Source organism: Mytilus galloprovincialis, chromosome 10 (assembly GCF_965363235.1).
Source record: "Mytilus galloprovincialis chromosome 10, xbMytGall1.hap1.1, whole genome shotgun sequence".
Lineage (NCBI taxonomy): Eukaryota > Metazoa > Mollusca > Bivalvia > Mytilida > Mytilidae > Mytilus > Mytilus galloprovincialis.
Genome location: NC_134847.1, coordinates 75,370,438 through 75,442,526, shown reverse-complemented (window position 1 = coordinate 75,442,526; position 72,089 = coordinate 75,370,438). Strand labels below are relative to the sequence as shown.

At 34.8% G+C, this 72,089-nt stretch overlaps 2 protein-coding genes across 4 annotated transcripts in view; both read left to right on the top strand.

Moving 5' to 3' along the window:
• The window catches only part of LOC143048395 (uncharacterized), a 9,643-nt gene extending 6,436 nt beyond the window's left edge, over positions 1 to 3,207 (top strand). Inside the window, exon 4 of the mRNA XM_076222074.1 lies at positions 1 to 3,207. This exon is cut by the window's left edge and continues 1,608 nt beyond it. Coding sequence (XP_076078189.1) covers positions 1 to 2,600 — 2,600 coding nt within the window. The 3' untranslated portion in view covers positions 2,601 to 3,207.
• A 20,540-nt stretch (positions 3,208 to 23,747) lies between these two features.
• LOC143048394 (low-density lipoprotein receptor-related protein 6-like) lies at positions 23,748 to 40,703 on the top strand. 3 transcript variants are annotated; one of them, XM_076222071.1, is made up of 11 exons: positions 23,752 to 23,907; positions 29,427 to 29,598; positions 31,580 to 31,798; positions 32,904 to 33,019; positions 34,713 to 35,000; positions 35,437 to 35,568; positions 36,130 to 36,301; positions 36,905 to 37,138; positions 38,024 to 38,142; positions 39,089 to 39,370; positions 40,519 to 40,703. In XM_076222071.1, the coding sequence occupies exons 1-11, from the start codon at positions 23,826 to 23,828 to the stop codon at positions 40,686 to 40,688; spliced, it is 1,986 nt and encodes a 661-aa protein (XP_076078186.1). In that variant the 5' UTR covers positions 23,752 to 23,825; the 3' UTR covers positions 40,689 to 40,703. The 3 variants fall into 3 exon arrangements, with proteins under 3 accessions (XP_076078188.1, XP_076078187.1, XP_076078186.1); XM_076222072.1 differs by lacking the exon at positions 35,437 to 35,568 and having other exon boundaries at positions 23,750 to 23,907; XM_076222073.1 differs by lacking the exons at positions 38,024 to 38,142; positions 40,519 to 40,703 and having other exon boundaries at positions 23,748 to 23,907; positions 39,089 to 39,250.
• The last annotated feature ends 31,386 nt before the right edge of the window (positions 40,704 to 72,089 follow it).

Genomic DNA, 72,089 nt, shown 5'->3' with positions numbered 1-72,089 from the left:
GCAACGAAACTGCACGAGGTTCTTTGTGTATCTGGGGTAAGTTAGCTGCCAATGCTAATACATTGAAAGGACATTTACTACAGTTTGTGAAAAACGACGAATCTAAACAGAATATTTGCCTTAATGACCAAATGTTAAAAATATTACAGACAACAGCTGTATATCATAGTATAAATCAACGACAAGCGTTAGCACTTGCTGATCAAGAACAAATGGTTCAAATAATTCCCACATTGCAAGTTCATACCAAGTACTACCATGAGCTTACAAGCATTACAATTCCTTTATTACAGAAAGATCGAGAGACAATTCTTGAGTGTCTGGCGTCTGTTATACCCAACGACAGTAAAGATATGGGTGCTACTACACTTGTAATCCCTTACAATTCAGAATCTTTAAGAGAGATGGGAAATAAAGCGTATAAGGAGCAAAGATATCATGATGCTATCCAGTGTTATTCTGAGGGAATAAGGTCTTGTCCTATAGATAATATTGACAGCAGATTTTACTCCAATAGAAGCTTAGCATACATCAAAATATGTGACTACGAACATGCGTTGAACGACGCCGGTAGTTGTATTCAAATTGCATCTGATAAGTGCAAGGGATACTACTTAAAAGCCTATTCTGTTTCTAAATTGATAGAGACTGGATCACTTTCATCGAATATGGAAGCTTTCGGTTACGCAGCTGCTTCCATTGCAGCATACAAAGATGAACGATGTCTTCGAGAATATGGGATAGCAGTATGTTATCCAAGACTAAGTTACAAAATGATTGAGGTGCCAGAACTTTTACGTCAGGAAATTATGCTGTTAACAGATAGATCATTTACAACACTCATGTTGCGGAAAGGGTGTTATATTATTCGAGAACCACTAGTCACAACCAAAAGCATTCAAGTCGTTGGCATTGAAGAAGGGGTCGAAATCGATACAGGACCAATATTTCAAGTTTGTGTAGCACATAAAGTTCACACTATAGAAGATACTCAACCCGGAAATTCTATTCATGCGCATTTTGAAAATATTAATTTTCTGAAAGGAGGATGTCAAATCTCAGTAACAAATAATTCTGTGGCAACATTTTACAAGTGTAAATTTTCAAACGGACTGATTGGTTGCGAGTATTTTCCCAAGTGCAAAGGGGACGAGGGATGTATCAATCCATTGAAATGCAAGGTTAATCATCACACTAGTCTTTCAAAGTCATTTGGTAATAAAAGTATAGGTGAAGTTGGGTTTGCAGGGGTTTGTGTATCTAATGGAGGAACTGCATACGTGGATTCGTGTCAGTTTGACAGATGTGGTGGCGGTGGTGTTCTGTCAATTGGAAACGGTTCCTTAATTGAAATCAGAAATTGCACAATATCCAATATGAGACAAATGGGAGTTGAAGCAAGAGAAGGAGGTGCTATTAAAGCTATTAATAATACAATTAACAGAAATCAATCTCATGGTGTTAATATTGGACCGAATGGATATGGGTATATAAGTGGTAATATCATCGAGGAAAACGGCGCAGAAGGAGTGTGGTGTGGAGGAAATGTAGATCTCCTCGGAAATAATGACATAGTCGAGGGAGGTGCTTCAAGAGCTGTTCTAATTGATAACATAATCAGACAAAATGGTTTATCCGGCATTTCATTTGATGGAGGTTTCTATGAAGTGAAAGGAAATCTTATACATTCTAATTGGCTCTGGGGTATAATGGTTAAGTCGAGATCTTACACCTACATTCAAAATAACGAGATTTGTGAAAACAAATGCGGTGGGATAAGAATTGGACACAACTATACAGCAGCAGTTTTTATTGATGGGAACACTATCAGAGACCATACCGGTCCACGCATTTACACAGTAAATTCTATACACAATTTATTTAGAAAAGATCAAAAGAAGAAAACACTAATGGGAAAAATTAAAAAGATCCCAATTGCAGATGGGGAGCTGCTTGAAGAGTCAAGAACACCTTTTATATCTAGTTTAAATGTGTTCCACAACAACGAACGAAGCATTCAGCATCCAACAGATATATTTCGTTCTATTGTAGCATGTTGCTTTTGTCATCAAATATCACAGCAAGCAAAGTCTTGCTCTAAATGTATGAAGGCTAAATATTGTTCCAAAGATTGCCAAACTAAGCATTGGTTGAAACATAAACACATGTGCAAGCTTTTGACTGAGTCATATGTAGTTGAAATTCAGATGTGTGATACAGAACCAAATAGCTTTGGACAACCTCCAGAAAGCCGAGAAGCATTTATTTTAAACCTAAGATCGTTTCATCCAAAATTGGTTGGAATACGACAAGGAACACCTCCGGACAAAAGCAGCTCTAAAAAGTTTATAGTAAAAATTCAAACCGGCAGAGAATATGGATATTATGATCCATTCAAAAAGCTTTCAGTGTATGATCAAACTGTAACGTTTGATATACAATTTTCAAATCCTAAACTGTACCACCTTTGCAACGAGTGTGGAGTTCTAGCTGGGCAGAAATTAACTGTAAAGAAAATATTTTGCTGGGCATCGTTCAAAAATAATGGAAAAACAATTTGTTTTCATACAGAAAATCTTCCTGCTTTTCAAAAATGGTAAAACTATACCACAAAAAAATACCAGACTTATAATTTTGGACGCCAGACGAAAGATTTCGTCTACAAATGACTCATTAGTGATGCTCAGCTCGAAAGTCAAAAATGTAAGATCAAGTAAGAGGTTTTGGAACAGTGAAAAAACAACATAAGAATGGTTTTACCAAATACAGCGTAAGTTGTATATTTCTGGAGTAGAAACTCCTCGGAATATCGAACAATTCAAAGTGTTTTTAACAGTTAATTTATAAAGGATAACATCAATTCCGAAACAAATGAAGATGTCGTTGAAGTGTGTTAGAGATCGCCAGTTCATTGTACCTGGGTTACCGCAGAATTTTAGATTACGTTCAATTAGTGCTTGGCAATTTTGTGATCCTCATCTGAGTAGGTTTTTGTTGATATTTATTAATGTCTTTTTTAACTCATATTCTAAGCTGCACAAAAATAAATTTGATATGTAAGGTAATATACCAAATACACTCAACATCACATAATAAACAGAAACGTGTCGTATGTGTCAATACGACGCCAACAAAACGACAGTACTTACTACCAAAAGACAATAAGAGGGATGCATATAGTCTCAAATTATAAAAACATACAATATGCTTATCTCTGTATCTTCCCATAGTCTTAAAGTTGTACATACAATGTATTTGATTTGATTTGATTTGATTTTAAACATATTTTATTCATTAAGATATGAAAAGGATTGAGCAACAGGCACAGCCTATAAAAGCTCTCTCCATATTACATGTTCTAGGTATAATTCAATTATAACAACTGTATTAAAATAATGCAATATACATGTAGTGGAACATGCATGCTACTTATGAGCACACACGAGCAAATATATGTTTACAGTGTTACTTACTAAATGCAAAGTATATTTAAGTATATAGGCAATTACTCATCATGTATTTAAGAACCTTGAAACATGTAAATATCCTTTATAAGTCATTAGAAATATATATATATATATATGGCTTGAAAGAGACACTAAGCTTGCTTAGTGGATTAAATGAATTAATGTTTAAGTGGAGGAAAAAAAAATAAAAAATGAAACTAAATGAAACAAAAAATAAGTTAGTTTCAAACAAAACGTTGAGTGTCACTGATATATTTATGAACAGATTTAAAAATAGCAATATTCATATCATATGAAAATAATCTGTTTCCAAAAAGTAATAATTCAATATTTATATCAACATTATCAGCAATGGAGTTAATGGAATCAAGAAGGATCTGTCTTACATCATTGTACTTAGGGCAAATGAAAAAGAAATGTTTGTTATCCTCAACAGGGTGATTACAGTTTGCACAAAAAGTGTTCTCGGATAAGAATTGATTAAACAGATGAGATTTTAGGTTGCTAGCATTATTTCTGAGTTGACAATGACTTATATTAAGTTTCCTTATCCCATAGTTGAAGGGTTTAAATATATCATCAGTCCTATAAAATTGTTCCAGTCCACTTCTAAATATACCCAAACTTGGGGATTTTTGTAAACTCAAAGGAAGACTGTTCCAAAGTCTTATAGTGGAAGGAATGAAACTATTGAAATAAGAGCTAGTTCTAGCAAGAGGCGGATGAAAAGTGTTATTTTCATTCCTCAAAGTATAAGGGGTTTGTCTGGGAAGATATGGCTGGACTAACTCATATAAGTATGCAGGTGTCATCCCATTTAATATTTTATAGAATAGTACAAGCTTATGTTTATTACGTCTATTCTCCAGAGTTTCTAAACCTAATTCAATATAAAGTTTTTGTCTGGAGGAATTACGTCGTAAACCTGTAATTATTCTAGCGGCTTCTATCTGAATATTTTCAAGAAGCTCAGACTCGTGCTGGGAGCAATTGCCCCATACAACATCCCCATACTCTAATATAGGTCTAACAAAAGCATAATAAATACGTATAAGTGAACTCCTATCTAATAAATGCTTAACTTGACGAAGCACGGATAGACGAGAGCATGCTTTTTTATAAATAATATCAATATGTGAGTTCCATGAAGCTGATGACTGAAATGTTATCCCAAGATGACAGTGAAAATTTATTTTCTCTACCTCTTCCCCATTTATCCCAAAAAATACAGGTGGGTGTTCCCTTTCCCTTCTTGTAAATACAATATTTTTGGTTTTCTTAGAGTTAAATTGAACAGCCCATGATTTTGCCCAATTTGAGATAACATCCAAGTCATCAGTCAAAGAAGCAGCCGCTACAGCAGGATCATCATCTACTATAACAAATAAAGAGGTGTCATCTGCAAAAAGTCTAATATCATTAGAAATGTCATTTACTATATCATTTATATAAATAAGAAACAGAAAGGGTCCTAAAACTGATCCCTGGGGGACACCTGCATGTATACTTTTTAGAGTTGACGAAAAACCTTCTGAAACGACCTTTTGTTGACGATCTGAAAGATAGCTTTCTATCCAAGATAAGAGCTGATCATTTATGCCAGATTGTTTAAGTTTAAATAAAAGTCCTTTATGCCAAACTTTATCGAAAGCTCTAGATACATCACAAAATACAAACCTTACATCCCTCCCACTATCCATATTACTTATAATTTTATGATATATTTCAATTAACTGATTAACAGTAGAGTCACCTGGCTGGAATCCAGATTGAAACTTTGACAAAAGGTTGTTACTTCTCATATAATTATATAAATGTTTAAATAGAACTTTTTCCATAATCTTACAAACAATACTAGTAACAGATATTGGAAGATAGTTTAGAGCTGAATGTGGACTACCTTTTCCTTTAAAAATAGGATTAACATGTGCAATTTTCCATAACAGTGGAACCTGTTTGACTGATAGAGACATATTAAATAACTTAGTTAATGGTTTAGAAATAAAGCTAGCAACCTCTTTTAAAATTCTAGGACTGATACCGTCAGGTCCAGCTGGTTTGTTAACATTCAAGATTTTTAACTGATCTAAAATTTCTTTCTCAGTGATGACAAATTTATTTAAATGACATGGAGGAGGCTCGTTATTATCCAGAATTTCTGGTTCTGTATCAATATTAGCTATATTAGCAAAATGATTGTTCAGGATCTCTGATTTGTCCAATGGATGAATAAAAATTTGGCCATCATGTTCCAAAAAAGGGGGGGGACTCTCTATTTTTAGTAAAATTTGATACAGACTTGGCAATGCGCCACCATTTACCAGGAGGAATATTTTTGTCAATAAGTTGAGATGTCAGTTTGCACTTATAATCTTCTTTTGCCTTTCTAACTAAGCTGATAATTTCATTACGAATTTCTCTAAATTTTTTCCAGTGATCTGGATTATTTGAAGTTTTAGCTTTGTGGTGAATTCTATTACGATGTCTTATCTTGTTTCTTATTAAGTTGTTCATAAAAGGTTTATCATTTGGTCTTACTGTAATAGTTTTAGTAGGTATATATCTATTTACAGTACTTTCTAATGTTCTGACAAAGTTCATATAAACATCATTTATATTATTTGAATTAAAAACAACATCATCCCAGTCAGTATCATTCAACTGGTTTTTAAGACCTTCATAATCTGCACGCTTAAAATCACGAATTTGTCTTTTAAACGAGTGTTGTTTAAAAGTTTTAAATGAAATTTCGACTGAAACAGGAGAATGAGAACTGCATATCGGTGTAAGAACAGTTACTGATTTAATTAAGTTCTTGCGATTAGTCACACATAAATCAATACAAGTTCCAGTTTGGGTTGTAAAGTTGGTAGGCTCCCAAACAACATTTTCTAAGTTTAAACGGTTAAGTAACTTTTTAAAAGAGTTACTTGTGTTTGACATCATATCACAATTGAAATCACCACAAATGAAAATTGGCAAATTACAATCAAGTGCTTTATCTACTGACTCATTAAATAAGTCCCATATATTAGAATTAGAGTTAGGAGGCCGGTATAAAACACCAACTAAAAATTTTTCATTACTATAATTCCTCACTTCAACCCAAAGCAACTCAAGATTGCTTACAGATATGTCATTCTGTATAATAAAATGTAGACTATTTTTCACATAAATGGTCACACCTCCACCATGTCTATTTCTATCTAACCTAATAGGCTTATGAAACCCATTTAATTTAATTTGGTCATCGGTAATTGACTTGTCAAGATGAGATTCTGATATACAAATAATGTCATACTCATGTAGTTCATTGTTAATGAGATCTAACTTAGGAAGTAAGCTACACACATTATTGTGTACTATTTTCAAATTCTTTTTGTTACTCTGATCTGGACCTGGATTTTGCTCAATTCCAGCAACCAGTAACAAAAACTGTATAATATTACTGAGGAAAAAAACATTTTTTTTATGATTATAGGGAGGATTATTTTGTGATTAATATTATAGTTTACAAATTTACAGATTAATGTTAAAAACATTGATCAGTCAAAACTATCAAAACTTATAATGAATATGTAGTGAAACATAAGCACATGATGTACACTTTGGACAGACCTTCGAAACCAAAAGCTGGCATATGCATTGATTAACAGGACACTCAAAACTAGACGAGATAAAGTACAACACAAAACATACATGTACATAACATATATACAATAGGAAAACATTGATAAATAACAAATGTTAACGATATCAATTATCACTTATATTGTGATACTGTTGATTTTTTTTAGCAAGGTCTGTGTTCATGCAATAATCTTTGTTTTACAGTTACAAAGATGTGGGCAGTAATTGTAAATTGTGAGACTGTGAAATGTAGAAAACAAAACAAAACAAAACAAAAATAAATAAGTAAAAGTAGGATACTATTTAGCTTGCATTTCAGACAAAAAATGAATAATGCGCAGTGATATTGACTAGACTAATCTATAGAATATGCTAGACAGAAATTTGTAAACTCGACTTAAATTTCAATTTACGAGTGTAGAAGTGAGAAACATATTTATATTCTCTATGTTTTAGATTCTGGTAATACTATAGTTATGATAATAAATGTATGGGACACCCTTTACTATTGCAACCATTTGTCAGTTGTTTTTGTGTAAATCTCATGTGTAAAACTAGTTACCTATGGATATAAATAATAAAAATTTTATGTTTACAAATCTGCAAGCAAACCGGAAATATGAGTTTTCAAAAATTAAACCAAATACGTAGGAAACGTATATTTTCCGGAAAATAAGTATGAAATAAAAATACTTTTGAGTGGTATGAGAGACAGAGACAGAATGTCAACCCAAGGTTCACATTTGTGATATAAACAAAAAATAATGATAAATGAACAGGAATTATATAAAAACACATATTTGAAACAAATATTGAAAGCATGTTATTGATCAAAGTGATTTACACACATTTTATTTTTTCAGTTTTTTGGCTATGTCGTCAAATATTTCGAACCGATGTCTAGTTCCGTCCTCGTCTATTCCATATACATGACCATTAAAATACCACGAGCTTATAATATTTTCATGTTGGTACAGTCTATTTAGGAGACCCTGGTTGAGTTTTGTAATATCATCACCAATTCTAACTTTGAGTGCTTCGTTTATACTCTTTTTTTTACGCAGAAGTGTAATTTTGGTATCCATTCTAAGAAATTTTATGAGAATTGGTCTTGGACTCCCTTCTTTCCCTGGTATTCTGTGCATTGCAACTATTTCTGACGGGTTGATATCTAATTTGACTTTGTTCTTTAGTTCGTTAAGAAGAGAATGTGGTAGGTCTTCATTTCGATTTTCTGGCAATTGGTATATTTTCACATTTTTCTTACGTGAGTATTGTTCGTTCCAGTTACCAAGCCGAACACTTTCAGTTGCTTTCCTGTTGTTTTCATCAACGACATCCCTCATTTTTCTAAGATCTGAATGCAGACTAGCATTTTTTTCCAGCAGATTCCCATTTTCAAACTCAATAGTGTTTAATTTGTCATGTAGATGAGATATTTTGGAATCGTAATTGGTTTTCAATTTATCGACTTCTGACTTGACTTCCGTCATTATCTCTTTTTTAATTTGTTTTTTCAGGTTTTCGGACAAATGTTTAAATATCTCTGTGACAATCTCTGTCAGGTCAGATTTTTTTCGGGACATTTTTCAGGGACTGCTTGATTTCATCAAGTTCGTTTTCTATACAAATGCTATGGTCCAAGGAACTGGAGAGGCAAGAGTGGAGACGCTTGGCTGGATTTGTGATATTATGTTTATCTCCTGTTTTCTCTAAAAATGCTGATTCCTCGGCATTATTGGTGTTTTTGGCTGACAGTTTATCAACTTTAACAGTAGAAATGAAACTGGTTATTTGTTGTTGTTGTTGAGACATATTTCATTAGGTGATTTAAACGTTTGAAAGTTCACTTATGTGTACATCAATATGTAAACATTGGCTAATTACTACTCACTCGGTCGTCAATTTTATAACTCGTAATTTAAACTGCAATCTTTATAATTATAGTTGTGTTTTGTTGAATACATTAATTCCAATCAATTAGTAGTAACATCGATGTAACAGAAAAGACGTAAAGAATATCTCTTAATGCATAAAAACACAAAACTCTGTGCAACAAATTCACATCAAACCTTCATGGGCGCCATCTTTACTTGCCTACATACAATGTACATTTCAATATCAACAGTGAGTCGACAGTTATTTCCCTAATTAACGAGATACGGCATACAGCCACTAGTGACGCGGGTCCGATCTTGGAACATGAACAGGAACATCAATTTGTGATGGAATAAGTTGTTTTTTTAAGATCTCAATTGCTATTGGATTAGCAATATCTAGTCAGTATGTTTTTACCAGGTTTCGCGTGATGCCAGTGATATATAGATTGGAATGAAGAATAGAAACAGGGAATATGATAGGAAATACCATCCCCACCAAAGGACAGAAACCGGTATAAGGCCACCAACGGGTCTTCAACACAGGGATAAAAACGACAGCTGGTCTTTTTTGGGGGATAGGCGCAAATATGCAGTGGGGTTAAACACCTTCGTTTGTAGAGATCTCAACTCTCCACCTAACATCTAGCCACCGTTGAATAAAACAACACAGCACTACGCAATTGAACTCATTTGTAAACGAAGTCTTTGTTCGGCGTTAGATAAGGTAACAGACGAAGCATATCAAATAAACTCATCATGGATACCAGGACTAAATTTTGTATATACGCCAGACGCGCGTTTCGTCTACAAAAGACTCATCAGTGACGCTCGAATCCAAAAGAGTTAAAAAAAAAAAAAAAAAAAAAAAAAAAAAAAAAAAAAAAGCCAAATAAAGTATGAAGTTGAAGAGCATTTAGGACCAAAATTCCTAAAAGTTTTGCCAAATCCAGCTAACGTTATCTATGCCTGAGGTAAAAAAGCCTTAGTATTTCAAAAGTTCTAAATTTGTCAACAGTTAATTTATAAATATAACCATATCAATGATAATTCATGTCAGAATGACAATACTGTACATAAATTAGAAAAGGACTACTGCAGTTACTGACATGCCAGCTCCAGACTTCAATTAAACTGATACATGTACATATACCTTAAAGTAAGAAAAGTATTTGATTCACCAAAAATTCATCCGATAATTTTCAATCCCCTGTATTAGAACCACAAGTTATGTTTTAACAAACAACATTATACTGTTGGGCATTCATTGTTTACAAACAAAACTATAACGCTTTCGCCATCACTTGGTGACCGTCGGCTATCGTCTCCGTTATATTTTACAAAAATGTTCTAACTGTTGGGTCATTTGGAATTAAACTTGGAACAGTCAGTATTATTATTTCTACCTTTAAAATGTGTCCACTGATTGAATCTTGTAAGACGGAAAAGTGACAATGACAGTGAAACGAAATGGGGGTCCCTTGAAATGGAACTTGTTTTCCCTAAAACTATGTGATGATGTTGTTAAAACCTTACCGTAAATTTACTGTTCCTATTATATATTTATTGTACAACTTTGTGTAAACATTGTTAACTTTTTATTATTCTTTCCTTTGTTTTTACAATCGGAACAGCTGTGAATTGTTTACTTCAAATGAAGTACACCAATGACGTCATAAAAGAGGGACGAAAGATACCAAAGGGACAGTCAAACTCATAAATCTAAAACAAACTGACAACGCCATGGCTAAAAATAAAAAAGACAAACAGAAAAACAATAGTACACACGACACAACATAGAAAACTAAAGAATAAACAACACGAACCCAACAAAAACTAGGGGTGATCTCAGGTGCTCCGGAAGGGTAAGCAGATCCTGCTCCACATGTGGCACCCGTCGTGTTGCTTAAGTGATTACAAATCCGGTAAATAGTCTAATTCGGTAGGTCATATTCATGAAAGGGAAGGGGATTGTAGTTACGACGTAAGGAACATATCCGATATCATTTGTGAAACGGTTATTCCATAACGGTCAACCAACTCGTGATGGCGTCCGTAAAATTTACGAAGGGATGATTTCAACTTCACCATTTGGAACTCTTGGTTTAATAGCTTCCTTGTGAGCAGCAAACCTCTATCAAGAAAATCATGATAGGAAATGCAAGCACGGGAATATCGTATCAATTGGGAGATATATACCCCGTATGCAGGTGCTGCTGGAATATTGCTACTTAGAAATGGAAAGTTCACAATTGGAAAGCTGAAATCATCTCTTTTGTCGTAAAGTTTTGTTTTCAACCGACCCTCATTGTCAATTTCTAGATGTAAGTCAAGATATGAAGCCGACTTAACTGTATCTGTAGTATCCTTTATCTCTAGTTCGATTGGATAGATGCGTTCCACATAGCCACCAAATTTTGAATTGTTTAGTGAAAGAACATCATCTATATAGCGGAAAGTAGAGTTAAAGGATATTGCTAACTTCTTATCTTTCTTCCTAAGAAGTTCCTGCATGAAGTCAGCCTCATAATAATAAAGAAACAAGTCGGCGAGTAGAGGGGCACAGTTTGTTCCCATTGGAATGCCGACAGTCTGTTGAAAAACACGTCCTCCGAACGTAACAAATATGTTGTCAATCAAGAAATCAAGCATCTTGATAATATCAGTTTCAGAGAATTTTTTGTTTGAATCAGAGTGATTCTTTACAAAGTAGGATTTATCCCTCCCTAAGACAAGATACTTGTATCTACGTTGGCCATTCTTTTTTATGAAGCAAAGTAAGACCTATTTTTGTTATGACGTAGATGTTATCACCCATACACATTCTAAATAGCGAAAAAGATCAGCAAAGCAAGTTCAACAAATCAGTCACTAGGGTTGAAATCGTCAAGATGTGCAAAATTATCATCATGGATGAAATTGTCGATTATCTCAGTATGAGTTTACAGCCCTATAATGACGATAATTACCTTGGGATAAAGCTATAGCATATAGTGAGAAACTGTACACAGAGAACATGATCAGTTTAACAAAAATAGGTATGTCACGAAGTATGTTCTAGTTATCTATGAAAAGCATGTCCAGTTTTGAACAGATGCATATACCTTAATGAGCGGCAAAAGCTTAAACAAATCTATTGCTTCAATTTGCCCTTTAAAGATCCTTTCGATCTGCGTTTGTCTCTTAGTGTGAAAATCGTTATACATGTTAATATATAGAAACTTTTAAAAATGCAAAATAACCACAAAGAAAAGATTTAACATACGTTAGCAAATATCAACTTGTAAGTTGCATTTGTATCGAGGGTTATATATTATCTTGAAAAGACGATTTATTAGGCAAAGCAATAGTAGATCGGGATCGTTTACAGAAAAAATAGCAATGAACAAGATCATAAAAAGCAATGTTATTCTAGCTTTTAATGTTTTCGAATCTATTGTTGAAGATGCACATATACATAAGTGGGCGACACAGGAAATATTGTGTTTTTGGATTTAATGTGATGTGTTCAAAATGTTTACAAAACATATTGCTTTAAGAACATTTTTGGCGTATCTGTAGGTCGACAAACATATACGTGATTTAAAAATAAATTGATAAACCTTTTAACAAAAAGGATGAGGCATGCTTTGCAAATGAGACAACTATCCACTAGAGACCAAATAATGTAATAGTCTGTATAGGTCACAGTAGGTCTTCACCAATGAGCAAATGCATCAAGTAAAGAAAGCTAAAGTAGGCCCCGAAATGACAAATATTAAGCAACGTAAACCTGAAAAATTACTATCATATTTCTATATTAAACAGTAAACTAAAAAAATCATGATATCCACCAAGTGATTTAAAGGCTCTCTTCTTGTGACAAGCACATACATAATGTAGTAGTTATTGCGTGACCTGAAACAAGATATTTGTATCAACGATCCCCTGTTCGCCGAAAAATCACTGATTTATAAGATGTTTGCAATTAAGCATGAAGAAAAGTCCACTTTATATGCATTTTATTTTTGAAAGTTTTCAGCAGCTGACATACGAGGAATCTTAAATCAATGGATTCCAAAATTATCAAATGCATTGTCTTGTCATGGTTAAAGATACACGTTGACAATTGAGACTAATTATCTATTGTTTTTTGTTAAGATTCGTTTCTTTGCAAACCAAACTAATAGCAATAATACGGATAAATCGATCTTTTAAGAAATATTGATAACACAATGAAAGGTTTTCCTTCCAAGGCATGCTGCTATAGGTTTAGTTGGCAACTGTTTTCATTAGAACATTTTTTTTTCTTTTATACTGTAGAACAACTTTTTTATAGACATATATTGTGACTATATTTAGATTTTTATGATAGCATTATTTTCACTGCAAGTTCAAGACGGTCCCTACCACCGACTTAAGTGAAATTGGTTACTTCATCAAAAATTGAAAACAACACTTCATAATTGTCATGCGCCAACGAGTTTTATTTTATTCAATTTAACCTTTAATGGCATATAAGAAAGGACTAGTTCCCGGAACTTCGGATGTACCAAACAGGTACTTCAGATCTGACAAACAGACAAAATGTACCCTCTTTTTAAAATTTAGTGCAATTTTTTTTATATTTAAAATTAAAAGTCCAAAAGTGTTCTACAATGATCACCAGTCCTTCAGCTTTCAATTGATGTCAAAAATACCTAAATATCCTACATATTTTGAAAGTAACACTCATGTGTAGGAACTATTTTGCGTTAAATATGTACTACTTTCTGATATGTGCTTTCTGGCCGGGTCCGAATTGGTTGTGTTACACCTGTATCTTTGCATTGCACAAAATGTCATGTTTGTCTTTGACTGTTTATGACATCTTTACAATAAATCCATTAAATTTTGGATGTGTACTGATTGATAATTTAGACTTAGATGCATAATGTTTTTTATTAGTTGTTAGTGGCTTTATAATTGCTGTCAGTAATTTTAAGTACTTTGAGATCAATATTTGGTGTCTTTTTGTTGTTGGGACATACAAGTACCCGTCCCCTCTATATTTATGTTTGTGTCAATCTAATGAGTTAAGCATTTTTCATCTGATTTTTGTAGTTTATTCTTATGTTGTACTGTACCAGGTTAAGGGACGGTAGGGATCCCGCTAACATGTTTAGCCCCGCCACATTTTGTATGTATGTGCCTGTCCTAAGTCAGGAGTCTGTAATTCAGTTGCTGTCGATGTGAAACATATTTGTTTTTCGCTATTTTTTTGTACATTAATTAAGCCGTTAGTTTTCTCGTTTAAGGTGTTTAACATTTGTCATTTCGGGGCCTTACCTGGCAATTTGGTATTGGATTTGCTCATTGTTGAGGGCCGTATGGTGACCTATAGTTGTTAATTTCTGTGTCATTTGGTCTCATGTGGAGAGTTGTCTCGTTGGCAATAACACCAAATATTCTTTTTTATATTAAATTCCAAATTGAAGATTCCATATCGAAATCGAATAAGGCCCATGTCTTCCAATATGATACAGTCATGTTAATTTTGTACAGAAAACTCTGAAAGCAAACGACAAGGAATGATACAAATGTTCATCTTTGACAAACAAAAAGTTACTAAACTATTAGTGATTAGAACATAACGTCAAACACAATTAGAAAAGTAAAAACTAGGAAAGATAAACAAGCGAAAACGGAATTTGTCGTATTGTAAATACTTTTCTAAAAGAAAAGTGAAAATCAGTCGAGCGATAACCAGCTGATAACAACTATAACAAGAACTATCTTTAAAAAAGATATCCGACGTATTTAAATTTGAGTATATGTTTAAAACTATCATTTCGATAACCTTCAGAAGCACAATGACTTAATGATGCAGGACCTATTTGATGAAATCTCCATCTGATTGTAACTACAAGACACAATTTGTCCTTGGTGGCAACGCCCGTTCACTACCTTCATCTTGTGAACATCAATGCTTTAACTATCTAAAAATCAATGAATTACCAACAAAAGAACGTTACAAATTGTTTTGTGAATATTCCGATTATATTTAAATAAGTGATTTACCATTTAAATAAAGTTTTCTCTGTTTGTGTTCAGTATTCTCGGTCCTCGTATCTTTCTGTTTACATTCACCAAAACCCCGCGGAAATCTCACATGCGTAGGTGCGTTCTAAAAGTCATGTACAGTACGTTTGTACAACAAAGTTTTCATTAAAAATTATATAATTGTCCCGAATAAACAGCTGTCATGGATGCAAAGAGCTATTGGAAAAACAATTATTTTAATAGAAATATAAATCTTTGTAAGATCTAGTTCAAATATTTATAGTTTTTCACTTGCTTTCCATCACGATATAATTAACGAGACGGTTTTTCAAACACAACTAAATCACCAACCATGACAGCATTTTGTCCAATCACAGAAAGGATTTTCAAGCATGCGTATTCTGTTGCCATAGTTAAGCGTCCTTATGTTCAAAGGGCACAAACCGAAACTATACCGACTACGTCGGAAAAAAATACAATTAAGCAAGTATAGTACCCTAAGTCAAAAAGGAACTCCGGTCGAAATTAAATGCAAGCAAGTCGCTCTCATTCACGGTTTTTTTTTTATACTAGGAATCATCGAACTTCTCTAAGGATTTGATAACCGTAAATATATGTTAAAATCAACAGGTTCGATTACTATCCTCAATAATCTGGAATGTCCTATCATTGTCTGAACGCAGTCGTTTACGTTAACGGATTTCTACGGATTGGAAATTGTCCGGAGAGATCAACCAAGCATCCCAAACAGTTTGACGCGTCCGTAACATTCGGGGAAACACAGACGATTGTGTCTATTAGGATTACAATCTTAGTATGACAGATTCTGCTGTATCGGTTTATAATACTTATATAAAAGAGGGACGAAAGATACTAGTCCGAGATTACTCTGACGTCCAACGGCTGTTTTGCCAGACAAGCTGGGGCCGTGGGACGTCAGAGCTCGTCCCATATCAAAAAGTGGATATTTGCCCACCCAAAATAGATGCGCTGCTTCGTCGCTTCTGATGCCGACTGACGGCCTTGGAATTATATAAATCGGGCACCAATCTGTTCATTTTTCATTTATCTCTTCATTTATGTAAGTTTCACCTACCTGCCAACCTTTATTTTTCCATATTTTAACAGTTTTCACAGTGACCCATCGATTTCGGCATTTTGACTTTGACTTTCAAATGGACGTCAAGATACGAGAGAGTTCGTGGTCTCGAGACTCAAAATAGTCACCAAATTTTGAATTGTTTAGTGAAAGAACGTCATCTATATAGCGGAAAGTAGAGTTACAGGATATTGCTAACTTCTTATCTTTCTTCCTAAGAAGTTCGTACATGAAGTCAGCCTCATAATAATAAAGAAACAAGTCGGCAAGTAGAGGGGCACAGTTTGTTCCCATTGGGATGCCGACAGTCTGTTGAAAAACACGTCCTCCGAACGTTACAAATATGTTGTCAATCAAGAAATCAAGCATCTTGATAATATCGGTTTCAGAGAATTTTTTGTTTGAATCAGAGTGATTGTTTACAAAGTATGATTTATCCCTCCCTAAGACAAGATACTTGTATCTACGTTGACCATTCTTTTTTATATAAAAGAGAACTTGTATTTTTGTCCATCTGATGAGTTAAGCCTTTTTCAACTGATTTTGATAGTTCGTTCTTATGTTGTACTGTCCCAGGTTAAGGGGAGGGTTGGGATCCTGCTCACATGTTTAGCCCCGCCACATTATTTATGTATGTGCCTGTCCCAAGTCAGGAGCCTGTATTTCAGTGGTTATCGTTTGTTTATGTGTTACATATTTGTTTTTCGTTCATTTTTTTTTTATATATAAATAAGGCCGTTAGTTTTCTCGTTTGAATTGTTTTACATTGTCATATCGGAGCCTTTTATAGCTGACCATGCGGTATGGGTTTTTCTCATTGTTGAAGGCCGTACGGTGACCTATAGTTGTTAATGTCTGTGTCATTTTGGTCTCTTTTGGACAGTTGTCTCATTGGCAATCATGCCACATCTTCTTTTTTATATCATAATTAATTTAACAAAACAACAGCTTGTGTTTATCTTTTAAAACAATGCATTTCTGTCGGCAGGAAAAATATGTCCACAAATCCAAATTTTGAGCAAATATCTGAAATCTCAAAAAGAAGCACATGAAGGTATATTTTTTATTACATATTTGATTTACGCAGGTAAAAAATAGCCTATATATCTTAAATGTTAAATTCTCACCGTCAAAATGAACTGTTGGATATGCCCTTAATACAAAATTCTGCATTACCAACCAAGTCTGAGTCCCAAACATAACAGAACACGATACGATGGAGTCTAAACAAAGCTGTGTGCAATGCAGTACAGCATACTGTAATAGGATTGCGTTCCGGTTGTATCTGATCATCCCGAATATGGCGATTTTTTTTTTGGACGGGACTATTACATGAAACAGTTTTCTAACGGATATCTTCCGTCATTGTCGGTTTACTGTCTGGCCAGCAGAAGCGTCTAGCACAATCGGGACGCTGTCGGGACATTTTTTTCCATGCGAAAGATACAAATTGAATAAGAATGTATAATTGGGACAAATTTTGTCGCGATAAGATATGAAATGTTTTTACAAATTTAAAAACAATAAAAGCATTTCCTAGAACAAAAATAATACGAGGTCCCCCGTCCTCCGCCTAGATCATCATTTCCGATTTGTTTGATAACATACTCAAAGAATTTAGTAAAAGTGCACCTCTATTCAAAATTGAAGAAAACGCAATAAAGAATAAAAAAACAGACGTCAGGTGAAGTGACACTTCATCCTTGAATAATAATATTTACACGTATGTTTCATTATAATACATTATTCTGATTGGCTACACTGTAATCTCGCGTTATTCCTTAATCAACTTCATTACTCAATAAAAATTATCATTCATGATGACACGAGGTCCCACAATAAAGTGCACAGGTAAATTATTAAATAAAAACTTGATCTTCTCTAAGGATTTGATAACCGTAAATATATGTTAAAATCAACAGGTTCGATTACTATCCTCAATAATCTGGAATGTCCTATCATTGTCTGAACGCAGTCGTTTACGTTAACGGATTTCTACGGATTGGAAATTGTCCGGAGAGATCAACCAAGCATCCCAAACAGTTTGACGCGTCCGTAACATTCGGGGAAACACAGACGATTGTGTCTATTAGGATTACAATCTTAGTATGACAGATTCTGCTGTATCGGTTTATAATACTTATATAAAAGAGGGACGAAAGATACTAGTCCGAGATTACTCTGACGTCCAACGGCTGTTTTGCCAGACAAGCTGGGGCCGTGGGACGTCAGAGCTCGTCCCATATCAAAAAGTGGATATTTGCCCACCCAAAATAGATGCGCTGCTTCGTCGCTTCTGATGCCGACTGACGGCCTTGGAATTATATAAATCGGGCACCAATCTGTTCATTTTTCATTTATCTCTTCATTTATGTAAGTTTCACCTACCTGCCAACCTTTATTTTTCCATATTTTAACAGTTTTCACAGTGACCCATCGATTTCGGCATTTTGACTTTGACTTTCAAATGGACGTCAAGTTACGAGAGAGTTCGTGGTCTCGAGACTCAAAATAGTCACCAAATTTTGAATTGTTTAGTGAAAGAACGTCATCTATATAGCGGAAAGTAGAGTTACAGGATATTGCTAACTTCTTATCTTTCTTCCTAAGAAGTTCGTACATGAAGTCAGCCTCATAATAATAAAGAAACAAGTCGGCAAGTAGAGGGGCACAGTTTGTTCCCATTGGGATGCCGACAGTCTGTTGAAAAACACGTCCTCCGAACGTTACAAATATGTTGTCAATCAAGAAATCAAGCATCTTGATAATATCGGTTTCAGAGAATTTTTTGTTTGAATCAGAGTGATTGTTTACAAAGTATGATTTATCCCTCCCTAAGACAAGATACTTGTATCTACGTTGACCATTCTTTTTTATATAAAAGAGAACTTGTATTTTTGTCCATCTGATGAGTTAAGCCTTTTTCAACTGATTTTGATAGTTCGTTCTTATGTTGTACTGTCCCAGGTTAAGGGGAGGGTTGGGATCCTGCTCACATGTTTAACCCCGCCACATTATTTATGTATGTGCCTGTCCCAAGTCAGGAGCCTGTATTTCAGTGGTTATCGTTTGTTTATGTGTTACATATTTGTTTTTCGTTCATTTTTTTTTTATATATAAATAAGGCCGTTAGTTTTCTCGTTTGAATTGTTTTACATTGTCATATCGGAGCCTTTTATAGCTGACCATGCGGTATGGGTTTTTCTCATTGTTGAAGGCCGTACGGTGACCTATAGTTGTTAATGTCTGTGTCATTTTGGTCTCTTTTGGACAGTTGTCTCATTGGCAATCATGCCACATCTTCTTTTTTATATCATAATTAATTTAACAAAACAACAGCTTGTGTTTATCTTTTAAAACAATGCATTTCTGTCGGCAGGAAAAATATGTCCACAAATCCAAATTTTGAGCAAATATCTGAAATCTCAAAAAGAAGCACATGAAGGTATATTTTTTATTACATATTTGATTTACGCAGGTAAAAAATAGCCTATATATCTTAAATGTTAAATTCTCACCGTCAAAATGAACTGTTGGATATGCCCTTAATACAAAATTCTGCATTACCAACCAAGTCTGAGTCCCAAACATAACAGAACACGATACGATGGAGTCTAAACAAAGCTGTGTGCAATGCAGTACAGCAGACTGTAATAGGATTGCGTTCCGGTTGTATCTGATCATCCCGAATATGGCGATTTTTTTTTTGGACGGGACTATTACATGAAACAGTTTTCTAACGGATATCTTCCGTCATTGTCGGTTTACTGTCTGGCCAGCAGAAGCGTCTAGCACAATCGGGACGCTGTCGGGACATTTTTTTCCATGCGAAAGATACAAATTGAATAAGAATGTATAATTGGGACAAATTTTGTCGCGATAAGATATGAAATGTTTTTACAAATTTAAAAACAATAAAAGCATTTCCTAGAACAAAAATAATACGAGGTCCCCCGTCCTCCGCCTAGATCATCATTTCCGATTTGTTTGATAACATACTCAAAGAATTTAGTAAAAGTGCACCTCTATTCAAAATTGAAGAAAACGCAATAAAGAATAAAAAAACAGACGTCAGGTGAAGTGACACTTCATCCTTGAATAATAATATTTACACGTATGTTTCATTATAATACATTATTCTGATTGGCTACACTGTAATCTCGCGTTATTCCTTAATCAACTTCATTACTCAATAAAAATTATCATTCATGATGACACGAGGTCCCACAATAAAGTGCACAGGTAAATTATTAAATAAAAACTTGATGAAAATGGTGTTTTCATGATCCTAGCTAAAAAAAATGTAATTATAAGTATTGAATGTTTCTTTTTGTAACTTCATAGGGTTGTAAAAGCGTTGACCGTGCGCACATTTTTAGAATGAAGCGTACAAAATGTACTTCGGTCAACGCTTTTACATCCCAATGAAGTTACAAAAAGAAGCATTCAGTTATCCTCCATTTAATATTTACGAGAGGTATAGAGAAATTCCTTAGCACATTGGTAATTCGGATACATGTACATGCATATTTATACATAGATTAAATTCCTTGTTCTATGCAAGGTAATAATGGGTTCAATTTCAAAAAAAGATAAGATGCATTAGTACACACATATTGTCATTCTGATAATTTCTTTGACATTTTGACATAACACAGTAATATTATTTGGTAGATCGCTCGAAGCGATTTAGTCATTAAAATGATCATTTCTTTTCCATGTGCCCATTTCCCGTTCTTGGAGTATGGGAGATAACTTGCGTAATTAACAACGCACGTTTTGTATCTCAAATTCCGCTAGAGCGTGTAATTACGTATAATTCGCCTTAAAAGAGTTATTGTACGTGAAATGGTTCAATTTAAGGTTAATTATTTATTATTCCAACTTGGTAGATGATAAAGCAATAGGGTCTCTTGCTTTTGTAGATGAAACGCGTGTCTGGCGTAATTACAAAATTTAATCCTGGTATCTATGATGAGTTTATTTGCAAGCTGTTGGTTACGAAAAATATCAACCTAAAACCGGAAAAAGGTATTTTTGCACTTATTTCCTGGAAAAGTACATAGACAAGACAAGACAAATACTTTATTAAAGTCTCACCACTTGTTACATATAAAATATACAGCTTTTTAAAACACAAATTAACAACAAGAGCCACTCTATAAAGAGTTATGAGAGACTATAAAACATTTTTTTTTAAATTATAATACAAATACAACTTAAGTCAACTATGACAACTATTACATAGCAACTAAATATTTTTTTTAAAATGCACACATCACCTATCATGTGAGACTGGAAGTGAATGTCATGCAACCGGAAGAATCAAATATCTCCCATGTTATAGGCAAAAGTATATAGAAACCATATAATTTTTGGAATCAGTGTAAATAAAACTATCATATGAGACCGAAAATTACATTTTCTAATCGGAAGTTGACAATTATCTTCCATATACAGGCAAAACTATAGAGAAAAATTTATTTATTGAATCAGTACGAAGAAACCTACCATTGGACGTCAAAAGTTACTTTGAGTAAACCGAAAGTAGCTTCTCATCAATAAGAATTAAAAGTGTGGAAAGACCTTCAATTGTTCTCTGACCAATTGTTTTTTCTATTATAAATTTATATCTTTTCAATGAATCTATTTAAATTGCATCGTGGGAACCTGTTTTAAGTAAATATGTCATTTCAGAATATATAACTAGAGGTTCTAAAGAGCCTGTGTCGCTCAACTTGGTCTATGTGCATATTAAACTAACAACACTCAGATGGATTCATGACAAAATTGTGTTTTGGTGTTGGTAATGTGTTTGTAGATCTTACTTTACTGAACAATCGTGCTTCTTAAAATTATTTCTATCTATAATGAACTTGGCCTAGAAGTGACTGGAAAATATTTTGTAAAAATTTACAAACATTTACAAAATTTATGAAAATTGTTAAAAATTGACTATAAAGGGAAATAACTCCTTAAGGGGTCAATTGACCACTTTGGTCATGTTGACTTATTTGTAGCTCTTACTTTGCTGTACATTATTGCTTTGACATTTTATCTCTATCTATTATAATAATCAAGATAATAACCAAAAGCTGTAAAATTTTCTTAAAATTACCAATTCAGAAGCATCAACCCAACAACAACTTGAACGATTGGTCTGAAAATTTCAGGGCATATAGATCTTGACTTATTGAACAATTTTAATCACAGCAGATTTACTCTAAATGCTGTGGTTTCAGAGATATGAGCCAAAAACTGCATTTTACCCTGTGTTCTATTTTGAGCCATGTCGGCCATCTTGTTTCGCAGGCAGGGTCATCGGACACATTTTTTAAACTAGATACCGTTATGATAACTATGGACAAGTTTCGTTAAATTTCTTTATTAGAAGTTTTAGAGGAGAAGATTTTTATAAGATTACAAAAATTTACAAAAAAATGTTAAAAATTGACTATAAAGGGCAATAACTCCTTAAGGGGTCAAATAACCATTTTAGTCTTGTTGACTTATTTGTAGCTCTTACTTTGCTGTACACTATTGCTGTTCTATATCTATAATAATATTCAAGATAATAACCAAAAACGACAAAATTTCCTTAAAATTACAAATTCTGGGGAAGCAACCTAACAAATGGTTGTCCGATTTATCTGAAAATTTCAGAGCAGATAGATCTTGACCTTATTTACAATTTTATTCCGGTCAGATTTACTGTAAATGCTTTAGTTTAGAGTTATAAGCCAAAATCTACATTTTTACCATATGTTCTATGTTTAGCCATGGCGGCCATCTTGGATGATTGGCCGGATCGCCGGACACATTTTTCACACTCGATACCCTAATAATGACTGTGGCCAAGTGTGGTCAAATTTGGCCCATTAGTTTCAGAGAAGATTTTTGTAAAAGTTTACGGACGACGGACGCCGGACGACGGACGCAGAACTACGGACGATGGACGCCAAGTGATGAAAAAAGCTCACTTGGCCTTTTGGGCCAGGTGAGCTAAAAATATGTACTTTTGTGCATGTTTAATTGAAAAATAAACCTTCTTTCGACATTTAATACGTGCAACTGTCTCTTATTTCCCGTTTATTCTAGTTATCATCGAAATTTTCCAACGAAATGATAAGAGCAAATGTTTGTTGAAAACGGCACATAATTGGACCAATAATTGAAAGCGGTTACTACATTTGTAGCAACAAGAACAATAAGAGTGTCCTTTCTTTATACTGATCACCTTGCATGTAGCTTTTAATGATAATCTAACTACCTAAAGAATGAAGGAAGAGTACACAACTATTTAAAATTGAAGAAACCGAAATGAAAAATGAAAAATGAAAAATAAACAAATGTCAGATGAAATGAAAAGTGTGAAAAAGTACAGTATCTACGCCGCTTCATCTTTGTATACAGCCATCCTCTATTAGGTATTTACGAGACGTATATTGAAACTACTTATCACATTGGTAATGCGGATACATGTTAATGCATATTTACATAGATTAACTTCCTGTTCGATGCAAGGTAACAATGGGTTAAATCTTAAATAAAGATAAGATGTAAAAGTACACACATACTGTTATAATATTTTTGTTATTCTTTTTTCGTCTTAGACTTATTTAAAAGTTTACAAATGATATTCTTTTATTTCATGTCATGAAGTTCAATTAGCTAAACGAATGCAATCTGCTTAACTCCTTTGGGAAAATTTGTATATTTAATTTGAATAAAATGGCGAACGAATTTAAACATTATGTGCATGCATTTATAGTTCTCGAATTCATGATTAATGTGTGGATAACTAAAGCTGAAGGTAAGAGTGATAAATATATAATATATTTTATAAATATTAAAGACCAATTTGGTTCATATTTTTTTTATTCATCTTACGTATTTTGAAATAGTCGGAAAAAAATTGAAAAAATTGAAAAATTTATAACGGGACTGTTCATTTTATATAGCCGAAGACAAATAACAATCTTATGAACTATCAAAATTGTATTTCGATCCAAAATGACACATTGTATGATACAAAAATATCGACCTTTTTTTCTATATAATTCTTTTATGAAATATAAGTTTGGCGTATTGTACAGCATGCTATTGAATACGTTCTGCTAGCGGTTAAAAAAATAAGAGACGTCTCATCCTCTACTCAATATACAAATGTTATTATATAGCCTAACACAAACTTTTCATATCTCATCATTTTACTGTAACTTATAATGCGTTCCTAGAGACCCTAATCTATAAAATTATTTGATATTTCTTTTTTATGCCCCACCTACGATAGTAGAGGGGCATTATGTTTTCTGGTCTGTGCGTCCGTCCGTCTGTTCGTTCGTTCGTCCGTTCGTCCGTCTGTACCGCTTCAGGTTAAAGTTTTTGGTCAAGGTAGTTTTTGATGAAGTTGAAGTCCAATCGACTTCAAACTTAGTATACATGTTCCCTATGATATGATCTTTCTAATTTTAATGCCAAATTAGAGGGTTTACCCCAATTTCACGGTCCACTGAACATAGAAAATGATAGTGCGAGTGGGGCATTCGTGTACTGGGGACACATTCTTGTTTAAACGTTTATTTTATTTATGTAAGATAAATTCTAACACATTAACATTAGCAGTATTATCAGGATAACAAAATCGTCACCAGTGATTAATAGTTTAGAAAGTCAAAATACAAAATATTTGACAGCGAATGATCGAATAAGAACAAAACACATTTACTATTTCTCACCATGCGGAAAAGGAACAAACCCTTTGTAATCGAATACAGAAATTTCAATGATATTTGTGATGTGCAATTAAATATCAGTGTAAAATTTCAAACAAGACAAAATATGTACAATAGGAAACAAATTAACCAAATAAAGACGAACTTAATTGAAGCCCGACACAATAAACAAGGTTTGAATACAGGATAAGTGCCAAAAAGGATCATAAAAAGTGATGAAGAATGATGAACGTTAAACCCTTTTCCCTCTCCCTTTAAAAACACAAACATACAAAATAGAACAAAAATATATAATTCAAATAATTCAAAGGCCGAAATAACTATTTTTGACACCAGGATTCAATACTTTTTTAATGTTATTTGTAACTTTAAATCATTGTTATACAAAAACATGGTGTTAAGTGTTACTAATACGCTATGCCTAATTGACCTGAACAAAGATAGTTATCAATATTAACATTAACGAAAACTATTTTCACAAGGACTTCCTTGTCTAATACATGTATACAAGAGAATATATTTATTTTAATACAGTCATAATCTTTGAGTATGTAAATTTCTTCACATGCTGCCAGAAAAGAGATTGTCCCTTCCACCGCATAGATGAAATCATATTTTATATCTCAATTAAACCCTCTAGCCGCAACAAGCTTTTAAAGAATTGACTTTAAAAAGACATTTGCAGTGGAATATATACAAAATGGAGCATATCACAGCACTTTTGTTTTCATAATGAGATGTAGAATTTGAGGTTGCATTTGTAATTTTATTTCTTTAATTGTAAAAATGACTGGTATACACAGGAGAGCGGTGGTCGGTTGCAATAAGTTTTTCATTGTTTTTGTTTTATAAAACTATTGTCAGTGTATATAAAGTGCGAATCCAGTCAGTTCATTTTCACTGTTGTATGCGAGTATGTTCATTGTAGAATAAAGGATCATGGGAAAACTTTATTTGTTTGCGTTTTGAAAATACCAAAATAATTGATTTGAAACTAAATGTTAACATATTTTTATTATGATGTGTCTTTTTGATGTAAAATAACAGTATTAAAGTTCAAATATGTGTGATAAAAGCTACATAATATAGAATACAAATCATTAAGAGCGATCCATTTTCACAATAGATGCGATAAATTATCACTGTATGGCATTCATTTCTGATGTAGAATTTTCGAAGATGCAATGAATTTTCATTGTAGATTAATGTGATAATTAGACTTGTAACAAATGAAAAAGTTATTTGATTACTTAAATATTTATTTCTTTTTATAACTTGTATATGTCTATAAAAACTGGCTGGCCATTTATACGTTTTCCCACAGTATTGACATGTGTGAACTGTATTGCCATGTTTCCCTGCTTTGTGATTCTCTAAGTTTTTTGAAGTTGCAAATTCCTGATTACACAATTCACACTGATACTTTTTGCTGTTTTCTTGGTGCATGTTGTTTCAAGTTATGTTTGTAAAAAAATGACTCCTCGGATTTCTTACATTTATAGGGCTTGTTGTTTAGGTGCTTGTTGACATTGCCATCAAAGTGTTGTTTTTATACGAACACATTTTTTTTGTTCGGTTCGTATATTGCTATGATGTCGTCATCGTCTGCGTCGTCCGAAGACACATTTGGTTTCCGGACAACTTCAATTTTAGTGAATGGATCTATATAAATCTTAAAGAAGGTTCAATACCACAAAAGTTGTTGGGATATATTTGGGAATGATGGTTCCAACCGTTTACGAAAAAGGGGCATACAAGAAGCAATTTTTTTTAAATTCAGGATAATTACTTATAAATATAGTTTTGTATAGGAATTTCGATTGCTCTGATATTGTACCACAGTGTTCAATACCGCAAGTAGAAGGTTATGATTCATTTTTGGGGTTATGGTACTAACAGTTTAGGAATGAAGGAACAAAACGGGACAACAAACAATCATGTTTACTTTGTAATTTTGTGTGGAAGTTTTTGGATCTTCTGGCATTGTACCACAAGGAACAATATCACAAAGGGAAGACTGGGATTAGGTTCGGGGATAATTGCCCCAAACATGAAGAAATTAGGGACAACAGAAATGGCTAAAAAAAACATGTTCCTAGTTTCCAGACAATATCTTGTGTTTAAGTGTATTGATCTCTTTGAAATTGTACTACAAGGTTTACTTATAATACCACAAAGGAAAGACTGGGATTTCGTTTGATGGTTTAAACGGGTTCATATCTCTATTATTATTATTTTTTTTTAATTTCAAATTTTTCAAAGTATTGCGCATACGATTTGTAAGATCTTCGACCACATTTACCTTGTGTCAGAAACCTATATAACGTCTTAAATTTGATCATAATCCAAATTCAGATAGTATCAAGCTTTAATATTGTGTCCAAATTTGCCCCAAATGTTCAGGGTTCGACCTCTGTGGTCAGCGAAGCATTTTAATGTTTTACTACAAAACGAGCAGTTGTGATTAAAAGTTCCTATTGCTTTCTTCATATGGTAAGCCAGGCCAGCATATGCGTATCCAGGGGGACTGGAAAAAAATAATTGATTATATAGGGAATCACTGAAGCGTGAGATGGAGCGCACCCTTTAGGTAAAGCCATTGGGCCCGCCTTACAAAAAGTTTTGATTCGGCCACTGCCCAGTTCTGCTTTTGAAGTGTTTGGAACAATGAGTACAAATTAGGCCTTCTCCATGCTATCAGTTTTTATTTTCATTGAGAAGTCTTTAATACACACTGGTCACATTTGTGTAACTCATTAGCGTGGATCATCTTATGCCTGTGCAAACTAGCTACCCATTTTGTCTTGAAAGGGCAATAAGTGCATTGGTATGAAGACCCCTCCTTCTTAACTTTAGCTCTTTTTTCTGTGATTCATCTTCACTTGCCTCCCCTAATGCTTCAATATCCATATTCTAAAGGAAAGATAGTTTTTAGCTCGATTGTTGCTTGCATGTTCTTTACTGTAAAAAATGAAACGACATATGACATATAAATTATCCAAAGTCATCAAAGCGTGAAATACAAGTCAAGTTGTGTAGGGCAAACTTTTTCTGTCAAAAATGTAAACTGATAAAGTTGCATTGGTACCGTACATGATGTACGTGTTGTAGAGCACCCTTGATACTACCGCAGAGGTCGAACCCTGAATAGTTTGGGGTAAGTATGTACACAACATTCAAGTTAGACTCTTTTTTGATGAAATAAAAAAAAAATGTTGAATGTCGGACCCTTTGTACCTCAATGTGGATCTTAAAATCCAAAATACCAAAATCCCAAATTTAAAAACACGATGAGATTCAGCATGCCAAAGTTCCCCAAATATTCAATTGTTGTTGAAATCCAAAAGAATTTATTTCTTGACAGTTTGGACCCCACAAACTTGTTAAATGGGCCAACAATTTAAAAAAAAAATAATTTACACAATCATGTTTGGATTTAGCCTACCAAATAACCTCAAGTTTTATTTTGGACCTTGTGGGCCAATTTAAAACCAGACCCGATATCAAAAATGTATTCCCTACCTCATTGATGATTTATAAAAAAAATATTAGAAAAGTATTGTTGTTTTTTATCCTTTTTTATTCCATTCTATTTTGATAGACATGATAGATGTACGTATTTAGTGATGAAGTGTCGTTGCATTGGATAAATATAATTACACTTTAAATAAAGATACTGATGTCTATTACATGATTCTTCTGCTTTGTAAATAGACCCATACTCGAAATCCAATGATAAAATTTTAAACACTTTCAACTCTTAAATGATCCACATGTTGTTATATTATGACTACGATGTGTTATATTTTAAATAAATATTAATTCTATTGAATTTATTGGAGTGTTCAATCAAACTTTCCATCTCAAAGTCAGCACTATCAAATCCTTTTCTTACTTTAATTATTGTTTGAGCAAGTCGGCTGAATTAGGAGCTTAATGCATAAATATGACTAAAATTCATACAGTGAAAATGCAGAGCATATACAGTACTAATGAATCGCTCTACAGTGAAAATGAAGGTAAAGCATCATTATTCAACAGTAAACATGACTCGCATAAAGATAGCATCGTAATGGAATTCAATACAATATGGACAAACTGAATAACAAAAGCTATTCTACGTTATACAACATTAATAATTGTGTTGAAATTAATATTCTTCTGCAACTACATCTTTCCTGCTAGTTTTTAATCACCTGCACGATTTGTTCGTAAAACGTCCTAAATATTCATCTATTTCGGTATATATTTCACGTATAGATGGCTCTCTCTTGTTTTCTATCTAGATTTTTGTATGCATACTATATTAAATGTGAGAACAAATTAATTGATACATAATGATGAGTTTACAAATAAACATGAACATATAGGGAAAATTCTAAGAATAACCTCTACCACACTCTAGTCTAGATATTTACGTAGAAATTAACTAGTATTTTATAAAACAAGAGGTAAAATTGTTAAACATCATGTCATCTTGAATAAATTATTGAACTTTGAATAATATTTAAAAATATTTTTGCACTAAATGTTGTTATAAAATTGTTGACTTTTCAATGATATTTCAACATTTTGTTCATTTAGTTTTTTATAATAGATGCAAATCCATGGTTAATGCATACAAACAAATTAACAATTGACCGACTAGAAATGGATATATGGACGAACAGTACGTTGGTGAGAGGCATGGTTGGTGCTGTATCGGTAGATTATCATTATACCAAAGGCTTCCTGTATTATTCAGATCAAGTAGCTGATCGTATATCTAGGTATAACTCATCTAACAACTTAAAGATGTTGGCTGCTTAGTTTTAAAATAACAAACGTTGTAAACTTGTACGATTCGCTCAATGTTTTAGATTTTAGGTTTTTCACATTCAATCTGTTATGGTAATATTCTTTATAAAGCACAAAAATATCAGTATTCAACTCAGAACCTAACACAACTTTGAAATAGACTTATCAAGAAGGGATAAAGTTACGATACTGTTGTCAGTTCATTAAAGATTGCATATGTTGGCTTTAATAATGATTCACTTATAGGGTCTTTGCATCGGAACTAAACACATTTATTTAAAAGTCAGTTGTTGGCATGACACGTGTTATGTTCTTTTCATTTATGTTATGATGGTATGATACTAAACCCCTAACTGGAGGAATTGTGCCTGAAATTCATGTGATGAAGACATAATATCTCAATCAGACTCGGACTTCTCTTGAACTGAATTTCAATGTGCGTGTTGTTATGCGTTTACTTTTCTTTCTAAATTGGCTAGAGGTAAAGAGGGAGGGTTGTGATCAACATGTTTAACCCCGCCGCATTTTTGCGCCTGTCCCAAGTCAAGAGCCTCTGGCATTTTTTAGTCTTGTATTATTTTCAATTTTAGTTTCATTTGTATAATTTGGAGTTTAGTATGGCGCTCATTTTCACTGAACTAGTATATATATTTGTGATGGGGAAATCTGAAGGACGCTTCCGGGTGCGGAAATTTCTCTCTGCATTGAAGACCTATTGGTGACCTTCTGCTGTTGTCTGTTCTATGGTCGGGTTGTTGTCTCCTTGACACATTCCCCGTTTCCATTCTCAATTTTAAAAGGAAGACGAAAGATATCAAAAGGATATGTAAACTCATGTAAAAAGTCGAAAATGAGAAAGATACAGAAACAAACAATTGTACTCATAACAAAACATCGAAAAATAAAGACTTTATCACAAAAATACTGAACTCCTAGGAAAATTCAAAACGAAAGTCCTGAATCAAATGGCAAAATCAAAACGTTAAACACATTAAACGAATGAACAACATCATTCAAAAGCACAACTTGGTACAGGAATTTATTTATGTAGAAAATGGTGTATTAAACCTGCTTTTACAGCTAGCTTAACCTCTTCTTGTATGTCATTATTTTGACAACGATGTGTGAACAAAACAAACAGACATAAAAGTCTTAAACGACAAAATAGGGGTATCGCGGTCAACATTGTGTTATTATCTTAATCGCAATAAAACAAACAGATATGTAAACACACATTTACAATGGCACAATTACACCATGCCGGACGGCATGTATAAATACATAGAATTGTCATATGTTAACACGAAAAGTCATATAGACAAAGCATATAAGGAAAAAGACAGGAGTATAAAATCACCATCGAATAATAACATATTATACAATAACGGACTGTATAAGTACAGAAACATCAAATCATTACCACTAAAAATAACTAAACAGTAAAAGTGATATTTTGAAATGTTAATCTGAGCAACACGAACTCCACCAAATAATTAAGATGATCGCAGGAGCTCCGGAAGAGCAAGGAGATCCTACTCAACATGTAGCATCCACATAAGACTGTTTAGATAAAAGCTTATATATAACGGACATACTATTGCAAAAAATGCAAGGTCCTTGATTTTTGTTTTAGATATATAAGCAAAGAAAAAACTCCACGAATGTTTTAACATTAAAGGAATATGCGAACGTGTTAAATTTATGGAACAAACTTTACACAATACATTACACAAAAGAATCAAGAAACATTTAAATACAAAATTAATATCAAATACAGCACTAAAATACTTTTGTTTTGTATTTAAATTTGAAAATTATAAAAAGTTGTAGACTATATTGGTCAGTATACCATTGACACTTATTGTCTTTGGATCAATTAAAAATACATTAAAACATATTTCTCAATTTAAAGTTTAAATAGAATGTATTTAGCTGTACTATTATCTTTTGTAGAATGAATCTACGTAACCCACATGATGCGAAAGACATAATAACAAACACCTTAGGTTTAGCTGATGCTATCGCTGTAGATTGGATATACGACCATCTTTATTGGGTTGATGCCAGTCATGATCATATAATGGTCTCTAATCTGGACGGCTCTCGACGAAAAACTATAATTAACACTGAACTTGTATATCCCCGTGCACTTGCTGTTTACCCAAATATTGGGTAAGTTTTTTGTTTACTGTTCGTTTTAAAGTCGTATTTTTATCTACTTACGTGTGAATAAGAAAGCTTATTCGAAATGAAAGGAATACTATTGTGTACGCCTGACACTCTCTTTAATTAATTTTTTTTCATCAGTCAGCAAAATGAACGATAATTTATATAAAAAATAGCAGAGCTTATGAAGTCTCTAAACCAGCTACAAAAAGACTGTACTTAAGCAGTTCAGTTTCTTTCATTCAAATTTTTTTTTTTTATAATATAGCCAGTTGTTGAATAATTCATGTATACAGCTATGTAAGCATCATCTTATTACGCGACAATTTCGAGAAAATTTGAACAAACCTTCTGAAAATTCGTAATAACTTTATAGCTTAGGAAAAATACTGCAGGAAACTAAATAGTTAAGTGGGGAAAGAGAGTGAGCATAACTTACATAACGCTAGGGTACCCAAATTGCATCCAGTACCCAAATTGCACCTATTTAGAAAAAAAAGCAACGGAAATCTAAAAAGATTAAACATATTTAGATATACACAAAACGTTCACAGTATTTATCAACAGATGGACTGTTTACTGAAAAAGCAAAATGTAGTCACCATGCGACGTCATCAAAACGTCATCTTTTTTTAAAATTAGCCACTATAATATATTATAAGTATCCATTTCGTAAAATATGAAGGGTAAGCATGGACTAATATCCAATTGTTCAAAATATTTGAAGAAATTAAACAAAAGCTCGGTTATTAGACTTTTAACGATGTGAATTTAAGCATAGATGCAATTTGGGTACTCCTCATTACAGAATCATGGATAGTTTGGAGGTTGATTCAAACCAATTTATTTATGACTCAATATGGATTCAAAATTAAATTGGTGTACCTATAAAATAAAGAAGGATAGGGCTACAAAATAAACACAGTATAGACATTTTGTTCTTGATCATAAAAAAACGTAGGTGAAAAAACTATCAAAATAGGTGCAATTTGGGTACCGTCACGTTACATACAGATCTTTTTATTGTCTAAAACAGACATAGAAAAAAAAGATTTAGCGTACAATGCTTAAAGGTGGCACATATGTATATGAATATATGATAATTATAAAGATGGATGTTTTACACTGATGTGGAGGATCCAAAGATCGAAAGATGTGGCCTTGATGGAAGCAACAGACAAGCTATTGTAACTACAAATATAGGTTCTCCTAATGGATTGTCAATTGGTAAGTTGAATACATTTTATCGCAACAGAAAATTATAACAAATAACGTCAAAGTAACGATTTGCGATTGAACGCAAATATATAATATCGATATTTAACACATGACATGGGCAAAATCTCTTTGTTCTTACTGTACTATAATCTGGATAATGCACAGCAAAGGTGTGCATTAACTACCTCAGATATACTGCATAGTTCAAATCTATTTTTACCTTTAGGGGCGGTTCCTAGATGTTGACAGGGGCGTTATTCTATCAAATTAAAAAAAAGATATCACCGAGTGTAGCGAGACTAAAACAATATTGACGATTTTAAGGCAAAACACGATACTTTGTCCAATCCTAGGATGAACGACATGTTCGTCCCCACCCCCGAATCCGACTTCTGCCTTGAAATTGCGACAAAAATTAACTTTGTACAAACATCGTAGTTTCAAAATAGAAAAAAAGAAAGGTTTCTCATTCCTTTTTTTTCATCTTAGCTTGAACATAAAAATTTAATTATATTTTGCGTACAACATAAATCTTAAATCAGTGTTTTAAAGTCAGAAAGAGAGTTAAAACAATGTTTGGTCATTTCCGCCAAAAAAGAAATGTATCTAAGAATATCCGAATAAAAGAAATCTGATTTGGATTAGTTTTAGACTCAATGGAATTTAATATAACGACTTTTTCAATATCTATTCCTAGCTGGAGATCAATCAGACTTCATTTAGATGGACGTGTCTTAAAAATTAATACAGTAGATACAAAGAAATTTGGGGGAGGGGGAGGAAAAGATTGGAAAGAGAAACGTATTTTCTGTTTATTCAACATTTAAAATTTAGGTAATATAACATCTTCCTCGGTTTATCTTTCTCTATTAAAGCACATCATTGATGGAAAGAAATTCAAAAGCAATTAATCTAAACTCAATAACCCTTTCAGTTATGATTTTTTTTTTCATACAACGATTTGAAGGTACTCAAATTGTCAAAGTCTTAATCAACACTTATTATATAAAAAAATGGGAAAAGATTAAACAGAAACATTAAGAAAAAATCTACCATTAAATCGCAATTTGGCAAAAAGTCTAAACCCCAAAAAAGTTGTCAATTTAAAACTCACCAATGACAGTCGTATTTCCCCCTTTCTTAGGATCCGTGGATTGCGGAAAATCGTCCACATCTAAAACGTTCACGTGAATTAATGACGTCATGTGTTAAAACAGTTATTGGCCAATCAAATCGGTATATAGAATTTAATCTGCACACGCTCAGGATGACCCTTTAACCCGAACTCCTACGTCGTTCGGGTTAATAAGGGTCACTTGAGCTGTGCAGATTAAATTCTATATACCGACATGCTTGGTCAATAACTATAACTTAACGATTATTGAGCGAGGTAAAATATTAAGCTTCGCAATGATCAAATAAGTGTTTAAATTTGTTAAACTGCTATATCAATGAGCTTTTTCTTATCAAGCGTTTTTAAGTGGTTTATTGTGTCTTTGAGTTGCTTCATCATTGAACTGTTCCCAGCATCTTATTTTATTCGTATACTTTGATAAACAAGAAGGTATTTTTCTGGTATAGTCTTCTATAAAGTTACATTTTGTTTTAGGGTTTTATATGTTTGATTCATTACTTCTGTATTTCTATTGATGATTGAAGGACATAACTTCATTGGTATTCTTCTTCTTGCGCATTTTTTTAGATTTCGCTGAAAACCGACTTTATTGGGTGGACAATCACGTACAATCTAAGCAAATAAAGTCTTCAGCGTTTGATGGAACAGACATCAGGATACTAATGACATCCGCAGATAATTTGCCTTGGGCGTTTGGTTTGGTTGTGTATAAAGATTGGTTATACATCACCCAGTTTACCAACAACACTGTATGTCGTGTGGATAAACAGACTGGATCGAATTTCCAAATTATCAGATCAGATGCAGATACCCCAGTCGGAATAAAGATTTATAGTGGAGACAACCAACCCCATGGTAAGAGGGATTTTTTTTTCATATTTACATTACAATATATTACTTAGTATATGTTTTCCAAGTTGTATCCTATTTCTGTTGCCAAACCATCTGCATATAACTATAATACTATTGTCCTGATATTCAGTGCAATTGTAAATTAATTTGTTTTTTCCTGAATAAAGTGCACAATTAGTGTGTGCAGGTAATCTGAATAAAACTTCATCTGTTGTCTTTATACATTGTTATATGTGGTTTTGAAAATTAAAAAAACCAGATTGCATCTTAATATGTAATTCAATTATGTTTTATGAATTATTATTTTTAAGTTAAATTATTAACACATTTGTATTTGTACAAGTACAAATAGAGAAATGTATTTCAGAAATCTATAATTAGATGTAGATCAAACCATTGTATTTCATACTATATCACATAACGTACCGTACATTTCAAGGTATGAGTCTATGTATACCAAACAATGGTGGCTGTGAACAACTGTGTCTGCCAACTCCTCAAAATACAAGTGTTTGCGCATGTGCTGATGGATTCGAACTAAACAGTGATGCGAAAACATGTCTTTTTAAAGGTAAAATGACATTGATTACGATGATAATCGGTAATTGAAACCTTTAATTGACCATTTAATTAGAAGTCGTTTTGTTCTTTTGGTATGGTTTGTTTCTAAATATATAATTACAACCTCATTGGTATGTACCTCAAATTTATTAGAGTAATACCTCTAATAGAGGTTTATCATAACAAAAATATATCTTTACTATAAAATCAGTGAAAAACATTACTTAATATGGTATTTCACGTTTTTATAACTAACCCAAGGACATAAATATCTCAGCTTTGATGACTATTTTTTTTAGTATTCTATTCATCTTGTTATAGTATATTATCCCGTCACGTTTAGTTGTTTGTTCTAACAACACAGTAGGCATTTTTATTATTAGTCGCGGACCGCAAAGAGAAACTCCAACATAATTGTTTTGAGGACAGTAATGTTAACAGCTAGCATCGTTTGTACAGCTGAAGCACATTTTAGTTAATAGAATAGCAAACATAATTTTTACAATAGTACATAAACATGACATAAACATAAAATAAACTATATACCATTATTGGAATATATTTATATTAGGTTCTGGTAAATGGTTGACCTATGCTAATCTCAACACTATTGAAAGAATGGACCTTGAGACAAATGTTACAGAGACTATAGCAGCTAGAGTAACTAATGCTGTAGATCTGGATATTCTTTATGAGAAGGGATATGTCTATTGGTCAGATGTTCGTGCAAAGAAGATATCAAGGTATGGATATGATTGCATTAATTATCCTGTAAACCCATGTATGTTTTGTTCGCATTTTTTTTTCTAATTCTTAACTTACAAAGCTAATACATTATTTAATATAAAGTCCAAGTGTGCTTTTTTGTATGTCTGCATTTTGTTGCATGCAAAATTGATTTGGTACTCAATTCCATTTAATCATTCATGAACGAATAATTAAGAAATATGTGTCTTTTTTTAAGGGGTATTGATTTTCAAATTCATGTTCATCAATTGATTTGTCGATCGAATCATTCAACTTTGTACTTGTTTGGCTTTATAAAATATTTTGATATGAGCGTCACTGATAAGTCTTATGTAGACGAAACGCGCGTCTGGCGTACTAAATTATAATCCTGGTAATTTGATAACTAAATAAAAGATTTATATATGGTTCACTTTCAATGTTGACATTCGCTTCCTTTTGATAACTGAACACAAATAACAAAGCGTAACACATTTCTGAATTTTGACAAATATTAAGCATTATATAAATGAAAGAAAGATACGTCTATGCGAGGAAAACCATACCAGAGTTACTGTAGGCATATTTATTCGTAGGACTAAATAACTTCTTTTATTTAGGAGTGCGGTGAATAGAACATCCATTTCTGGTTCCATTGAAGACATTGTTGTAGAAAGAGTTGACGTTCCTGATGGGATAACTATTGACTGGATGTATAATCTTTTGTACTGGACTGATACTGGTCATAACCATATACAGGTGTCACGTCTGGATGGAACCAATAGAAAAACAATTATCAAAAATGATAGTAGCCTTGATCAACCAAGGGCCATAGTAGTTGATCCTAGTACTGGGTGAGTTTGCATTATAAGGATAACATAATTAGATTGTTGTCTTATTTGAAGAAAAACATTTGATATTGGTAGAACGGGTGACGATTTTGAGTGTATGTTCATTTAAAAAATGAGCAATATTGTAATTGTATGTCAATTTTGATTTATAAATGGTGATAGAACCGTTGTATTCTTTGTAGATCCGTTGACAGTACATCAGAAGTATTTAAAGAACAAACCCTATGCATCAAAAAAGATTCTGCATAAAGAAGATTCTGGTTTGTTTCAAACTGTGTTTGTCTGCAAACTAATTGCCGAAAAAAAAATCGACAATAGCTAATTTAGACTGCATTGTAACAATGAAAGGCCGATTGATGTTTATTAAACATCTTTTTTTTAAATATTTAAAGTTATAAATATTTTTTGTTAGGGTGGGGGGTGGGTGGGGGTGTATACAGCGAAATGTAGTGCCCTATATCAACTTGATTTTTGATAGCTACATAGTATTCAATGACTGGTATGTCAAAAGTAGAGTGTTTCTTTACAAATCAGAAGACTTTTATTTCTGTAGATAACATATTGCATGATAATATATATCCGTCCGTACTCAACATCCAATCCTTTAAAACATTTCCTCTCGTATTTCAACTTTGAAGAACCCACTAATTTTGTAAAAATTTACATTTGTTTCTGTCTTTGAAACTCACGAATTATCAACAATTAATGAGTTAATCAATTCAAATTGTGTTTTTTGGCAATGACTGTACTTTTTACTATATAGCAAAACAGACAAGCGACAACAGAACCAAAACGAAAAATAAAAATTAGTTTACATGGTGCTGATAAGAAAATAATTTACAAATGTTGACTATTCATCTTATGTTACTTGATAACATATTTTTTCAGTTTGTTATTTTTCTCTGATTGGGGCAGCCAGCCAAGAATAGAAAGATGCAGAATGGACGGAGGAGAGAGAACAATTATTATTAACTCGGATATAATTTGGCCAAATGGAATGACGATAGGTAATGCACGTCACCTTTGAATCTGTTGAATACCAAATAAAACATATTGAATAAGACATGTTAAATAATCAAAGAAATCAATAAGGAATTATACCTGTTTTGTGAATAATAACTTTGAGGCAATGAAGTGAACCAGAAAATGCGCTAGTTTTTTAAATTTTTTTTTAGTTAGGTCTGTTTAGGAAAAAGGTAAATTATAGCTTGCTGTTCGGTATGAGCTAAAGCTTTGTATTAAGACCGTACTTTGACGTAAAATGTCATACTTTAACAATTTTTGATTTGGATGAAAAGTTGCTTCATTGGCACATTCAACCACATCCTCGTATAACTTCTTACGTTCGGTCCTCTGTTTACACACTCTTGTTATTTTTTCTTCAACCAGCCAACTTTTGTACAAATACCATGTAGTAAACAAATACATTTTTGCTTTATTTTTAAAATTTTCCTGTTCCATGTCGTGCAAGCAGTTATATGGATCTTTCTTTGTACGTAGCAACTCATTATAGTGTTCTCTTCACGATCCGCGTTTAAACTATGTCGATTTCCTTCAAAAATAAGAGGCAATGCCTTGGATTTAAATAGCTAACTCTTAAGTACCGGGTGTAAATTGCAGGATAAAAGCTATATAAATATGTTAATTGTCGGAAATATAAAATGTATTTGTACTCGCTGCGAAACAGAAGAAAAGCTTGACGATACTCGCTTTTCGTTCTCCTTCTAAAGCTCGTAAAAATAAATTTTATATTTATCTACAATGTGTATATATTGTGCACACATTTTGTAACTAAAAGAGGGACGAAAGATACCAGAGGGACAGTCAAACTCATAAATCGAAAATAAACTGACAACACCATGTAACTTGCATGTACAGTAAAATTCACCTCCCGGAAGCAGATACTACTACTTACAAAACTGCTGTTTTCTCATAAGAATATTCTGATTACAGATCATATTGGTAAACGGTTATACTGGATAGATGGTTCTTTAAACCAGATAAAAAGTACAAGGTTTGATGGAACAGATACCTATACCATAATTAAAAATGCTGATGTTTTACCCAAACCATACGATTTGGTGGTGTATGGAAGTTATGTGTATTGGTCTAATTGGCAATATAGAACTATATGTAGGGTAAATAAATACACCGGTCAGGAGTTTTCTGTTGTTGTGAAATATATTCGTTCTCCTATGGGAATACAAGTATTTGCAGATGAGGTACAACCTAAAGGTAAGTATTTTCATAACTGAAAGAAAGTTAGAAAATGCACAATTTTGATATAAGTTTTAATTGTTCATTTAGTTGTGATATCAAAAAATCACAACGGTCTGAAAAAAATATACAGCTAGAGTTGGATGTTATAGCCATGAAAATCAGTCTCGCTAACAAAACATTTCAATTTCAGGTATTTGTTTAGATGTTTGATATATTTGAAGTCAAAACTGGTTTATTAGTGAAATAATTTAGGCCTTCAAAATTCAATTAACATTTGTATGTGTAGTTGTTTCCTTTTCCATCTAATAAGATGTGAAGTGATGATTCGGCAAAATAATATTCAAAATTGCAGAAAATGATGATGGCTATGATAAAATAAATGTTTATGATTATGATAATATAAATGTTTTTGATTATGATAATATAAATGTTTTTGATTATGATTATGATAATATAAATGTTTTTGATTATGATAATATAAAATATAATGATTATGATAATATAAATGATAATTATAAGAAGAATAATGATGATGATAAAAAGGATCTACTTCGGATTCATAAATACTCATTGAATACCATTATTAGTAGATTTCGTGGGAACAGGGGAACCACGAATATAAAATATAAAATTTAAATTTGTGCTGTTAATGTTCTGAGGGTATATGTTTTATTTGAACATTGAAAAGAACGTCACAAAACTTTTCAATTGAAGTTATTACAAAACGACACAATACCAAAATGATTTTAAAAGAAATGTGAGACATCCAGTTGTCAACAAAAACAGGTTTGATACAAAAGGCAAAGTTCAAAAATCGTTTTTTTTATTTGAAATACATTTATAGTACATGGTAATGATGCACTTGGTGCTTGCAGTAGATATATATTACAGTTAATTGTGTAAATGAAAAGTACGTTTCAGTAAATGTAAAATAAATCAGTAAGTATAAATAACGGTGTGATGGACAACTTTTGAAATGTGAACTTGTACAATTATATTCAAAATTATTCAAGATATGTTCTGATTAAAACGTAGGAAGTAACTTACATGGATAGACACGATGTTTATATTTTTCACTGTTTCGGAGGTCACGTATTAAGTGTTTTCTATTTTTCTTTAACTTCGTTTACTGTTATAAAAAAATATATGCTGATATTTTGCAGGGAACAATGTCTGTGAACCAAATAACGGCGGTTGTAGCCACATTTGCTTTCCATTGCCTGCTTACAACAGCGCTCAAAGTTCTTTATCTGGATGTATGTGTCCAGATTTTTATATTATGTTATCTGATAATAAGACTTGCATTTCTATGGGTGAGTCAAAATATATTTAAAAAAATTATGATGTGGAAAATATTATATGATCATGTAAATACTAAAAACAAAATATCATTCCATTGTTATAAAAGTTAACAGAATGTTATCGCAAAAGACTGCATTTAGTGATCAATGACCTGATGTTCGGTAACATTTTTATGCCTCTCATCATCCATCATGCAGGTACATCCGTAGATAGCTCTTTTATTCACAAACCTTCGTTAAATAAAGAAAAGTCACTGGTTTGTTTTGGGGACGGGGTGACAATATCTATGATATAAGACTTAATACCCTTTTTATTCTTATATTTCACTCTTTTTATAAAACGGGAAAGTTGGATAATTACACAGAATAAAAAGTTCAGTTAATACACTCATTATCCCTTTGGTACAATGTTCTAAAATTTGTCGTATATGCAGACTCCTTAATATCCCATTGATTGTAAAAATAACAGCATTTTGACTGATGCCAAACAGTACTAGTTTAAAACAGACTCATTTATATCAGTTTCACTTTAATGATTTCAGGGTGTCTTTATTAAAGAGGAAGGTTCACGAAGGGCTGAAATTGGCCCTAAATTTTTTTTTTATGTTTTTTTAAATCCAGCAAAAAAATTACAATATATGTAAAGCAAACTTTGGTAGCTGTTGAATCAAAAGATATATATGATAAATTATAATACTTTGTTAAAAACCAAATAATCGTTATTCTATCTTTTAAATTGTTTTGCGTGACTGTATACTCTACAGCGTACATAATTGATAGCCTGAAAGTGCTTTTGAAAATACGGTATAATATTTTATTATATTTTCATACACTAAATATTAAATTTCATCAAAATTGCACATCTTAATTAATATCATTTCAATATACGCCATCGTCTTTTAAGACGCAACTCGTCCAAGGCAGTTAAAACATTAATCAAATTTCACTTTCAATCCACAGGTGTCACTTCAAGGGAGATAATCGTATATCCAATAATTGGTGTCGTTGTTGTTATTCTAATAACTGTAGTTCTGATACTGATATTCTGGTATCGAAGGCGTAATACTCCTCCTCGATCTGAACGAACTTATGAAGATCCTGATAATCGAATATCAACAGTATCGGCTATATATGACACCATTGACGAACAAAAGGAGCTCACTTCAAAAATGAATAACTCACATTCAGGATCTGTGAATCCCTATCTGGAATTATCTTCTTCTAGAACCGACCCGAAAAATACTTACAGCGATCTGATACGTATTAACGGAGATATGAATATGCCAAAATGTGGCACGGAATGAATATTGAAACAAATCATCCACTGGTTACAAGCAGTTTAGATATTAAACTCGCCGATAAGTTTTGAGCAAGTGGAATTAACGTAAACAGGGAATATATAAGCAAATGAATTTCAACGACTGCTAAAGCAATATCGACTTTAAACTGAACTGTAAATTCTTTGACGTTTCAACCTATTTTATCCATGTTGCATTTCATTCTTCAAATGTAATCATAAATTGGAAAGTTCATATTTTCTTATGGCATCCTTTTTACTAACTTTTTACTTTATGTACTTTGTATACTTCATGAAAGTGAATTCTTATAATTGAATTTACCACACGTTCATCCATATTTTGAAAGGCATCGTGCGCCGAAATAGTTCAATAGCCTACAATGTGATCTTTAACTTACAAATCTTATCTAAAGACAAAGTAACTAATAATCCACTAAAAGAAAGTAAGCTTCCTTGTCAGCCTTAGTAGGTAAAAAAAGTCGGACACGGTAACGGAAAGAACATTGCAATCACACCTAACAATATCACCACAGTTCGCAGCATTTGTAATTCTTCCTTCATTGATTTCAATTAACCAAAAAGTAAAATCACAAACATACTGTACTCCAAGGAAAATTCATAACGGTAAGTCCCCCTATATCCTCCCGCCGACCGAGTAAATCCGGATTCCCTCCGACCGGGTCCGGACCCAAAAAATAAAATCGTCATTATTTCAATAATTTATCACTTAGACTAACCATTCTTACATTTTTTGTAAACTCTGAATATGTTGCTTTCCATTAATCATTCACCGATAACTGTTTATTCTTTGGTATTTGAGGAAAAAAGGATAATATTTTATGAACCCTTTTCAGAATTGGATTCCCGCTCGCCGGATATACACCTCATTTAAAAATATGCTTTATTTTTTTTACTGCACAAAATAAACAGGCCATTCAAGGCTAAACATTTACATATGGATATATATGAATGACCGAATTAGAACCCATTGATTTATTTCACCAACCCACTCGATTTTTAAGGTACATAAATTAGTGTCATATTTTGATATTTTGGGATTTTGATATTGCTTACCAACGATCATATACAAATACTATTTTTTTGTCTATTTAGCTGTTATAACTGTATTTCTTCAAGCGTTTATGATATATTATGTATTGCTTGTTAGGAAACGATTAGTTTTCCCTCAATAAATGAATACAAATTGCAGAAATGTAATATCAAACATTTACAAAAATATACACTCCGGAAAATTCCGGACTGAATAAAAATTAGAAAAAAAGGACACATAAAAAGCTTCTAATTTTTTTAACAACGTGATATATATAGGAATAATGATATTGTACATTAGGGGTAATCAATAAACTACCATAAAATCAAAAACCCATCAATCAGTTGTTATAACCCACTCGATTTATAAGGTAAAACAAATTAGTGTCATATTTTGATATTTTGGGATTTTGATATTGCTTACCTATGGCCATACATAAATACATTCTTTTGTCTATTTAGCTGTGATAACTGTATTTCTTCAAGTGTCTATGATAGATTATGTATTGTTTGTTAAGAAACAATCAGTTTTCCCTCAATAAATGAATACAAATTGCAAAAATGTAATATCAAAAATTTACAAAAATATACACTCCGGAAAATTCCGGACTGAATGACAAATTAGAAAAAAAGGACACATAAAAAGCTTCATATTTCTTTAACAATGTCATATATATCGGAATAATGATATTTTACATTAAGGGTAATCAATATACTACCATAAAATCAAAAACCCACCAATCAGTTGTTATAATCTACTCGATTTTTAAGGTAAAACAAAATAGTGTCATATTTTGATTTTTTTGGATTTTGATATTGCTTACCAACGATCATATATACATACATATTTTTTGTCTATTGATCTATCACAACTGTATTTCTTTAAGTGTTTTTGGTAGATAATGTATTGTTTGTTAAGAACCAATTTGTTTTCCCTCAATAAATGAATAAAAATACCAGAAATGTAATATCAAAAAATTACAAAAATATACACTCCGGAAAATTCCGGACTGCATGATGAATTAGTAAAAAAAAGGACACATAAAATCTTCTTATTTTTATAACCATGTGATATATATCGGAATAATGATGTTTAACACTAAGGGTAATCAATATACTACCATAAAATCAAAAAAATATTGATCAGTTGTTACAACCCACTCGATTTCAAAGCTGGGTAGTTGCCTTTATGTTGGTTTTATAGGCTTTGATGATGGTTTATCGTGTTTTCCGCTTAATGAGGAACCTATTTATGTCGAAAAACACATCTTGTAGTTAGCCAAGGCCTTTATGATGAAAATGGCACCTTGTATAGACCAATGATATGCTCAGTTTGGTCCCTAGGGTGAAAAGATCCGGGGTTGGTATGGTCAATATTGTTGTCTGGCTATCAAAATTGGGGGTAGGGGTCGATTAAATAATTTTTTGGCTTACCTCCACATATTTTAGCATTAATAAAGATTCAAGCATGTAGTAGACACCCTTAGCTTTAGTTTGAGCTATAGTATACCCCAATTGCATGTCTGGGCGGTGCTGGGGGAAGATTTTCACTTTAATGAAAATCTGCCTTTATGTTGGTTTTCTAGGCTTTTATGGTGGTTTAACGTGTTTTTCGCTTGATGATGCACCTATTTATGTTGGAAAACACATCTTAAAGTTTGCCAAGGCTTTAACGATGAAAATGTCACCTTGTATAGACCAATGATATGCTCAGTTTGGTCCCTAGGGTGAAAAGATCCGGGGTTGGTATGGTCAATATTGGCGTCTGGCTATCCAAATTTGGGGTAGGGGTCGATTAAATATTTTATTGGCTTACCTCCAAATATTTTAGCATAAATAAAGATTCAGGCATGTAGTAGACACCCTTAGCTTTAGTTTGAGCTATAGTATACCCCAATGGCATGTCTGGGCGGTGCTAGGGGAAGATTTTCACTTTAATGGAAATTTGCCTTTATGTTGGTTTTCTATGCTTTTATGATGGTTTATCGTGTTTTCCGCTGGATGATGCACCTATTCATGTTGAAAAACACATCTTTTAGTTAGCCAAGGCCTATACGATAAAAATGACACCTTGTATAGACCAATGATAGACTCATTTTGGTCCCTAGGGAGAAAAGATCCGGGGTTGGTATGGTCAATATTGTTGTCTGGCTATCCAAATTGGGGGTAGGGGTCGATTAAATATTTTTTTGGCTTACCTCCACATATTTTAGTATAAATAAAGATTCAGGCATGTAGAAAACACCCTAAGCTTTAGTTTGAGCTATAAGATACCCCAATGGCATGCCTTGGCGGTGCTGGGGGGGAATTTTTCACTTTTATAAATATTTGCCTTTATGTTGGTTTTCTATGCTTTTATTATGGTTTATCGTGTTTTCCGCTTAATGAGGAACTATTTATGTTGAAAAACACATCTTCTAGTTAGCCAAGGCCTTTATGATGAAAATGGCACCTTGTATAGACCAATGATAAGCTCAGTTTGGTCCCTAGGGTGAAAAGATCCGGGGTTGGTATGGTCAATATTGTTGTCTGGCTATCCAAATTGGGGGTAGGGGTCGATTAAATATTTTATTGGCTTACGTTCACATATTTTAGTATAAATAAAGTTTTAGGCATGTAGTAGACACCCTAAGCATTAGTTTGAGCTATAATATACCCCAATGGCATGCCTTGGCGGTGCTGGGGGGAATTTTTCACTTTTATGGATATTTGCCTTTATGTTGGTTTTCTATGCTTTTATGATGGTTTATCGTGATTTCCGCTTATTGAGAAAACTATTTATGTCGAAAAACACATCTTAAAGATATTCAAGGCCTTTACGATGAAAATGACAACTTGTAAAGACCAATGATAGGCTCAGTTTGGTCCCTAGGGTGAAAAGATCCGGGGTAGTTATGGTCAATATTGGCGTCTGGCTATCCAAATTGGGGGTAGGGGTCGATTAAAGATTTTTTTGGCTTACCTCCACATATTTTAGTATAAATAAAGATTCAGGCATGTAGTAGACACCCTAAGCTTTAGTTTGAGCTATAATATACCCCAATGGCATGCCTTGGCGGTGCTGGGGGGAATTTTTCACTTTTATGGATATTTGCCTTTATGTTGGTTTTCTATGCTTTTATGATGGTTTATCGTGATTTTCGCTTAATGAGGAAACTATTTATGTTAAAAAACACATCTTAAAGATAGCCAAGGCCTTTACGGTGAAAATGACACCTTGTATAGGTCAATGATAGACTCAGTTTGGTTCCTAGGGTGAAAAGATGCGGGGTTGGTATGGTCAATATTGTTGTCTGGCTGTCCAAATTGGGGGTAGGGGTCGATTAAATATTTGTTTGGCTAACCTCCACATATTTTAGTATAAATAAAGATTCAGGCATGTAGTAGACACCCTAAGCTTTAGTTTGAGCTATAACATACCCCAATGGCATGCCTTGGCGGTGCTGGGGGAAGATTTTCACTCTTATGGATATTTGCCTTTATGTTGGTTTTCTATGCTTTTATGATGGTTTATCGTGTTTTCCGCTTAATGAGGAACTATTTATGTTGAAAAACACATCTTGTAGTTAGCCAAGGCCTTTATGATGAAAATGGCACCTTGTATAGACCAATGATATGCTCAGTTTGGTCCCTAGGGTGAAAAGATCCGGGGTTGGTATGGTCAATATTGTTGTCTGGCTATCCAAATTGGGGGTAGGGGTCGATTAAATATTTTTTTGGCTTACCTCCACATATTTTAGTATAAATAAAGATTCAGGCATGTAGAAAACACCCTAAGCTTTAGTTTGAGCTATAAGATACCCCAATGGCATGCCTTGGCGGTGCTGGGGGGGGGGAATTTTTCACTTTTATAAATATTTGCCTTTATGTTGGTTTTCTATGCTTTTATTATGGTTTATCGTGTTTTCCGCTTAATGAGGAACTATTTATGTTGAAAAACACATCTTCTAGTTAGCCAAGGCCTTTATGATGAAAATGGCACCTTGTATAGACCAATGATATGCTCAGTTTGGTCCCTAGGGTGAAAAGATCCGGGGTTGGTATGGTCAATATTGTTGTCTGGCTATCCAAATTGGGGGTAGGGGTCGATTAAATATTTTATTGGCTTACGTTCACATATTTTAGTATAAATAAAGTTTTAGGCATGTAGTAGACACCCTAAGCATTAGTTTGAGCTATAATATACCCCAATGGCATGCCTTGGCGGTGCTGGGGGGAATTTTTCACTTTTATGGATATTTGCCTTTATGTTGGTTTTCTATGCTTTTATGATGGTTTATCGTGATTTCCGCTTATTGAGAAAACTATTTATGTCGAAAAACACATCTTAAAGATATTCAAGGCCTTTACGATGAAAATGACAACTTGTAAAGACCAATGATAGGCTCAGTTTGGTCCCTAGGGTGAAAAGATCCGGGGTAGTTATGGTCAATATTGGCGTCTGGCTATCCAAATTGGGGGTAGGGGTCGATTAAAGATTTTTTTGGCTTACCTCCACATAATTTAGTATAAATAAAGATTCAGGCATGTAGTAGACACCCTAAGCTTTAGTTTGAGCTATAATATACCCCAATGGCATGCCTTGGCGGTGCTGGGGGGAATTTTTCACTTTTATGGATATTTGCCTTTATGTTGGTTTTCTATGCTTTTATGATGGTTTATCGTGATTTTCGCTTAATGAGGAAACTATTTATGTTAAAAAACACATCTTAAAGATAGCCAAGGCCTTTACGGTGAAAATGACACCTTGTATAGGTCAATGATAGACTCAGTTTGGTTCCTAGGGTGAAAAGATGCGGGGTTGGTATGGTCAATATTGTTGTCTGGCTGTCCAAATTGGGGGTAGGGGTCGATTAAATATTTTTTTGGCTAACCTCCACATATTTTAGTATAAATAAAGATTCAGGCATGTAGTAGACACCCTAAGCTTTAGTTTGAGCTATAACATACCCCAATGGCATGCCTTGGCGGTGCTGGGGGAAGATTTTCACTCTTATGGATATTTGCCTTTATGTTGGTTTTCTATGCTTTTATGATGGTTTATCGTGTTTTCCGCTTAATGAGGAACTATTTATGTTGAAAAACACATCTTGTAGTTAGCCAAGGCCTTTATGATGAAAATGGCACCTTGTATAGACCAATCATATGCTCAGTTTGGTCCCTAGGGTGAAAAGATCCGGGGTTGGTATGGTCAATATTGTTGTCTGGCTATCCAAATTGGGGGTAGGGGTCGATTAAATATTTTATTGGCTTACGTTCACATATTTTAGAATAAATAAAGATTTAGGCATGTAGTAGACACCCTAAGCATTAGTTTGAGCTATAATATACCCCAATGGCATGCCTTGGGGGTGCTGGGGGAAATTTTTCACTTATATGGATATTTGCCTTTATGTTGGTTTTCTATGCTTTTATGATGGTTCATCGTGATTTCCGCTTAATGAGAAAACTATTTATGTCGAAAAACACATCTTAAAGATAGTCAAGGCCTTTACGATGAAAATGACAACTTCTAAAGACCAATGATAGGCTCAGTTTGGTCCCTAGGGTGAAAAGATCCTGGGTAGTTATGGTCAATATTGGCTCTCTGGCTATCCAAATTGGGGGTAGGGGTCGATTAAAGATTTGTTTGGCTTACCTCCACATATTTTAGTATAAATAAAAATTCAGGCATGTAGTAGACACCCTAAGCATTAGTTTGAGCTATAATATACCCCAATGGCATGCCTTGGCGGTGCTGGGGGGAATTTTTCACTTTTATGGATATTTGCCTTTATGTTGGTTTTCTATGCTTTTATGATGGTTTATCGTGATTTCCGCTTAATGAGGAAACTATTTATGTTGAAAAACACATCTTAAAGATAGCCAAGGCCTTTACGGTGAAAATGACACCTTGTATAGGTCAATGATAGGCTCAGTTTGGTTCCTAGGGTGAAAAGATCCGGGGTTGGTATGGTCAATATTGTTGTCTGGCTGTCCAAATTGGGGGTAGGGGTCGATTAAATATTTTTTTGGCTTACGTTCACATATTTTAGTATAAATAAAGATTCAGGCATGTAGTAGACACCCTTAGCTTTAGTTTGAGCTATAACATACTCCAATGACATGCCTTGGCGGTGCTGGGGGAAGATTTTCACTCTTATGGATATTTGCCTTTATGTTTGTTTTCTATGCTTTTATGATGGTTTATCGTGTTTTCCGCTTAATGAGGAACCAATTTATGTTGGAAAACACATCTTAAAGTTTGTCAAGGCCTTTACGATGAAAATGACACCTTGTAAAGACCAATGATAGGCTCAGTTTGGTCCCTAGGGTGAAAAGATCCGGGGTAGGTATGGTCAATATTGGCGTCTGGCTATCCTAATTGGGGGTAGGGGTCGATCAAATATTTTCTTGGCTTACGTTCACATATTTTAGTATAAATAAAGTTTCAGGCATGTAGTAGACACCCTAAGCATTAGTTTGAGCTATAATATACCCCAATGGCATGCCTTGGCGGTGCTGGGGGGAATTTTTCACTTTTATGGATATTTGCCTTTATGTTGGTTTTCTATGCTTTTATGATGGTTTATCGTGATTTCCACTTAATGAGGAAACTATTTATGTTGAAAAACACATCTTAAAGATAGCCAAGGCCTTTACGGTGAAAATGACACCTTGTATAGGTCAATGATAGGCTCAGTTTGGTTCCTAGGGTGAAAAGATCCGGGGTTGGTATGGTCAATATTGTTGTCTGGCTGTCCAAATTGGAGGTAGGGGTCGATTAAATATTTTTTTGGCTAACCTCCACATATTTTAGTATAAATAAAGATTCAGGCATGTAGTAGACACCCTTAGCTTTAGTTTGAGCTATACATACTCCAATGGCATGACTTGGCAGTGCTTGGGGAAGATTTTCACTCTTATGGATATTTGCCTTTATGTTTGTTTTCTAGGCTTTTATGATGGTTTATCGTGTTTTCCGCTTAATGAGGAACCAATTTATGTTGGAAAACACATCTTTTATTTAGCCAAGGCCTTTACGACGAAAATGACACCTTGTAAAGACCAATGATAGTCTCAGTTTGGTCCCTAGGGTGAAAAGATCCGGGGTAGGTATGGTCAATATTGGCGTCTGGCTATCCAAATTGGGGGTAGGGGTCGATTAAAGATTTGTTTGGCTTACCTCCACATATTTTAGTATAAATAAAGATTCAGGCATGTAGTAGACACCATAAGCTTTAGTTTGAGCTATAATATACCCCAATGGCATGCATTGGCGGTGCTGGGGGGAATTTTTCACTTTTATGGATATTTGCCTTTATGTTGGTTTTCTATGCTTTTATGATGGTTTATCGTGATTTTCGCTTAATGAGGAAACTATTTATGTTAAAAAAAAACACATCTTAAAGATAGCCAAGGCCTTTACGGTGAAAATGACACCTTGTATAGGTCAATGATAGACTCAGTTTGGTTCCTAGGGTGAAAAGATGCGGGGTTGGTATGGTCAATATTGTTGTCTGGCTGTCCAAATTGGGGGTAGGGGTCAATTAAATATTTTTTTGGCTAACCTCCACATATTTTAGTATAAATAAAGATTCAGGCATGTAGTAGACACCCTAAGCTTTAGTTTGAGCTATAACATACCCCAATGGCATGCCTTGGCGGTGCTGGGGGAAGATTTTCACTCTTATGGATATTTGCCTTTATGTTGGTTTTCTATGCTTTTATGATGGTTTATCGTGTTTTCCGCTTAATGAGGAACTATTTATGTTGAAAAACACATCTTGTAGTTAGCCAAGGCCTTTATGATGAAAATGGCACCTTGTATAGACCAATGATATGCTCAGTTTGGTCCCTAGGGTGAAAAGATCCGGGGTTGGTATGGTCAATATTGTTGTCTGGCTATCCAAATTGGGGGTAGGGGTCGATTAAATATTTCATTGGCTTACGTTCGCATATTTTAGTATAAATAAAGATTTAGGCATGTAGTAGACACCCTAAGCATTAGTTTGAGCTATAATATACCCCAATGGCATGCCTTGGCGGTGCTGGGGGGAATTTTTCACTTATATGGATATTTGCCTTTATGTTGGTTTTCTATGCTTTTATGATGGTTTATCGTGATTTCCGCTTAATGAGAAAACTATTTATGTCGAAAAACACATCTTAAAGATAGTCAAGGCCTTTACGATGAAAATGACAACTTCTAAAGACCAATGATAGGCTCAGTTTGGTCCCTAGGGTGAAAAGATCCGGGGTAGGTATGGTCAATATTGGCGTCTGGCTATCCTAATTGGGGGTAGGGGTCGATCAAATATTTTCTTGGCTTACGTTCACATATTTTAGTATAAATAAAGATTCAGGCATGTAGTAGACACCCTAAGCATTAGTTTGAGCTATAATATACCCCAATGGCATGTCTTGGCGGTGCTGGGGGGAATTTTTCACTTTTATGGATATTTGCCTTTATGTTGGTTTTCTATGCTTTTATGATGGTTTATCGTGATTTCCACTTAATGAGGAAACTATTTATGTTGAAAAACACATCTTAAAGATAGCCAAGGCCTTTACGGTGAAAATGACACCTTGTATAGGTCAATGATATGCTCAGTTTGGTTCCTAGGGTGAAAAGATCCGGGGTTGGTATGGTCAATATTGTTGTCTGGCTGTCCAAATTGGGGGTAGGGGTCGATTAAATAATTTTTTGGCTAACCTCCACATATTTTAGTATAAATAAAGATTCAGGCATGTAGTAGACACCCTTAGCTTTAGTTTGAGCTATAACATACTCCAATGGCATGCCTTGGCAGTGCTGGGGGAAGATTTTCACTCTTATGGATATTTGCCTTTATGTTTGTTTTCTAGGCTTTTATGATGGTTTATCGTGTTTTCCGCTTAATGAGGAACCAATTTATGTTGAAAAACACATCTTGTAGTTAGCAAAGGCCTTTATGATGAAAATGACACCTTGTATAGACCAATGATATGCTCAGTTTGGTCCCTAGGGTGAAAAGATCCGGGGTTGGTATGGTTAATATTGTTGTCTGGCTATCCAAATTGGGGGTAGAGGTCGATTAAATATTTTTTTGGCTTACCTCCACATATTTTAGTTTAAATAAAGATTCAGGCATGTAGAAAACACCCTACGCATTAGTTTGAGTTATTATATACCCCAATGGCATGTCTGGGCGGTGCTGGGCAAGATTTTCACTTTAATGGGTAGTTGCCTTTATGTTGGTTTTCTAGGCTTTTATGATGGTTTATCATGTTTTCCTTTTAAAAAGGCAACTATTTATGTTGGAAAACACATCTTAAAGTCAGTCAAGGCCTTTACGATGAAAATGACACCTTGTATAGACCAATCATATGCTCAGTTTGGTCCCTAGGGTGAAAAGATCCGGGGTTGGTATGGTCAATATTGTTGTGTGGCTATCCAAATTGGGGGTAGAGGTCGATTAAATATTTTCTTGGCTTATCTCTACATATTTTAGTATAAATAAAGATTCAGGCATGTAGTAGACAATCTTAGCTTTAGATTGAGCTATAATATACCCCAAGAGCATGCCTGGGCGGTGCTGGGGGAAGATTTTCACTCATGTGGATATTTGCCTTTATGTTGGTTTTCTATGCTTTTATGATGGTTTATCGTGATTTCCGCTTAATGGGGAAACTATTTATGTTGAAAAACACATCTTAAAGATAGCCAAGGCCTTTACGGTGAAAATGACACCTTGTATAGGTCAATGATAGACTCAGTTTGGTTCTTAGGGTGAAAAGATGCGGGGTTGGTATGGTCAATATTGTTGTCTGGCTGTCCAAATTGGGGGTAGGGGTCGATTAAAGATTTGTTTGGCTTACCTCCACATATTTTAGTATAAATAAAGATTCAGGCATGTAGTAGACAACCTAAGCATTAGTTTGAGCTATAATATACCCCAATGGCATGCCTTGGCGGTGCTGGGGGAATTTTTCACTTTTATGGATATTTGCTTTTATGTTGGTTTTCTAGGCTTTTATGATGGTTTCTCGTGTTTTCCTTTTAAAAAGGCAACTATTTATGTTGGAAAACACATCTTAAAGTCAGCCAAGGCTTTTACAATGAAAATGCCACCTTGTATAGACCAATCATATGCTCAGTTTGGTCCCTAGGGTGAAAAGATCCGAGGTTGGTATGGTGAATATTGTTGTCTGGCTATCCAAATTGGGGTAGAGGTCGATTAAATATTTTTTTGGCTTATCTTCACATATTTAGTATAAATTAAGATTCAGGCATGTAGTAGACACACTTAGCTTTAGTTTGAGCTATAATATACCCCAATAGCATGCCTTGGCGGTGCTGGGGGAAGATTTTCACTCATGTGGATATTTGCCTTTATGTTGGTTTTCTATGCTTTTATGATGGTTTATCGTGATTTCCGCTTAATGAGGAAACTATTTATGTTGAAAAACACATCTTGTAGTTAGCCAAGGCCTTTATGATGAAAATGACACCTTGTATAGACCAATGATATGCTCAGTTTGGTCCCTAGGGTGAAAAGATCCGGGGTTGGTATGGTTAATATTGTTGTCTGGCTATCCAAATTTGGGGTAGAGGTCGATTAAATATTTTTTTGGCTTACCTCCACATATTTTAGTATAAATAAAGATTCAGGCATGTAGAAAACACCCTACGCATTAGTTTGAGTTATTATATACCCCAATGGCATGTCTGTGCGGTGCTGGGCAAGATTTTCACTTTAATGGGTAGTTGCCTTTATGTTGGTTTTCTAGGCTTTTATGATGGTTTATCGTGTTTTCCTTTTAAAAAGGCAACTATTTATGTTGGAAAACACATCTTAAAGTCAGTCAAGGCCTTTACGATGAAAATGACACCTTGTATAGACCAATCATATGCTCAGTTTGGTCCCTAGGGTGAAAAGATCCGGGGTTGGTATGGTCAATATTGTTGTGTGGCTATCCAAATTGGGGGTAGAGGTCGATTAAATATTTTCTTGGCTTATCTCTACATATTTTAGTATAAATAAAGATTCAGGCATGAAGTAGACAATCTTAGCTTTAGATTGAGCTATAATATACCCCAATAGCATGCCTGGGCGGTGCTGGGGGAAGATTTTCACTCATGTGGATATTTGCCTTTATGTTTGTTTTCTATGCTTTTATGATGGTTTATCGTGATTTCCGCTTAATGGGGAAACTATTTATGTTGAAAAACACATCTTAAAGATAGCCAAGGCCTTTACGGTGAAAATGACACCTTGTATAGGTCAATGATAGACTCAGTTTGGTTCCTAGGGTGAAAAGATGCGGGGTTGGTATGGTCAATATTTTTGTCTGGCTGTCCAAATTGGGGGTAGGGGTCGATTAAATATTTTTTTGGCTAACCTCCACATTTTTTAGTATTAATAAAGATTCAGGCATGTAGCAGACACCCTAAGCTTTAGTTTGAGCTATAACATACCCCAATGGCATGCCTTGGCGGTGCTGGGGGAAGATTTTCACTCTTATGGATATTTGCCTTTATGTTGGTTTTCTATGCTTTTATGATGGTTTATCGTGTTTTCCGCTTAATGAGGATCCAATTTATGTTGAAAAACACATCTTGTAGTTAGCCAAGGCCTTTATGATGAAAATGGCACCTTGTATAAACCAATGATATGCTCAGTTTGGTCCCTAGGGTGAAAAGATCCGGGGTTGGTATGGTCAATATTGTTGTCTGGCTATCCAAAATGGGGGGTAGGGGTCGATTAAATATTTTATTGGCTTACGTTCACATATTTTAGTATAAATAAAGATTTAGGCATGTAGTAGACACCCTAAGCATTAGTTTGAGCTATAATATACCCCAATGGCATGCCTTGGGGGTGCTGGGGGAAATTTTTCACTTTTATGGATATTTGCCTTTATGTTGGTTTTCTATGCTTTTATGATGGTTTATCGTGATTTCCGCTTAATGAGGAAACTATTTATGTTGAAAAACACATCTTAAAGATAGCCAAGGCCTTTACGGTGAAAATGACACCTTGTATAGGTCAATGATAGGCTCAGTTTGGTTCCTAGGGTGAAAAGATCCGGGGTTGGTATGGTCAATATTGTTGTCTGGCTGTCCAAATTGGGGGTAGGGGTCGATTAAATATTTTTTTGGCTTACGTTCACATATTTTAGTATAAATAAAGATTCAGGCATGTAGTAGACACCCTTAGCTTTAGTTTGAGCTATAACATACTCCAATGACATGCCTTGGCGGTGCTGGGGGAAGATTTTCACTCTTATGGATATTTGCCTTTATGTTTGTTTTCTATGCTTTTATGATGGTTTATCGTGTTTTCCGCTTAATGAGGAACCAATTTATGTTGGAAAACACATCTTAAAGTTTGTCAAGGCCTTTACGATGAAAATGACACCTTGTAAAGACCAATGATAGGCTCAGTTTGGTCCCTAGGGTGAAAAGATCCGGGGTAGGTATGGTCAATATTGGCGTCTGGCTATCCTAATTGGGGGTAGGGGTCGATCAAATATTTTCTTGGCTTACGTTCACATATTTTAGTATAAATAAAGTTTCAGGCATGTAGTAGACACCCTAAGCATTAGTTTGAGCTATAATATACCCCAATGGCATGCCTTGGCGGTGCTGGGGGGAATTTTTCACTTTTATGGATATTTGCCTTTATGTTGGTTTTCTATGCTTTTATGATGGTTTATCGTGATTTCCACTTAATGAGGAAACTATTTATGTTGAAAAACACATCTTAAAGATAGCCAAGGCCTTTACGGTGAAAATGACACCTTGTATAGGTCAATGATAGGCTCAGTTTGGTTCCTAGGGTGAAAAGATCCGGGGTTGGTATGGTCAATATTGTTGTCTGGCTGTCCAAATTGGAGGTAGGGGTCGATTAAATATTTTTTTGGCTAACCTCCACATATTTTAGTATAAATAAAGATTCAGGCATGTAGTAGACACCCTTAGCTTTAGTTTGAGCTATACATACTCCAATGGCATGACTTGGCAGTGCTTGGGGAAGATTTTCACTCTTATGGATATTTGCCTTTATGTTTGTTTTCTAGGCTTTTATGATGGTTTATCGTGTTTTCCGCTTAATGAGGAACCAATTTATGTTGGAAAACACATCTTTTATTTAGCCAAGGCCTTTACGACGAAAATGACACCTTGTAAAGACCAATGATAGTCTCAGTTTGGTCCCTAGGGTGAAAAGATCCGGGGTAGGTATGGTCAATATTGGCGTCTGGCTATCCAAATTGGGGGTAGGGGTCGATTAAAGATTTGTTTGGCTTACCTCCACATATTTTAGTATAAATAAAGATTCAGGCATGTAGTAGACACCATAAGCTTTAGTTTGAGCTATAATATACCCCAATGGCATGCATTGGCGGTGCTGGGGGGAATTTTTCACTTTTATGGATATTTGCCTTTATGTTGGTTTTCTATGCTTTTATGATGGTTTATCGTGATTTTCGCTTAATGAGGAAACTATTTATGTTAAAAAAAACACATCTTAAAGATAGCCAAGGCCTTTACGGTGAAAATGACACCTTGTATAGGTCAATGATAGACTCAGTTTGGTTCCTAGGGTGAAAAGATGCGGGGTTGGTATGGTCAATATTGTTGTCTGGCTGTCCAAATTGGGGGTAGGGGTCAATTAAATATTTTTTTGGCTAACCTCCACATATTTTAGTATAAATAAAGATTCAGGCATGTAGTAGACACCCTAAGCTTTAGTTTGAGCTATAACATACCCCAATGGCATGCCTTGGCGGTGCTGGGGGAAGATTTTCACTCTTATGGATATTTGCCTTTATGTTGGTTTTCTATGCTTTTATGATGGTTTATCGTGTTTTCCGCTTAATGAGGAACTATTTATGTTGAAAAACACATCTTGTAGTTAGCCAAGGCCTTTATGATGAAAATGGCACCTTGTATAGACCAATGATATGCTCAGTTTGGTCCCTAGGGTGAAAAGATCCGGGGTTGGTATGGTCAATATTGTTGTCTGGCTATCCAAATTGGGGGTAGGGGTCGATTAAATATTTCATTGGCTTACGTTCGCATATTTTAGTATAAATAAAGATTTAGGCATGTAGTAGACACCCTAAGCATTAGTTTGAGCTATAATATACCCCAATGGCATGCCTTGGCGGTGCTGGGGGGAATTTTTCACTTATATGGATATTTGCCTTTATGTTGGTTTTCTATGCTTTTATGATGGTTTATCGTGATTTCCGCTTAATGAGAAAACTATTTATGTCGAAAAACACATCTTAAAGATAGTCAAGGCCTTTACGATGAAAATGACAACTTCTAAAGACCAATGATAGGCTCAGTTTGGTCCCTAGGGTGAAAAGATCCGGGGTAGGTATGGTCAATATTGGCGTCTGGCTATCCTAATTGGGGGTAGGGGTCGATCAAATATTTTCTTGGCTTACGTTCACATATTTTAGTATAAATAAAGATTCAGGCATGTAGTAGACACCCTAAGCATTAGTTTGAGCTATAATATACCCCAATGGCATGTCTTGGCGGTGCTGGGGGGAATTTTTCACTTTTATGGATATTTGCCTTTATGTTGGTTTTCTATGCTTTTATGATGGTTTATCGTGATTTCCACTTAATGAGGAAACTATTTATGTTGAAAAACACATCTTAAAGATAGCCAAGGCCTTTACGGTGAAAATGACACCTTGTATAGGTCAATGATATGCTCAGTTTGGTTCCTAGGGTGAAAAGATCCGGGGTTGGTATGGTCAATATTGTTGTCTGGCTGTCCAAATTGGGGGTAGGGGTCGATTAAATAATTTTTTGGCTAACCTCCACATATTTTAGTATAAATAAAGATTCAGGCATGTAGTAGACACCCTTAGCTTTAGTTTGAGCTATAACATACTCCAATGGCATGCCTTGGCAGTGCTGGGGGAAGATTTTCACTCTTATGGATATTTGCCTTTATGTTTGTTTTCTAGGCTTTTATGATGGTTTATCGTGTTTTCCGCTTAATGAGGAACCAATTTATGTTGAAAAACACATCTTGTAGTTAGCAAAGGCCTTTATGATGAAAATGACACCTTGTATAGACCAATGATATGCTCAGTTTGGTCCCTAGGGTGAAAAGATCCGGGGTTGGTATGGTTAATATTGTTGTCTGGCTATCCAAATTGGGGGTAGAGGTCGATTAAATATTTTTTTGGCTTACCTCCACATATTTTAGTTTAAATAAAGATTCAGGCATGTAGAAAACACCCTACGCATTAGTTTGAGTTATTATATACCCCAATGGCATGTCTGGGCGGTGCTGGGCAAGATTTTCACTTTAATGGGTAGTTGCCTTTATGTTGGTTTTCTAGGCTTTTATGATGGTTTATCGTGTTTTCCTTTTAAAAAGGCAACTATTTATGTTGGAAAACACATCTTAAAGTCAGTCAAGGCCTTTACGATGAAAATGACACCTTGTATAGACCAATCATATGCTCAGTTTGGTCCCTAGGGTGAAAAGATCCGGGGTTGGTATGGTCAATATTGTTGTGTGGCTATCCAAATTGGGGGTAGAGGTCGATTAAATATTTTCTTGGCTTATCTCTACATATTTTAGTATAAATAAAGATTCAGGCATGTAGTAGACAATCTTAGCTTTAGATTGAGCTATAATATACCCCAAGAGCATGCCTGGGCGGTGCTGGGGGAAGATTTTCACTCATGTGGATATTTGCCTTTATGTTGGTTTTCTATGCTTTTATGATGGTTTATCGTGATTTCCGCTTAATGGGGAAACTATTTATGTTGAAAAACACATCTTAAAGATAGCCAAGGCCTTTACGGTGAAAATGACACCTTGTATAGGTCAATGATAGACTCAGTTTGGTTCTTAGGGTGAAAAGATGCGGGGTTGGTATGGTCAATATTGTTGTCTGGCTGTCCAAATTGGGGGTAGGGGTCGATTAAAGATTTGTTTGGCTTACCTCCACATATTTTAGTATAAATAAAGATTCAGGCATGTAGTAGACAACCTAAGCATTAGTTTGAGCTATAATATACCCCAATGGCATGCCTTGGCGGTGCTGGGGGAATTTTTCACTTTTATGGATATTTGCTTTTATGTTGGTTTTCTAGGCTTTTATGATGGTTTCTCGTGTTTTCCTTTTAAAAAGGCAACTATTTATGTTGGAAAACACATCTTAAAGTCAGCCAAGGCTTTTACAATGAAAATGCCACCTTGTATAGACCAATCATATGCTCAGTTTGGTCCCTAGGGTGAAAAGATCCGAGGTTGGTATGGTGAATATTGTTGTCTGGCTATCCAAATTGGGGTAGAGGTCGATTAAATATTTTTTTGGCTTATCTTCACATATTTAGTATAAATTAAGATTCAGGCATGTAGTAGACACACTTAGCTTTAGTTTGAGCTATAATATACCCCAATAGCATGCCTTGGCGGTGCTGGGGGAAGATTTTCACTCATGTGGATATTTGCCTTTATGTTGGTTTTCTATGCTTTTATGATGGTTTATCGTGATTTCCGCTTAATGAGGAAACTATTTATGTTGAAAAACACATCTTGTAGTTAGCCAAGGCCTTTATGATGAAAATGACACCTTGTATAGACCAATGATATGCTCAGTTTGGTCCCTAGGGTGAAAAGATCCGGGGTTGGTATGGTTAATATTGTTGTCTGGCTATCCAAATTTGGGGTAGAGGTCGATTAAATATTTTTTTGGCTTACCTCCACATATTTTAGTATAAATAAAGATTCAGGCATGTAGAAAACACCCTACGCATTAGTTTGAGTTATTATATACCCCAATGGCATGTCTGTGCGGTGCTGGGCAAGATTTTCACTTTAATGGGTAGTTGCCTTTATGTTGGTTTTCTAGGCTTTTATGATGGTTTATCGTGTTTTCCTTTTAAAAAGGCAACTATTTATGTTGGAAAACACATCTTAAAGTCAGTCAAGGCTTTTACGATGAAAATGACACCTTGTATAGACCAATCATATGCTCAGTTTGGTCCCTAGGGTGAAAAGATCCGGGGTTGGTATGGTCAATATTGTTGTGTGGCTATCCAAATTGGGGGTAGAGGTCGATTAAATATTTTCTTGGCTTATCTCTACATATTTTAGTATAAATAAAGATTCAGGCATGAAGTAGACAATCTTAGCTTTAGATTGAGCTATAATATACCCCAATAGCATGCCTGGGCGGTGCTGGGGGAAGATTTTCACTCATGTGGATATTTGCCTTTATGTTTGTTTTCTATGCTTTTATGATGGTTTATCGTGATTTCCGCTTAATGGGGAAACTATTTATGTTGAAAAACACATCTTAAAGATAGCCAAGGCCTTTACGGTGAAAATGACACCTTGTATAGGTCAATGATAGACTCAGTTTGGTTCCTAGGGTGAAAAGATGCGGGGTTGGTATGGTCAATATTTTTGTCTGGCTGTCCAAATTGGGGGTAGGGGTCGATTAAATATTTTTTTGGCTAACCTCCACATTTTTTAGTATTAATAAAGATTCAGGCATGTAGCAGACACCCTAAGCTTTAGTTTGAGCTATAACATACCCCAATGGCATGCCTTGGCGGTGCTGGGGGAAGATTTTCACTCTTATGGATATTTGCCTTTATGTTGGTTTTCTATGCTTTTATGATGGTTTATCGTGTTTTCCGCTTAATGAGGATCCAATTTATGTTGAAAAACACATCTTGTAGTTAGCCAAGGCCTTTATGATGAAAATGGCACCTTGTATAAACCAATGATATGCTCAGTTTGGTCCCTAGGGTGAAAAGATCCGGGGTTGGTATGGTCAATATTGTTGTCTGGCTATCCAAAATGGGGGGTAGGGGTCGATTAAATATTTTATTGGCTTACGTTCACATATTTTAGTATAAATAAAGATTTAGGCATGTAGTAGACACCCTAAGCATTAGTTTGAGCTATAATATACCCCAATGGCATGCCTTGGCGGTGCTGGGGGGAATTTTTCACTTTTATGGATATTTGCCTTTATATTGGTTTTCTATGCTTTTATGATGGTTTATCGTGATTTCCGCTTAATGAGGAAACTATTTATGTTGAAAAACACATCTTGTAGTTAGCCAAGGCCTTTATGATGAAAATGACACCTTGTATAGACCAATGATATGCTCAGTTTGATCCCTAGGGTGAAAAGATCCGGGGTTGGTATGGTTAATATTGTTGTCTGGCTATCCAAATTGGGGGTAGAGGTCGATTAAATATTTTTTTGGCTTACCTCCACATATTTTAGTATAAATAAAGATTCAGGCATGTAGAAAACACCCTACGCATTAGTTTGAGTTATTATATACCCCAATGGCATGTCTGGGCGGTGCTGGGCAAGATTTTCACTTTAATGGGTAGTTGCCTTTATGTTGGTTTTCTAGGCTTTTATGATCGTTTATCGTGTTTTCCTCTTAAAAAGGCAACTATTTATGTTGGAAAACACATCTTAAAGTCAGTCAAGGCCTTTACGATGAAAATGACACCCTGTATAGACCAATCATATGCTCAGTTTGGTCCCTAGGGTGAAAAGATCCGGGGTTGGTATGGTCAATATTGTTGTGTGGCTATCCAAATTGGGGGTAGAGGTCGATTAAATATTTTCTTGGCTTATCTCTACATATTTTAGTATAAATAAAGATTCAGGCATGTAGTAGACAATCTTAGCTTTAGATTGAGCTATAATATACCCCAAGAGCATGCCTGGGCGGTGCTGGGGGAAGATTTTCACTCATGTGGATATTTGCCTTTATGTTGGTTTTCTATGCTTTTATGATGGTTTATCGTGATTTCCGCTTAATGGGGAAACTATTTATGTTGAAAAACACATCTTAAAGATAGCCAGGGCCTTTACGGTGAAAATGACACCTTGTATAGGTCAATGATAGACTCAGTTTGGTTCCTAGGGTGAAAAGATGCGGGGTTGGTATGGTCAATATTGTTGTCTGGCTGTCCAAATTGGGGGTAGGGGTCGATTAAATATTTTTTTGGCTAACCTCCACATTTTTTAGTATAAATAAAGATTCAGGCATGTAGTAGACACCCTAAGCTTTAGTTTGAGCTATAACATACCCCAATGGCATGCCTTGGCGGTGCTGGGGGAAGATTTTCACTCTTATGGATATTTGCCTTTATGTTGGTTTTCTATGCTTTTATGATGGTTTGTCGTGTTTTCCGCTTAATGAGGAACTATTTATGTTGAAAAACACATCTTGTAGTTAGCCAAGGCCTTTATGATGAAAATGGCACCTTGTATCAACCAATGATATGCTCAGTTTGGTCCCTAGGGTGAAAAGATCCGGGGTTGGTATGGTCAATATTGTTGTCTGGCTATCCAAATTGGGGGTAGGGGTCGATTAAATATTTTATTGGCTTACGTTCACATATTTTAGTATAAATAAAGTTTTAGGCATGTAGTAGACACCCTAAGCATTAGTTTGAGCTATAATATACCCCAATGGCATGCCTTGGCGTTGCTGGGGGGAATTTTTCACTCTTATGGATATTTGCCTTTATGTTGGTTTTCTATGCTTTTATGATGGTTTATCGTGATTTCCGCTTATTGAGAAAACTATTTATGTCGAAAAACACATCTTAAAGATAGTCAAGGCCTTAATGATGAAAATGACAACTTGTAAAGACCAATGATATGCTCAGTTTGGTCCCTAGGGTGAAAAGATCCGGGGTTGTTATGGTCAATATTGGCGTCTGGCTATCCAAATTGGGGGTAGGGGTCGATTAAAGATTTGTTTGGCTTACCTCCACATATTTTAGTATAAATAAAGATTCAGGCATGTAGTAGACACCCTAAGCATTAGTTTGAGCTATAATATACCCCAATGGCATGCCTTGGCGGTGCTGGGGGGAATTTTTCACTTTTATGGATATTTGCCTTTATGTTGGTTTTCTATGCTTTTATGATGGTTTATCGTGATTTTCGCTTAATGAGGAAACTATTTATGTTAAAAAAAAAACACATCTTAAAGATAGCCAAGGCCTTTACGGTGAAAATGACACCTTGTATAGGTCAATGATAGACTCAGTTTGGTTCCTAGGGTGAAAAGATGCGGGGTTGGTATGGTCAATATTGTTGTCTGGCTGTCCAAATTGGGGGTAGGGGTCGATTAAATATTTTTTTGGCTAACCTCCACATATTTTAGTATAAATAAAGATTCAGGCATGTAGTAGACACCCTAATCTTTAGTTTGAGCTATAACATACCCCAATGGCATGCCTTGGCGGTGCTGGGGGAAGATTTTCACTCTTATGGATATTTGCCTTTATGTTGGTTTTCTATGCTTTTATGATGGTTTATCGTGTTTTCCGCTTAATGAGGAACTATTTATGTTGAAAAACACATCTTGTAGCTAGCCAAGGCCTTTATGATGAAAATGGCACCTTGTATAGACCAATGATATGCTCAGTTTGGTCCCTAGGGTGAAAAGATCCGGGGTTGGTATGGTCAATATTGTTGTCTGGCTATCCAAATTGGGGGTAGGGGTCGATTAAATATTTCATTGGCTTACGTTCACATATTTTAGTATAAATAAAGATTTAGGCATGTAGTAGACACCCTAAGCATTAGTTTGAGCTATAATATACCCCAATGGCATGCCTTGGCGGTGCTGGGGGGAATTTTTCACTTATATGGATATTTGCCTTTATGTTGGTTTTCTATGCTTTTATGATGGTTTATCGTGATTTCCGCTTAATGAGAAAACTATTTATGTCGAAAAACACATCTTAAAGATAGTCAAGGCCTTTACGATGAAAATGACAACTTGTAAAGACCAATGATAGGCTCAGTTTGGTCCCTAGGGTGAAAAGATCCGGGGTAGTTATGGTCAATATTGGCGTCTGGCTATCCAAATTGGGGGTAGGGGTCGATTAAAGATTTGTTTGGCTTACCTCCACATATTTTAGTATAAATAAAGATTCAGGCATGTAGTAGACACCCTAAGCATTAGTTTGAGCTATAATATACCCCAATGGCATGCCTTGGCGGTGCTGGGGGGAATTTTTCACTTTTATGGATATTTGCCTTTATGTTGGTTTTCTATGCTTTTATGATGGTTTATCGTGATTTCCGCTTAATGAGGAAACTATTTATGTTGAAAAACACATCTTAAAGCTAGCCAAGGCCTTTGCGGTGAAAATGACACCTTGTATAGGTCAATGATAGGCTCAGTTTGGTTCCTAGGGTGAAAAGATCCGGGGTTGGTATGGTCAATATTGTTGTCTGGCTGTCCAAATTGGGGGTAGGGGTCGATTAAATATTTTTTTGGCTAACCTCCACATATTTTAGTATAAATAAAGATTCAGGCATGTAGTAGACTCCCTAAGCTTTAGTTTGAGCTATAACATACCCCAATGGCATGCCTTGGCGGTGCTGGGGGAAGATTTTCACTCTTATGGATATTTGCCTTTATATTGGTTTTCTATGCTTTTATGATGGTTTATCGTGTTTTCCGCTTAATGAGGAACTATTTATGTTGAAAAACACATCTTGTAGTTAGCCAAGGCCTTTATGATGAAAATGGCACCTTGTATAGACCAATGATATGCTCAGTTTGGTCCCTAGGGTGAAAAGATCCGGGGTTGGTATGGTCAATATTGTTGTCTGGCTATCCAAATTGGGGGTAGGGGTCGATTAAATATTTTCTTGGCTTACGTTCACATATTTTAGTATAAATAAAGATTTAGGCATGTAGTAGACACCCTAAGCTTTAGTTTGAGCTATAACATACTCCAATGGCATGCCTTGGCGGTGCTGGGGGAAGATTTTCACTCTTATGGATATTTGCCTTTATGTTGGTTTTCTATGCTTTTATGATGGTTTATCGTGATTTCCGCTTAATGAGAAAACTATTAATGTCGAAAAACACATCTTAAAGATAGTCAAGGCCTTTACGATGAAAATGACAACTTGTAAAGACCAATGATAGGCTTAGTTTGGTCCTCAGGGTGAAAAGATCCGGGGTAGTTATGGTCAATATTGGCGTCTGGCTATCCAAATTGGGGGTAGGGGTCGATTAAAGATTTGTTTGGCTTACATCCACATATTTTAGTATAAATAAAGATTCAGGCATGTAGTAGACACCCTAAGCATTAGTTTGAGCTATAATATACCCCAATGGCATGCCTTGGCGGTGCTGGGGGGATTTTTTCACTTTTATGGATATTTGCCTTTATGTTGGTTTTCTATGCTTTTATGATGGTTTATCGTGATTTCCGCTTAATGAGGAAACTATTTATGTTGAAAAACACATCTTAAAGATAGCCAAGGCCTTTACGGTGAAAATGACACCTTGTATAGGTCAATGATAGGCTCAGTTTGGTTCCTAGGGTGAAAAGATCCGGGGTTGGTATGGTCAATATTGTTGTCTGGCTGTCCAAATTGGGGGTAGGGGTCGATTAAATATTTTTTTGGCTAACCTCCACATATTTTAGTATAAATAAAGATTCAGGCATGTAGTAGACACCCTTAGCTTTAGTTTGAGCTATAACATACCCCAATGGCATGCCTTGGCGGTGCTGGGGGAAGATTTTCACTCTTATGGATATTTGCCTTTATGTTGGTTTTCTATGCTTTCATGATGGTTTATCGTGTTTTCCGCTTAATGAGGAACTATTTATGTTGAAAAACACATCTTGTAGTTAGCCAAGGCCTTTATGATGAAAATGGCACCTTGTATAGACCAATGATATGCTCAGTTTGGTCCCTAGGGTGAAAAGATCCGGGGTTGGTATGGTCAATATTGTTGTCTGGCTATCCAAATTGGGGGTAGGGGTCGATTAAATATTTCATTGGCTTACGTTCACATATTTTAGTATAAATAAAGATTCAGGCATGTAGTAGACACCCTTAGCTTTAGTTTGAGCTATAACATACTCCAATGACATGCCTTGGCGGTGCTGGGGGAAAGATTTTCACTCTTATGGATATTTGCCTTTATGTTTGTTTTCTAGGCTTTTATGATGGTTTATCGTGTTTTCCGCTTAATGAGGAACCAATTTATGTTGGAAAACACATCTTAAAGTTTGTCAAGGCCTTTACGATGAAAATGACACCTTGTAAAGACCAATGATAGGCTCAGTTTGGTCCCTAGGGTGAAAAGATCCGGGGTAGGTATGGTCAATATTGGCGTCTGGCTATCCTAATTGAGTCGATCAAATATTTTCCTGACTTACGTTCACATATTTTAGTATAAATAAAGATTCAGGCATGTAGTAGACACCCTAAGCATTAGTTTGAGCTATAATATACCCCAATGGCATGCCTTGGCGGTGCTGGGGGGAATTTTTCACTTTTATGGATATTTGCCTTTATGTTGGTTTTCTATGCTTTTATGATGGTTTATCGTGATTTCCGCTTAATGAGGAAACTATTTATGTTGAAAAACACATCTGAAAGATAGCCAAGGCCTTTACGGTGAAAATGACACCTTGTATAGGTCAATGATAGGCTCAGTTTGGTTCCTAGGGTGAAAAGATCCGGGGTTGGTATGGTCAATATTGTTGTCTGGCTGTCCAAATTGGGGGTAGGGGTCGATTAAATATTTTTTTGGCTAACCTCCACATATTTTAGTATAAATAAAGATTCAGGCATGTAGTAGACACCATTAGCTTTAGTTTGAGCTATAACATACTCCAATGGCATGCCTTGGCAGTGGTGGGGGAAGATTTTCACTCTTATGGATATTTGCCTTTATGTTTGTTTTCTAGGCTTTTATGATGGTTTATCGTGTTTTCCGCTTAATGAGGAACCAGTTTATGTTGGAAAACACATCTTTTAGTTAGCCAAGGCCTATGCGATGAAAATGACATATTGGAAAGACCAATGATAGGCTCAGTTTGGTCCCTAGGGTGAAAGGATCCGGGGTAGTTATAGTCAATATTGGCGTCTGGCTATCCAAATTGGGTGTAGGGGTCGATTAAATATTTTCTTGGCTTACCTCCACATATTTTAGTATAAATAAAGATTCAGGCATGTAGTAGACACCCTAAGCATTAGTTTGAGCTATAATATACCCCAATGGCATGCCTTGGCGGTGCTGGGAGGAATTTTTCACTTTTATGGATATTTGCCTTTATGTTGGTTTTCTATGCTTTTATGATGGTTTATCGTGATTTCCGCTTAATGAGGAAACTATTTATTTTGGAAAACACATCTTAAAGTTTGTCAAGGCCTTTACGATGAAAATGACACCTTGTAAAGACCAATGATAGGCTCAGTTTGGTCCCTAGGGTGAAAAGATCCGGGGTAGGTATGGCAGGGTTTCCCCTGGGTCAATTATTTTTTTCGCCACCTCTTTCGCCAAAACATTATATTTTTCGCCACTTTATTATTTTTTTCGCCAAGTAACATAAATATATTTTTCCTGTTGTGCCCTTTTGTACTAAGTAGTAATTTTTACAACAAAACAAAAGCTTTTATCACATGAAATTGATCCCTCATTTCATGTGTAGTCATTACATTGAAGGGTTACTCTCATTCGAGGGGTTGTTCCCAGCCTTTTGGATAGATTTTTTCATAACGAGTCGACAGTTTTCTTTTCTTGACCATCGTAAATTCAAAAGTTGAGACTTACAACTATGCTTGAAACACGTGCATGTGTCACTCAAACGACTTTATTAAAGTCAAAGGATAAAAGAATTAAAGTTTTAAATCGGAGATTTTTCTTGCTTTTGAACAATTTTCGTCACAACAACAGCTTTCTTTTCAAAACTATCTATAAAGGGATTTGCTTCAAACACGTGCGTCGCAAAGATGTAAATAAATTATGTATGTGACATTTATAGCGGAAGCCATTTGACCATATCATTTTGTGAAACAATTCAATCAACACCTTTATTAATTAGTCCTTTGTTGTCGATAGCTATAAAATGCAATCAGCTGATTATTGATTTTCTGTCTAAATCTTAATGAGGTCAAGGTGAATTCCGAGTATTGTCTGATCGGGTAAAGTCCGAGAAACTCGAAAAAAAGTAAATAAACAAGATGGAGGAAAATAAATCGGTTTATATATTTCTTTCGCCAAATACTTTCGCAAATGACGAATTTTTATCGCCACAATTATTATTTTTTCGCAAACGACCGCCAGCGGAAACCCTGGGTATGGTCAATATTGGCGTCTGGCTATCCTAATTGAGTCGATCAAATATTTTCCTGGCTTACGTTCACATATTTTAGTATAAATAAAGATTCAGGCATGTAGTAGACACCCTAAGCATTAGTTTGAGCTATAATATACCCCAATGGCATGCCTTGGCGGTGCTGGGGGGAATTTTTCACTTTTATGGATATTTGCCTCTATGTTGGTTTTCTATGCTTTTATGATGGTTTATCGTGATTTCCGCTTAATGAGGAAACTATTTATGTTGAAAAACACATCTGACAGATAGCCAAGGCCTTTACGGTGAAAATGACACCTTGTATAGGTCAATGATAGGCTCAGTTTGGTTCCTAGGGTGAAAAGATCCGGGGTTGGTATGGTCAATATTGTTGTCTGGCTGTCCAAATTGGGGGTAGGGGTCGATTAAATATTTTTTTGGCTAACCTCCACATATTTTAGTATAAATAAAGATTCAGGCATGTAGTAGACACCATTAGCTTTAGTTTGAGCTATAACATACTCCAATGGCATGCCTTGGCAGTGGTGGGGGAAGATTTTCACTCTTATGGATATTTGCCTTTATGTTTGTTTTCTAGGCTTTTATGATGGTTTATCGTGTTTTCCGCTTAATGAGGAACCAGTTTATGTTGGAAAACACATCTTTTAGTTAGCCAAGGCCTATGCGATGAAAATGACATATTGGAAAGACCAATGATAGGCTCAGTTTGGTCCCTAGGGTGAAAGGATCCGGGGTAGTTATAGTCAATATTGGCGTCTGGCTATCCAAATTGGGGGTAGGGGTCGATTAAATATTTTCTTGGCTTACCTCCACATATTTTAGTATAAATAAAGATTCAGGCATGTAGTAGACAGCCTTAGCTTTAGTTTGAGCTATAACATACTCTAATGGCATGCCTTGGCGGTGCTGGGGGAAGATTTTAACTCTTATGGATGTTTGCCTTTATGTTGGTTTTCTAGGCTTTTATGATGGTTTATCGTGTTTTCCGCTTTATGAGGAACCAATTTATGTTGGAAAACATATCTTTTAGTTAGCCAAGGCCTATACGATGAAAATGACACCTTGGAAAGACCAATGATAGGCTCAGTTTGGTCCCTTGGATGAAAAAATCCGGGGTAGTTATGGTCAATATTGGCGTCTGGCTATCCAAATTGGGGGTAGGGGTCGATTAAATATTTTCTTGGCTTACGTTCACATATTTTAGTATAAATAAAGATTCAGGCATGTAGTAGACACCCTAAGCATTAGTTTGAGCTATAATATACCGCAATGGCATTCCTTGGCGGTGCTGAGGGGAAGATTTTCACTCTTATGAATATTTGCCTTTATGTTGGTTTTCTATGCTTTTATGATGGTTTATCGTGTTTTCCCCTTAATGAGGAACCAATTTATGTTGGAAAGCACATCTTAAAGTTTGTCAAGGCCTTGACGATGAAAATGACACCTTGTAAAGACCAATGATAGGCTCAGTTTGGTCCCTAGGGTGAAAAGATCCGGGGTAGGTATGGTCAATATTGGCGTCTGGCTATCCTAATTGGGGTTAGGGGTCGATCAAATATTTTCTTGGCTTACGTTCACATATTTTAGTATAAATAAAGATTCAGGCATGTAGTAGACACCCTAAGCATTAGTTTGAGCTATAATATACCCCAATGGCATGCCTTGGCGGTGCTGGGGGGAATTTTTCACTTTTATGGATATTTGCCTTTATGTTGGTTTTCTATGTTTTTATGATGGTTTATCGTGATTTCCGCTGAATGAGGAAACTATTTATGTTGAAAAACACATCTTAAAGATAGCCAAGGCCTTTACGGTGAAAATGACACCTTGTAAAGACCAATGATAGGCTCAGTTTGGTCCCTAGGGTGAAAAGATCCGCGGTAGGTATGGTCAATATTGGTGTCTGGCTATCCAAATTGGGGGTAGGGGTCGATTAAATATTTTTTTGGCTTACATTCACATATTTTAGTATAAATAAAGATTCAGGCATGTAGTAGACAACCTAAGCATTAGTTTGAGCTATAATATACCCCAATGGCATGCCTTGGCGGTGCTGGGGGTATTTTTCACTTTTATGGATATTTGCTTTTATGTTGGTTTTCTAGGCTTTTATGATGGTTTGTCGTGTTTTCCTTTTAAAAAAGGCAACTATTTATGTTGGAAAACACATCTTAAAGTCAGCCAAGGCTTTTACGATGAAAATGACACCTTGTATAGACCAATCATAGACTCAGTTTGGTCCCTAGGGTGAAAAGATCCGGGGTTGGTATGGTCAAGATTGTTGTGTGGCTATCCAAATTGGGGGTAGAGGTCGATTAAATATTTTCTTGGCTTATCTCTACATATTTTAGTATAAATAAAGACTCAGGCATGTAGTAGACAATCTTAGCTTTAGATTGAGCTATAATATACCCCAATAGCATGCCTGAGCGGTGCTGGGGGACGATTTTCACTCATGTGGATATTTGCCTTTATGTTGGTTTTCTAGGCTTTTATGATGGTTTATCGTGATTTCCGCTTAATGGGGAAACTATTTATGTTGAAAAACACATATTGTAGTTAGCCAAGGCCTTTATGATGAAAATGACACCTTGTATAGACCAATGATATGCTCAGTTTGGTCCCTAAGGTGAAAAGATCCGGGGTTGGTATGGTTAATATTGTTGTCTGGCTATCCAAATTGGGGGTAGAGGTCGATTAAATATTTTTTTTGGCTTACCTCCACATATTTTAGTATAAATAAAGATTCAGGCATGTAGAAAACACCCTACGGATTAGTTTGAGCTATTATATACCCCAATGGCATGTCTGGGCGGTGCTGGGCAAGATTTTCACTTTAATGGGTAGTTGCCTTTATGTTGGTTTTCTAGGCTTTTATGATGGTTTATCGTGTTTTCCTTTTAAAAAGGCAACTATTTATGTTGGAAAACACATCTTAAAGTCAGTCAAGGCCTTTACGATCAAAATGACACCTTGTATAGACCAATCATATGCTCAGTTTGGTCCCTAGGGTGAAAAGATGCGGGGTTGGTATGGTCAATATTGTTGTGTGGCTATCCAAATTGGGGGTAGAGGTCGATTAAATATTTTCTTGGCTTATCTCTACATATTTTAGTATAAATAAAGATTCAGGCATGTAGTAGACAATCTTAGCTTTAGATTGAGCTATAATATACCCCAATAGCATGCCTGGGCGGTGTTCAGGGAAGATTTTCACTCATGTGGATATTTGCCTTTATTTTGGTTTTGTAGACTTTTATGGTAGTTTAACTTGTTTTCCGCTTGATGATGCACCCATTTATGTTGAAAAACACATCTTTTAGTTAGCCAAGGCCTTTACGATGAAAATGACACCTTGTATAGACCAATCATATGCTCAGGTTGGTCCTTAGGGTGAAAAGATGCGGGGTTGGTATGGTCAATATTGTTGTCTGGCTATCCAAATTGGGGGTAGGGGTCGAATAAATATTTGTTTGGCTTACCTCCACATATTTTAGTATAAATAAAGATTCAGGCATGTAGAAAACACCCTACGGATTAGTTTGAGCTATTATATACCCCAATGGCATGTCTGGGCGGTGCTGGGCAAGATTTTCACTTTAATGGGTAATTGCCTTTATGTTGGTTTTCTAGGCTTTTGTGATGGTTTATCGTGTTTTCCTTTTAAAAAGGCAACTATTTATGTTGGAAAGCACATCTTAAAGTTAGCCAAGGCCTTTACGATGAAAATGACACCTTGTATAGACCAATGATATACTCAGTTTGGTCCCTAGGGTGAAAAGATCCGGGGTTGGTATGGTCAATATTGTTGTCTGGTTATCCAAATTGGGGGTAGGGGTCGATTAAATATTTTTTTGGCTTACCTCCACATATTTTAGTATAAGTAAAGATTCAGGCATGTAGTAGACACTCTTAGCTTTAGTTTGAGCTATAATATACCCCAATGG

Excerpts from the sequence above, each read along its gene's own strand:
- LOC143048394 (XM_076222071.1), top strand. The coding sequence starts at position 23,826 with ATGGCGAACGAATTTAAACATTATGTGCATGCATTTATAGTTCTCGAA. Across the intron at positions 36,302-36,904 it reads CGTGCAAAGAAGATATCAAG|GAGTGCGGTGAATAGAACAT; the intron begins GTATGGATATGA and ends TCTTTTATTTAG. Across the intron at positions 37,139-38,023 it reads GTAGTTGATCCTAGTACTGG|TTTGTTATTTTTCTCTGATT; the intron begins GTGAGTTTGCAT and ends ATATTTTTTCAG.